We start from the raw sequence: 60948 nt of genomic DNA, 5'->3' as shown, positions 1-60948 counted from the left end.
TCTCATTTAAACCTTTTGTATTTCAGCTTTAAAAATAATGTATCTCCCCTCTTCATCTACTTTATTTTTTTTCCTTCAAAATCTAAATGATTAAAAAATAAAATAAGAACCCTTCTACTATGGTTTGACCCATGACTAAAAAACATTTGCCCTCCCCAATCTTGTTTCCACCGCTCTTCTATCTCTACTGTACTATATGTTTCTTGTAAGAAAATTATACTATTCTTTTTACTTTTGCACCATTCAAAAATATTCACTCTTTTTAGCCTATCTCTTATTCCTCTAACATTTAGTGTCATGAAAGATAATTTCACTGCCATGTTATGTTATGCGCGCACATACACGCACACACACACACACACACGCATATATGTATGTATACTATAGATATTATGAGAGCTTATTATCTTTTAGAAAAAGTACAAAACAAAATCCAAAGAAAATGTGTCTCGTAACCTGTGCTAATGATAATTGATATTAATGAAATACTCTTCCTTATGAACAAAATAGATAAGAAATTTGAAAATAATATTGTGTTTATTAGCTTACACATAATAATACTAATACTAATAATAGTGAACATTTGTAACGCGCCATGTCTGTCCAAATTGACACTCCTGGCGCAGTTGTGAGAACATTGAATAATTTTGACCTTACGTATATCAAGTAATCAAAGAAAGAAAGCAAACTAATTACACAGTTAACATTCTTCAAGAAGTGGAATCGAAGAGCCAAGGTAACACAGCAAATCAAACTCAATAGTCGTGATAAAACAAATGAATTTAATTTGTTCTTCGTGTTCGCATACGACAAAAGGGGATACATACAATACTAACTAATCAAAAAGTACTTCAATGAGCTTTTGATGGTTTTAACTTTGTGTTGTGTTACAAGAAATGTCATTTGTATTAAAAGGGTTTATAACTTTCTGATAAGAATTAATCTATGTTGTGATGCCTCACAAGGAAAATGATAATTTTCGTTCATTTCGATTTGGTCTGAAAAGATATAAGCTTGGTCTCAGAGGAAATAGACAATTAAATTGAATATTATATCTCTATGCCAGACGGTAAAAATCAAAAGGCTTCCATTTCCTCAGAGAAATGCAATAATAATAATAATAATAGAAAATAAATGAAAGCGAACACAACAAACAACATCAACAACAACAGAAAATTCCTTTTCTTTGATTATTACGACTGTGAGTGACAGGGTGTTGTAGCCATTGCGGATTGAACACAGGACGTAGTTGCAAAGATACTGCACACGACCTCCCATGCAACGTTACCTTCCGTAGTAACATCTTCGCCAGACCGGATCGACAGTAATTCCTTTGCGAACGCCAAATATTGCTGATAATGTGAATCAAACGTTTTTGAATAGCGCATGACACTCGGGCATAATCGCATGTTTCTATATGCGCTTTACATAACTGAATACAGATGGAATGGAAATGGTGAACTGAGTTCATAATTGTGAGATTACAAAGTGCTAAATAAATATGTTTTCAAACTACTTCTGAACTTTTCGTATGTTTCTATACTCCTAAGATATTCCGGCAAGTTATTCCATACAAAAGTGGCTGCATATGAAAATGACCTTTCCCCGTACGATTTTGTCATTAAGTATGGGACATAATATACAAACTTTTTACTGGAATGCAGTGTTCTTTATGGTATATGCTGTTTACAAAATATTGCAAACTATTGTTCAGCTTTACCAGAACTGGACCTTCTCTTTAAAAGGATTTTGATGAGAATAACATTAGCGATGAATATAATCTGAACGACACCAATGATGTTGAAAACCTTGGTATATGAATGGAGGGCATCAAACAGAGCTCCTGTGAATATAGAAAGAACAAAGAAATAAATACTTCATTAATTTGTATCCACTTTCAACATGTTACATTTATATGTGATTTTTGTGTCCGGGACTGTAAGATGATAACATGCATGGTTTCAACTGTACTGTAAAACTGCAATTACATAAAACGATGCAAAATTATACTTATGAATAATAATAATAACAATAATATTGGATTCTTATATGGAGTGCTTGCTCAAAATGATTTAATATACACAAGTAATTGTGGTCATTGGACCTCTTTGGAACCAGGAGGGCGTTTCACAAAACTTGTCATCAGTGACAAATGATGGTTTTTGTTATAAGCTACTGAAATCCTTGCATCTGATTGGTTATCAATAGATTTGTCACTGATTTCTGTCAATCGTCATTGAAAAAGGGCTTTGTGAAACGGGTCCCAGGTCTATTTATACACCGAGTTTGGCCTATACCCGTTTCTAATTAGGTACAAAAATACGTATGTTGCTAATTTGTTGGGTGATCGAATAAAAAATAAAAAAAACATAACGAGCAAACGAACAAAATAATGATTTATCACGCACCGTGTTGTGTTAAGCCACGCACAATTATATTATAGTTTGAATAATGTGTGAACTTTCTGATCAATGAAGAGCTTTGTGAAATAATTACTTTACATAAATATTAGTCATTGGAACGTGTTTGAACAAGATTCCATTATATAGTGCGAAAAATTAATCAAGGTGACAAAACAAGCAAACAAAATAATTGATCACCCACCGTGTTGTGTCCAATTACGGATACAGTTACTCTAGTATGTCTCTGGTCCAACTGTAACTAATGAGGCCAAACTCATTCTGTGTATATAGAGTACCGAAGTGCATACGTCATATATTCGCTCGTCGTCCATGTTACTGGTTCTAAACAGAAGAGCCTGTGCATGAAGTTCAACGCGAATTCATTCAAGCAAGTTCTGGAGCTGGGTAAATTCAGTTTTGGGGGCTGGTGGGATCAACACAGTATTAGGGACTTTTAGATTTGCACATCGACATGTTGGACTGCTACGTGTGACGTCCTTGTAAGGCACTGGCAGCGCCTTACAAGGACGTCACAGTGCCTTAAAGGTACTATGTCCCTTTTGCAGCCAACCTCAAATGCTGTAGAACTGTGCAGGAATTATGAATATGTCATGTATGTCCTATCTGTGAAATTTATACTTTAGCAGTGTCTTCATATTCAAATTATGCAAGGAAACCTGTTTACTTGCTAGACTGCACTGTCAGACACTATTGAGTGACTGACTGGCTTTTTTTCTTCTTTGGTAATAACATACATGAAAAGAGTTGTAAAGGGTACATGAGCATTTGTCTACATCAATAACCCACTTCTTGTGATGGCCAAGATAAAACTGATTGAATCTTTGTGCAGCATAAAACGTATGACCATTCGGTACAATTGTCTGAAAATCAAGACTATTACTTTTGGGCTTTATAGCCCTAAAGTCGATTTGACAACTCATAGTCTTTATTTTCCCACTTGAAGACATTTTCAAGCCCCACCTTTTTTAGGGAAGTTCTAAATTAGTATTATCTTTCAAATGGAGTTGGAATTTAACTTTTTCATTTTTTTGGCCTGCAAATGGGACATAGTACCTTTAAGGACATCACACGTAGCAGTCCACTATGTCGACGTGCAAATCTAAAAGTCCCTATTGTTTAGCACTGTCTGGAACCAGCAACCTCGACACTTGGCCACGCAGTATGACATCGCACTTCGGTACTCGATGTATTTAGGTGGACAAAATGGAGACGCACTTAACTTACCTGTTACAAACCCACTGGCGATGAGCCCGACGGCGACGACTGCACAATTAATTCCATAGGCCGTACTGAAGTTATCTTCCCTCTTCACCGCGACTTTCAGAAATCCGAAGATGGTTGTATCCAGAGTAAACAAGCAGAAACCCTGGACAAAGGCCAGACAAGCGCGGCTGATGAAACCGTCACCGAAGCCATCTAGAAGAAACGTCACGCTGCAGATCGCACCGGTTATGATGTACACGGGAATCATGTCCGTCTGTTTGGCCAGTAAGACCACGGTAATGGTTCGGCCAATGAGACCAGCGATGCCACTAATAGATGCTAGAAGGACAGCCCTTGATTGGATGATGCCAACTTGCTCGGCGTGCGGCACGAGAAAGAGAACCCATGCTTTGATAATATAGGCGTGAAGAAGGACTACGGGGAGAGTGACTAAAAAGACGTGTTCTTGGAGTATAGGTTTGAAATACTGTTTCAGGATTGATCCGAATGAGCCGAAACTGCCCCGGCTATCTCCATTTCGATTTCCATCTGAAGCAGCAGAAGGTTGAAGAATGTTACCAATTTCGCCATTCTCAGGGATCAAAGCTTTGCGTTCCTCTGCGTCACTACATGTATCGCTCCCATTCTCTCCTCCAAGTTCAGTCGTATAAACTTTCTCTATACTTCCTGATTCCAAGATTGATCTAGATGACCAAATAGTGCCACTGCGATCCTCAGAATCTGAAGCATCATAGGATTTGTGGATGTCAATGCCATCATTCCCAATGCACGACGTAATGTGTTCTTCTGCGCTAATGCCTGAATCGGTCTCATTCTTTCCTACGAATTCAATCGCATCTTTGTTAATGCTATCTGATTCTTTCAGGCTGGGATTATTGTTCTGAACATTGTTAGTCGGATGCACCTCCTGACCACTCCGCTCTGTCTTTTCCTTGGGGCTCCGTTCACATATGTCGGTATTTCTCTCGCGCGCTTTTACCTCGATAATCGCTAATGCTTCCACTCTTTGATCTCCGTCACTTTCACTCATCCCTGCCTCTATGAGAGTCATGGAATCATTAGAACTGTCTTCCCGCTTCGTTATGACTATGTCTTTAGAGAATGGACGTCGAAGCGCTGCTGCGCATGCCACGACATGAAGCTGGATTGCTCCAAGAATGAGGAAAGTCCATGTATACCCGTAAGTTTCTAAAGATCTGTCTGTGATGATGGGAAGAACCATTATTCCGACCATGCTTCCATATAGTGATAGTGAGTTCATTAGGACAAATTTCTTCGGGAAGTAGTCGTTTATTAACAGGGTGTTAGCGTGAAAAATGCAGGCCCCACCAATACCTGTGATAAAGGTTGAGATAGACAATTATGAACTAGAATCAGCAACGTATTGAAATGAGGCTTAATGAAATTCTTTAAAGCTTAACAGTGTTTTTCAATACCACTTAGGGAAATGGACGTTTTTGGAGGACAGTGGGAGGTTTCCGTAACGAGGAATGTTCACATCAGTGAACATGACTGATCTTTTGACCATTGTTCGCTCTGTCATAGAAACACTATTCAGTCAAAAGTCATTTTTCTAATTTAATCAAATTTAATCCATATATCTTTGTTAAGTGCCATGCTACAAATTGTTTCATTTAGCTGTTATGAATAATTTTATTTCAATAGTCAGAATGTGAATTGCATACATTACGCGTTGTTAGGTAGGAAAAGCCATTATGAATGTCCAACCTAGCAACGATTAATTTTACAAAAAATTAGCATTCTGACAATTGAAATACAATTATTCGTAACGGGTGATTGAAATAATCTGTAATAACGCACTTAACAAATATTATTTCATTTAATTTAATTACATTACGAAAATAGCATATAGACAGATTTTTCTTTAAGTACTTTGAAGAAAAAAACGTATTATTAACTATTCAATCTGGGATGTCTTTATTAAATTATTTACCTTGTATAGTAATGTCATATATTCCTTTTACAATATACCAGATCCGCGTTGAATAAATTTTGCCATGGTAGTGTGATGGCAAAAGTTACCATCAATTGTAAGTTTTATGCAACCGGGGGCCAGGAATACCAAAGACTTTTCCTTGTCATCTATACGTACCCCATAATTTCGGAGATTTGGAAAAACAAAAATTAACAATGGACCTATGCAGTGGAATTCAATGCAAATTAAAACATCTCAAACCTAAAGTTTTTTAAGTCAAAGTCAAAGAAATTTATCAGTATTCTTAACAATGGGATGATATTCCTACTTATATATATATATTTATTTTGTAGTAAACCTAGTTTTGTATTTTCAGATAGGTATAACTGTTTTGGATGCTACCCCCTCCAGCAGACATGCTTCGTTTTGTTTGTAGTACTTTATGTTATTTTCTTGTATATATCTTGTCATTTTTAAAATCTCCTGTTGTATGCTGCATGTAAAATTATTGATTTTTCGCTCTCTTTTAATTTTTTTTTCTAAACAGGGAGCCGCCCCTTCGATTCCCCCTCCGCCCCGCGAGTCCTCTTGTGTGATAACTTACCCGAAAACGCCAGACATAGACCAAACACTATGGTGCTGGTTGCAAATGCGCATGCTCCTAGACCAACGGCGCATATTATTCCGCCGAACATGGCCACCAATCGATGATTATATCGCACTAGGATGAAGGTGATAACAGGACCTGCAAAAAAGCAAACAAATGACTATGTATTAAAGGGATCGTTTAACAATGTTAAATCTGAGATGCACGGCCCTACGTATTATTTTATATTAATTTGGGCTATTTCAAGAAGTGGGTTATTGATGTAGATACAGCTCATTAATGTTATTACTAAAGAAAAATTAAGTCAGTCATTCACTCAATAGTGTCCAACAGTGAAGTCTAGAAAGTAAACGGGTTTCCTTGCATAATTTTAATACTAGAACACTGCTAATGTTTGAATTTCACAGATAGGTCATACGTGACATATTCATAATTCCTGCAAAGTTCTACAGAATTTGATGTTGGCTGCAAATGGGACATATATAGTACCTTTAAATCCTGTTATTAATACGGTAGATTAAGTCAGTTAACAAAAGCATGTCGGCCTCCACCCAGACCACTTCTATGGGCATATTCCATGATTATGATTTGCTATGCATACGGGCCTGTTCCTACGATTCCGTTGATATGATTGTGTTCCAATGTAAATATGATTTTAACAATTTAACCATTAACGATACATCGTCTTTTCCCTTTGTTTGTCTTTCTCTCTCTCTCTCTCTGGAACAACAAAATCACTATTATGAAAATGTAATTTGACAATAACTTACCCGATAACATCATGATCGAAGCAGGCAAGCTACAAACCAATCCGACACTGGCATAACTGGCATCGAGACGGTCGACGATCTCGGGGATGAGCACGCCGAAAGACTTGCCGACGCCGTATCCCAAGAAGCACATCGTGGCCTTGCTGAGGACAATGATATAGCCCCACTTCCAATTAGAAACTTCTTTTCCTGTAGGAGACCCCATATCTCTGACGCCAGTTATTGTTCAAGAAAGAGTAATAAATTATTTACGTTTCTGTTGAACAACGCTGGAGTATAGTGCCCTAAATAGTAGGCCTAGCTGCACTAGCCCAACCTTCCTTGAAAATAGTTTTTGCGATACTGGCGCCTAACACCATCACCATATATTTGCAAAAGACATCCCTGTACGCCAACCTCCAATTGGAAACATTCCATCCAACGTCAGCTGATAATGAATCTGTGATACTTTCTGTTGAAAAACTGTTGAAGAAGTGATTTTAATACAATATATTCATCGAGAATGATTTTGTGACACCGGCTCGCCCTACAACACTTGTAAAAGACTTTGATAGTTTGGCGGCACGCATGGCTGAACAATAATTTTGCACATTGAAAATTGTACACTGACAACACCATGCAACAGCAACAAAAATGTTATCATATTTTCAGGCGATGATTTGGTCTTATAGCCGTATCGCAATCATAATCAGGGGCGGATCCAGCCCGCGGCAGGGGAGGGGGCCCAATTCGTGAGAAAATATTTAGCGGCGAAACAGCCGGCCAATAATTCGCATAGGGGGGAGGGGGAGGGGGGTAGTGAGCACTAATTTATTTATTTTTTTGCTCCCGAAAATTTGAAAATCGTGCCGGCCGATAATTCGCTCAGGGCCCCCCCCCCCCCCCCTGGATCCACCACTGGTGTCCAACAATTTTTCACAAAATAACTAAAAATTTCTATTGTGGAAAATGTATGACTCCGGAGAGTCTTTGTATTTTAGAGTACCTAGATAATATGCTTTCCATAATACTCTCATTATCTTAGCCTGCTTATTCACTCTTTCAATTCAATGAATTTGAATATTTCTGTGCATAAACCTGTACAATTATACTATAATTACTTTTACCTTAATTATCTCAAATCTTTTTTTTGAAGAGCACCTAAAAGATTGTAAAACAAAGGTGTTTTTAGTATTATTATAATCATGAAGTTTTTATCGCTATGCACATAATCAAGAAACTCAGGTTACCTGTTTACGTTTCTATTCCATATGGTGTTTAAACTATTATGATAATCAGAAAGGTTTGATTGTCGTGCACTAATCAAGAACCTAAGGTCACCTGTTTACGATTATATTCCATATGGTGTTTTAATTATTATGATAATCAGAAAGGTTTGATTGCCGTGCACTAATCAAGAAACTAAGGTCACCTGTTTACGATTCTATTCCTTATGGTGTTTTAACTATTATGATAATCAGAAAGGTTTGATTGTCATGCACATAATCAAGGACCCAAGGTTACCTGTTTAAGATTCAATTCCATATGGTGTTTTAATTATTATGATAATCAGAAAGGTTTGATTGTCATGCACATAATCAAGGACCCAACATAACCTGTTTACAATTCTACTATTCCAAACGGTGTTTTGTATTGTAGCTTGTTTTATATGCTAAGGAGTATAATCAATCCATCGGAGTGAAAACATGATTGGAATTAGTACATACAATCCATGATTGTGCAAATCGATATCTGGGGCAGGCAACGTTCGGTCAGATTTTAGCTTTATATTCAAACAACGTTTTGCTTAACTTTTTAATTTTTTGTTAATAAACAAAACCTATAGACGCCATGTATATATTTTAAATGTTTGTTTATTTTGCTGACAGAATATAAACAAATTGTTGCTGAGACATGTTGAAGAAAAATGGTCTAATGGAAAAAGGAATAGATTACACTTTTCAGCTCATTATTGAATACAGGGAGGAGAAGTCCACCCTGATATTAAGTTAGCTTCATTAGAAGCAGAACAATAATTTGGGTTTTCTGTTATGCGAGCCAAATATCGGTACGTAATGGTGACCAGCATTGACGTAGTCGGGGGAGGGGTGCAGGGAGGGGCGATTTCCCCCTCCCTCCTCCGCAAAGCGCCGAAGCTTTGACGTTTCATTAAATTATCATAAAAAAGAAGACGATTCGCTTTACCGTTCTTGAAAAAAACCTCGTCTGAATTCAGTTTATCCTCCCCCCCCCCCCCCCCCTCCCGCGCGAAGCGCCGAAGCTGTTACGTTTCATTAAATCATTAGAGAAAGAAACCGCCCCATGGCTACGCGTATGCGGTCAGATGAACATATTTTGATACCTTTGATAAATTACGGTCAGATAAGCATTCAGGGGCCCGCCTTAGGGCCCCTGGTGGGGTCGAGGGTGCAGAAACTCCAGAAGCTCAGGGGTTTTAGGCATTAAATTACCGTCATATTAGAATCCAGGGGTCCGTCTTTGGGCCCAAGACGGGGTCCAGGGGGCAGATCTCCCGGAAGCTCAGGGGTTTTAGGCATTCGATTACGGTCAGATGAACATATTTTTATACCTTATTTGTGACACTGGCAGGACACTGATTGGCGTGGGATCCAGCGGGCGGAGCCCCCAGAAGCTCAAGGGTTTTACTTTAGAAATTCCAGCTACGTACCACTTTGAAAACAATAATGTAGAATTTTTTAATCTAATATGACTGTTTTTCATAATATCTCCTCTTCTATTTCTGTTAAAATCGTTTGTTTATTCAATGTGTAGAACTTGTGTGTGGATAATCAAATCAGACACCTTCGTTTAGACAGGTATTTTGTATGCAGTAATATCAGCATTTCTTACTATTTTAATTTATAATATTTATCATAGGCTTTTTTGTTTGTTTGTTTTGTTGTTCCACATTAACAAGAGAATGCATCATAAAACAATGGTATGCATGTAACATAGAATAATATTGTTAAAGGTGGGGAACCTATTAAGAAGCAAAGCTTGTATAGGTTCCAGAATGGAACACAAATATTTTGTAATTAAATTGTCAGTTAAATTGAATCGATATAGTAACCTGGTGGTGTAATTTCATCTTCAAAGATATAACAGTTACACGTGATCGTTTGCGACTCTAAGAACCTTTTCAGCAAAGAAATGCCCTTTTTGCCTTTTAAAATTTGTACACAATGTACTCAAAATGTAACCTTATTTTTATGACCCGTTTTTGTGAAATGTCTTGCTCTCTAAAACAAAACACAATAAAAATCAAAATAAGGTTACAACCCCTGGTGTATTACTTTTTGTTCAATGGTCTAATTTGGCACCGTTACATATTGATTCCTATATCACCTGGAATCTATCGAGGTAACCATACTCTCGTGTTATGTATGGTAAACCTTCTCTGTAATATCGTTTTTCATGTTGAATATATAGTTTATCGTATGAAATAAAACAGCAGCTTGAAAATTAGTAATATCTGTCCACTCTGTTATTTAATCATAGAATGACTAGTATAATACGACAAAGAATATGTTCTTTCTAGTAAAGCAAACAAATTAAGATTTCATTATGATTGACTAATGTGTTTTATTTGATAAGGTAGTCAAAAAGCTGTTAATTTCAGCACGTTTGCTGTGTAAAATCAACGGGTCGGGCGACAGAGCTTTATTAGCGAGCTTTCGATTTAGGGACCCGACGTCGGCTACTACGAAGTACTGGAGCGTGGAGACGTTGCGCAGCTCACGTCCGTTCCCTTCGCGGCAGTGCTCTCGCTTTTTGACGTCGGTGCTTTCGTCGGTCACGTGACCAATTTTTTTTTAGATCAGGTGATTAAATCAGGTAATAAATTCAGAATAACATGAGAATCACATAAATAGAAAGTTAAAATGATAAAACAAAAAAGAACAAGAAGAATAGACAAAGGATAGGAAGAGGAAATAATAAAAACAAGAATAACATAAGAGAAGGTGATAGAAGGAAGAAACAAAGAACAACATAAGGAGAGACAGAAAGTGATAGAATGATAGAAACAAAGAAGAACATAGGAGAAGGTAATATAAGGAAGAAACAAAGAACAACATAAGGAGAGACAGAAAGTGATAGAATGATAGAAACAAAGAAGAACATAGGAGAAGGTGATAGAAGGAAGAAACAAAGAACAACATAAGGAGAGACAGAAAGTGATAGAATGATAGAAACAAAGAAGAACATAGGAGAAGGTGATAGAAGGAAGAAACAAAGAACAACATAAGGAGAGACAGAAAGTGATAGAATGATAGAAACAAAGAAGAACATAGGAGAAGGTGATAGAAGGAAGAAACAAAGAACAACATAAGGAGAGACAGAAAGTGATAGAATGATAGAAACAAAGAAGAACATAGGAGAAGGTGATAGAAGGAAGAAACAAAGAATAACATAAGGAAAGATAGAAAGAGGAAGATATAGAATGATAAAAACAAAGAATAACATAAGAGAAGGTGATATAGAAGGAAGAAACAAAGAAACATAAGGAAAGACAGAAAGAGAAAGTGATAGAATGATAAAACAAAGAATGAGATAAGAAAAGATGATAGAAGAAGAAACAAAAGATAGCAAGACGAAATAATAGAATAATAAAAACAAAGAATAACATAAAAGAAGGTGATGAAACTACACTCACGTTGACGTTTTCAAGGCGACGGCGATTCACGGAAATTGCCCCCGACTCCCGTCGGGTGATTTGGAAGGGAACGTGGGCCCAGAAGCTCACGCATGCGCAGGGGACAAATATGACGTCACGCGTAGTACCCGACGTCGGATGCCTAAAATCGAAAGCTCGCTATTACCATGTCACAATTTGGCATACCGCCCTCTCATAATTTGTATGGTAGAAAAGGTTGAGAAAATCTTTTTTTCTATGCAATGTTATGTTTCCAATCATATAAGACTCGTTTTGATTGGTCAATGTTCAAGTTCAGGTTCAAGTTCAAGTTTATTTGTCTTTCTTCCAACCTGAATGTAATAGATTTAACAAATTTAAGCTCTGAGCCGCGCTTCCTCTGCGGTGAATTTTGGAGGCCAGGCACCAGTTTCACATTTATTACAAAATATTAAATTACCAGCAAAATTTCAGTGTAAATTATAAACTTTATATAGGGATTGTATTGGGAAAAGAGATTCAAACAATTTTTTTAATTTGGTAAAAGAAAAATTAGATCCTGACAAAAATTCAATATTTTAGGATAATGGACTAATTTGTGCATGTTTTAATGTCCCGTTATGTAATCCATGATTTACAATCTTCGATAACTTTAAGTTTGCTAATGCGTGTTTTCGCGTGTCTTTTGCAGTTGGAAAAAGGATGAAATTACACAAGTTTATATTCGCTTGTTCTACTCTTTACACATTCAACAATGGATGAGAAATCATTGAAAGGGACAGCCAACAGTTGCTGTGATACCATTTTCTGATGTAGGAATTCTAACTTCTGAAATTTCATGCCTTCTTTTATCTCACCACCTGGTCAACAGTTGTAGATAAGCGCAAACTTTTCGGCAGCTTGGAGCATGGGATCAATGGAGAGCGGCTTGATTCCAGTCCATCTCTATCACGTCCCTGGCTGGACTTTGTCTTGAAACACTTAAATGGTTATGGAACCTGTCTGTGTTTCTTATCTTCAAATATTAATATTATTCTGCATCAAATATTAAATATTTGATTTCTACTGTGGTATGTAAAGGCATGAACTTACGTTAATACATGTACAGTACGTACAAATATATCTTTTTAACCAGGAAGGTGCACCATGGTAATACATTTTAACAAACACATCAACACATTACCTAGAAATCTCACCACCATAGCCACTGTAAAACCCTATATTACTGATACATATAAAATATAGAATAAATTATATAGAATAAAATACGAAGCAATTCTCGTCAATTGGCCGTATCCTGAGTGTGATTTATAGTATGGATTTTGAGTAATATTTGCATCTATATACCTGTAGTTGGAGAATAGATACAGTGCATAAACTGGAATATATGGAGAAATCAATTAAGTTGGAGCTCAATTGGAAGGAAGTAACGAGGAATATTAAAGCAAGGGAGAGTGAGAGATGAGGAAAGCAAGAAGTTTTTGAAATTGAGAGATGACTCGCAAGATAGCCTTGTATTGCATTAATGAATCCTTTATATAATGTTGTCTTGAGAGAAAGTAGACGATTTTTTTTAAATTGGAGATTAGTGTAAGTAGAAATATCGGAAATAGAATGAATGAGAATGTTATTATTTTTTTTTAAATCGAGATCAATACATGTAATTAGATGGGGAATCTCCAACTGGCATTTATGTGTGATGTCACACGTGGGGGTAACGCATGTCACACTCAGAAATACGAGAAGAAAAGAAAGAACTAGAAATTTAATTCGTCATGGGGACGAATTAGGTGGTCTGTCTTCAATTCCTATGTTCATGCTCATCTTTAATTCAATATTTACTATATTGAAAAAGGTGGAAGTTATATAGACATGTAAAGAATGATGATCATGATGATGATCATGATGATGATCTTGATAGTTATGGTGATGACGATGATGATGATCATGGTGATGTTGATGATCATTATCAACAGACCATTGATGACATCTGATTGAAAAAATGAGGGGACATTTAGATAGCGTATAGTCTCAGCTACAACATACTCAAAAATCAACAAAAATCAAGCTGAAATAACGGCGATATTGCTCGCAATAGACATGAATGTAGAATCCAGATTTGAGAAAAAGTCATCTCCCTTAAGGATTACACGCCAAAAGTAATGGATCAAGTGATAATAGGGTAATAATAAAGTAGATATGGTTGTTTATTACATTATTTGCGATTCTACGTGTTTTAATATTCAACGGAGATGGTAGAGTGAAAGGTCAAAAAGAAAAAAAAGTGAAGAAAAAAAATTGTTGGAGACGCCCGGACTCGAACCAGGGACCTCGAGGTCGGAAGTCAAGTGCGTTACCGATATACCAAAACATTTCCATAGAGATTACACGTAAACGGAAAATAGATTTCACAAATCCCACTTTGTAAGTGAAATATGAGCATGATCCCGGCATCTGATCGAAAAATAAAGGGCACACTTACGATAGCTTATTGTCTTAGCTACAACATACTCAAAGCTCAGCGAAAACAAAGCTAAAACGACGGAGATATTGCTCGCAAAAGACAGGATGTAGAATCCAGTTTTGAGAAAAAGTCATGTCCCATAGATAAGACACGCAAAATGTGAAAAATTGACATGCCATCTTTAATCGCAAAAATACGCCATGATACCTTTGTCAAAATGAAATTTTGTGGTGACTGCATTTGTAGTGAATTGTCTCAGCTAGATCATATCAAAATTTGGAAGAAAATCGATCAATATTTACAGAGATACAGTCAATTTTCCAGAAATATGCTGACGTCATAATATGCAAATTGAAATTTTGAGTTGGGAGGCCATTATGATGACGTCATGAGTTAATTGAGGGTCAAATGAGACATGAAATCATATCTCCATTTCATACTCTATCAAAATATGGAAAAAAATTGGGTTCACCTTCCATCCTAAAGCGCTACAATGGATTTTGTATAGGCATGTTTTTTGCCCATGTATGCTATGTATTACAAGAGCTCGCACACACGGAAATTATCTTAAACGGACGCTCATTCTGTTATTAATGGTCAGAAAAAGGTGAACAAGGTATCAAAATGCTTGAAAAAATGTGCCAAGTATGATGACAGAGAAAAATTGGCGATTCTATGTTGAAAAATACCAGTACCCGCGAAAACGTGCGCGCATGCGCGTGTGCGCGTTTTTTTGCAAAATGCTTAAAATGGCCTGAAACGTATGCAAAATGAATTTGAGACGATTTTGAGCATTTTTATTTTTTGCGCGCGCGCTGACGCGCGGACGTACGCATGCGCGCGCGTTTTTTGACCTGAAATTGACCGGACGGATATTGACCTTAATCGTGATATATATTAATAAGAAATGCCTTTCCGTTATGAAGATATGATCATGAGTTGAAAGTGCCAAAAAAAACACAAAATGGCGCCTGGATGACGTCATGAAAATTTGATGACCTTGAAAATGTTACTGTCACGTCTCATGACAATGACCTATGACTGTGCCAAAATTGAAGGAAATTGATTGAACCGATCTTGAGTTATCCTGTGAACAAAAAAGTGTGAAGAAATAAATAAAAATAAATAATAATAATAATAAATAAATAAAGAAAGAAAGAAAATTCTGACGAAAACAATAGGTGATCTGTCATTGACAGACCACCTAATAAGGTGGTCTGTCTTCAATTCTCATGATCAAGCTCATCTTCAATTGAATTACCCAATAAACTTATGTTAATGTAAAATGATGTATTAAGATATGAATTAATTAATGAAGTACTGATGAACTGATGAACTGATAGATTTAACATTTGTGAAATGAACTGAATCGATGAGCTTAAAGAATAAACTGATGAACTGAACTAAACTGATGAGCTGAACTGATGAACGAAATATTGAGAAATTATCATGATGAATGCATAATGATCATGATCAAATTTAATGCAAACAAATATCAAAATAACTAGTCCTAATGAACATGACACAAAGTATTATAAAAATGAACTACTTGATCATGATCATGATTGTCATGATGACGATATTGATAATCATGATGGTGATGATACTGGTCATGATGATGATGATAATGGTGATGATGATGACGATGATGATGATGATGACAATGATGATGATTATGATGATCATGATGATGTTGATGGAATGATTATCATCATTAAGACAATGATGATGATCATGAGCGTGATCCTCGAATCTTATTGGAAGAATGTGATTTAGATAACATATAGTCTCAGCTACAACATACTCGAAAATCAACATAATCCAAGCAGAAATAATGTCGATATATTGCTCGCAAAAGACAGGAATGTAGAATCCAGATTTTAGAAAAAGTCATGTCCTATCGAGAATACACGCAAAATGTGAAAAATTGACATGCCTCCTTTAATCGCAAAAATACGCCATGATGCTTTTGTCAAAATGAAAAATCGTGGTAACAACATTTGTTGAAAATTGTCTCAGCTAAAGCATATCAAAATTTGGAAGAAAATTGATCAACATTTACAGAGATACAATCAATTTTCTAAAAATATGCTGACGAATTTTCGATACACTGCAATCAGTTTGCCTAGGGTGTGATTGTTACGTCACAATGGAGTTCGGGCATAGTGCGCATTTTGTTATACACGTATTGTCATTGTCACCAGCAGCTGGTGCGCGATGAAATGTACAACTGGGTCAATTATTGCTCACTAGTTTCACACGCATTTTGCCGTTGACTTTTCAGATCGAGCCATATTTTTGTCTATACAGTTAATAATGTATTTCGTATAGGCATGTTTTTGCCCATATATGATATGTATTACAAGAGCTCGCACGCACAGACATTTACCTTAAACTGACGCTCATTTCGTTATTAATGGTCATAAAGAGATAAACATGGTATCAAATTGTTCGGAATAAAATGGGCAATACTATGGTAGACAAAAAAGGCGATTCTAGGTTGCGTAAGACCATTACGAACACAAACGTGCGCGCAAATTTATGCGCGCGCAAAGGTGTTCGCACGCAAAATTTTCGAAATGCTTGAATTGGCCTAAAACGTACTCTAATTTGATCAAAAAGTGATTTTGAGCATTTTTTATTTTTGCGCGCACCGACGCGCGAACGTACGCTTACGCGCGCGTTTATTGACCTTAAGTTGACCGGACGGATATTGACCTTAATCGTTATAAATATGAATGAGAAATGAATTACGGTTATGAAGATATGATCATGAGTTGTATTTTAGAGTACTTCACAAAATGGCACCTGGATGACGTCACGATATTTTGATGAACTTGAAAATGTTCCTGTCACGTCTTAAGACAATGACCTATGACTGTGTCAAATTTAAAAGAAATTGGACGGTTCAATTTTGAGCAATCGTGCACACAAAAAAGAGGTCACAAATTTATTTTAATTGAATTGTGTTTTTGTACAAATTCAATTAAAATACTAGACATTTAATTCGTCATGGGGACGAATTAGGTGGTCTGTCTTCAAGTCTTATGATAGATTATAATATTTACTATATTGAGAAAGGGAGAAGTTATATAGACATGTAAACAATGATGATCATGATGATGATGATGATCTTGATAGTAATGGTGATGACGATGATGATGATGATGATCATGATGATGTTGATGATTATCATCAACAGACCACGATGACATCAGACTGAAAAAAATGAGAGAACATTTAGATAGTATATAGTCTCAGCTACAACATACTAAAAAATCAACAAAAATCAAGCCGAAATAACGGCGATATTGCTCGCAAAAGACAAGAATGTAGAATCCAGATTTGAGAAAAAGTCATCTCCAATAAGGATTACACGCAAAAAGTAATGGATCTATTGATAATAGGGTAATAATAAAGTAAATATGGTTGTTTATTACATTATTTGCGATGGTACGTGTTTTAATATTCAAAGGAGATGGTAGAGTGAATGGTCAAAAAGAAAAAAAAGTGAAGAAAAAAATTGTTGGAGACGCCCGGACTCGAACCAGGGACCTCGAGGTCGGAAGTCAAGTGCGTTACCGATATACCAAAACATTTCCCATAGAGATTACACGTAAACGGAAAATGGAATGCACAAATCCCACTTTGTAATTGAAATATGAGGATGATCCCGGCATCTGATCGAAAAATAAAGGGCACACTTGTGATAGCTTATTGTCTCAGCTACAACATACTCAAAGTTCAGCGTAAACAAAGCTAAAACGACGGAGATATTGCTCGCAAAAGACAGGATGTAGAATCCAGTTTTGAGAAAAAGTCATGTCCCATAGAGAATACACGCAAAATGTAAACAATTGACATGCCTCCTTTAATCGCAAAAATACGCCATGATGCTTTCGTCAAAATGAAAATTTGTGTCTACTGCATCTGTAGGGAATTGTCTCAGCTAAAACATATCAAAATTTGGATGAAAATTGATCAATATTTACAGAGATGCAATCAATTTTCAAGAAATCTGCTGACGTCATAATATGCAAATTGAAATTTTGAGTTGGGAGGCCATTATGATGACGTCATGAGTTAATTGAGGGTCAAATGAGACATGAAATCATATCTCCAATTCATACTCTATCAAAATATGAAAACAAAATTGGGTTCATCTTCCATCCTAAAGCGCTACAATGGATTTTGTATAGGCATGTTTTTGCCCATGTATGCTATGTATTACAAGAGCTCGCACGCACGGAAATTATCTTAAACGGACGCTCATTCCGTTATTAATGGTCAGAAAAAGGTGATCAAGGTATCAAAATGCTTGAAAAAATGTGCCAAATATGGTGACATAAAAAATTTGGCGATTTTTTGTTGCAAAATGCCATTACGCGCGAAAACGCGCGCGCATGTGCGTGCGCGCGTTTTTTGCAAAATGCTTAAAATGGCCTGAAACGTATGCAAAAAAAATTTGAGACGATTTGGAGCATTTTTATTTTTTGCGCGCGCGATGACGCGCGGACGTACGCATGCGCGCACGTTTTCTGACCTGAAATTGACCGGACGGATATTGACCTTAATCGTGATAAATATGAATGAGAAATGCCTTTCCGTTATGAAGATATGATCATGAGTAAAAAGTACCAAAAAAAACACAAAATGGCGCCTGGATGACGTCATGAAAACTTGATGACCTTGAAAATGTTACTCTAACGTCTCATGACAATGACCTATGACTGTGCCAAAATTGAACGAAATTGACTAAACTGATCTTGAGTTATCCTGTTAACAAAAAAGTGTGAAAATAAATAAAAATAAATAATAATAATAATAATAACTAGAAATTTAATTCGTCATGGGGACGAATTAGGTGGTCTGTCTTCAATTCTTATGATCATGCTCATCTTCAATTTAATTACCCCATGAAATTATGTTAATGTAAAATGATGTATTTATTGTATTAAGATATGAATTGATGAATGAAGTACTGATAACCTGATGGACTGATAAATTGAACTGATGTAAAATGAACTGAATTGATGAGCTAAACGGATGAACTGAACTAAACTGATTACCTGAACTGATGAACGAAATATTGAGCAATTATCATGATGATGCATAATTAAGTAATATTGACTGCCTTCTGGGCAATACGACGTATATCGCCCGAACCTAAGGTGAGGATGATATATGGCAAGTCGTATTGCCCTGAATTAGGCAGTAAATATTACTATTATTAACCACATCAGATATCTAGAGCAAACAAGAAACTCTTACTATATTATACTATCTTATCAATTATAAATTACTATCTTATAAATTATGTAGCCTACACTCCACAGGATTTCCTAGCATTAGAAGTTGCAAAAACATCGTCAAACAAGCACTGTGCATCCAGTGCTTGACGAATTTTCGATACACTGCAAACAGTGTGCCAAGGGTCTGATTGTGACATCACAATAGAGTTCGTGCATGGTTCGCATTTTGTTATACGCGTAATATACATTGTCATTGTCACAAGCAGCTGGTGCGCGATGTTATTTACAACTGGCTCGATTATTTCTCACGAGTTTGACACGCAAAAAAATGTGGGGTCAACTTGCATCCTAAAGAGCTATAATGCATTTCGTATAGGCATGTTTTTGACCATATATGCTATGTATTACAAGAGCTCGCACGCACAGACATTTACCTTAAACGGACGCTCATTTCCTTATTAATGGTCATAAAGAGATAAACATGGTATCAAATTGTTCGGAAAAAAATGGGAAATACTATGATAGACAAAAAATGATGATTTAAGGTTGCGTTCGACCATTACGAACAAAAACGTGCGCGCAAATTTATGTGCGCGGAAAGGTGTGCGCACGCAAAATTTTCTAAATGCTTGAAATGGCCTAAAACGTACTCTATTTTGATCAAAAAGTGATTATGAGCATTTTTTATTTTTGCGCGCACCGACGCGCGGACGGACGCGTACGCGCGCGTTAATTGACCTTAAGTTGACCGGACGGATATTGACCATAATCGTTATAAATATGAATGAGAAATGATTTACGGTTATGAAGATATGATCATGAGTTGATTCTCAGAGCACTTCACAAAATGGCGCCTGGATGACGTCACGATATATTGATGAACTTGAAAATGTTCCTGTCACGTCTTAAGATGATGACCTATGACTGTGTCAAATTTGAAAGAAATTGGACGGTTCAATTTTGAGTAATCGTGCACACAAAAGAGTGGTCACAAATTTATTTTAATTGAATTGTGTTTTTGTACAAATTCAATTAAAATACTAGAATTTAATTCGTCACGAAGACGAATAAGGTGGTCTGTCTAAGTTTAGTGATAGATTTGAGAATGGGAGAAGTTATATAGACATGTAAACAATGATGATCATGATGAACATGGTGATGATCATGATAGTAAAGGTGATGATGATGATGATAATGATAATGTTGTATGACGATAAAAACGACAAAGTTAATGATGATGATGAGCAAAAGCATAATCCTGACAACTGATTAAAAAAATTGAGGAAATATTTAGATAGCAAATAGTCTCAGCTACAACATACTAAAATTTGGGAGAAAACTATTGAATAACAATCGAGATCCTGGTTAAAACACCTTGTCATGCAGATTCATGTTTTGAAAAAAGTGACCTCCCATAGACATAACACGTAAATATGACAAATTATGCATTGTCACCTTTAATCGAATATTTAACTATGATGACGTCATCTAAATGAAAAATAAATGGCATATTTCTGATAGAGAATTATCTCAGCTACAACATAACAAAATCTGGGAGAAGATTGATCACTGATAAGTGAGATAATCTCAAATAAACAAAGACAAGAATGACGTCATCAACAAAATACATTTGTTTGAGTTTAGATGCCAATATGATGACTTTATTTCACTTTGTACGAGTCAAGGTGGTATGAAATCATATCTCCAACTCATGCTTTCTCCAACCATGATATAAAAATTGGGGGTCAATGGACTATATGAAGAGCTATTTCGATTTTTAAAATGGCATGTTTTTGATCAAATTTGCACTATATTGCCCATAGCAGTACGCGCGGATTTTGAGCTTTGACGCACGCTCACGGCCTTATGAAATATGAAGAGTGACTGAAATTAATGTAAATTGTCAATTACGTTAAGAGGAATCAAAATCATGTAAACATTTTGAATTTGACCTTTTCCGCGCGCTGTGAGCGCGCACACCGCGCGCGGGGACACTTACGGTCGGAAAATTTTGAAATGCTTAAAATGACCTGATTCGTACTCTCGTTTAATAGTTTAGTAATTTTGAGCAATTTTAAATTTTGACGCGCACATACGCGCGCGTCATGACCTTTATGTGACCTTTGATGACATGACCTGTTGACCCTTGACCTAAAGTATATGTGATATGAATATGAATGACCTTTGCTGATGCATCATGAAGATATGATGGATAACGTGATTTCACAAAATGGCGCCTGGATGACGTCACGATAACCTAATGACCTTAAAAATGTTTCTGTCACGTCTCATGATAATGACCTATGACTGTGCCAAAATTGAATCAAATTGACATAACCAATCTTACGTTATCCGACACACAAAAAAGTGAAGAAATAAATAAAAATAAATAAATAATAATAATAATAATAATAAAGAAGAAAGAAAATTCTGACGAAATCAATAGGTGGTCTGTTTATAACAGACCACCTAACTAGAAATGTAATTCGTCACGAAGACGAATAAGGTGGTCTGTCTAAGTCTTATGATAGAATTGAGAATGGGAGAAGTTATATAGACATGTAAACAATGATGATCATGATGACCATGATGATGATCATGATAGTAAAGGTGATGATGATGATGATAATGATAATGCTATATGATGATAAAAACGATAATGTTAATGATGATGATGAGCACAAGCATGATCCTGACATCTGATTGAAAAATAACGAAATATTTAAATAGCAAATAGTCTCAGCTACAACATACTAAAATTTGGGAGAAAACTGTTGAATAACAACCGAGATACTGGTCAAAACACCTTGTCATGCAGATTCATGTTTTGAAAAGAGTGACCTCCCATAGACATAACACGCAAATATGACAAATTATGCATTGTCGTCTTAAATCGAATATTTAACTATGATGAAGTCATCCAAATGAAAAATTAATTACATATTTTTGATAGAGAATTATCTCAGCTACAACATATCAAAATCTGGGAGAAAATCGATCACCGATAAGTGAGATAATCTCAAATAAACAAAGACAAAAATTACGTCATCAACAAAATACATTTGTTTGAGTTTAGATGCCAATATGATGACTTTATTTCACTTTGTACGAGTCAGGGTGGTATGAAATCATATCTCCAACTCATGCTTTCTCCAACCATGATATAAAAATTGGGGGTCAATGGACTATCTGAAGAGCTATTTCGATTTTTAAAATGGCATGTTTTTTTATCAAATTTGCACTATATTGCCCATAGCAGTACGCGCGGATTTTGAACTTTGACGCACGCTCACGGCCTTATGAAATATGAAGAGTGACTGAAATTAATGTAAATTGTCAATTACGTTAAGAGGAATCCAAATCATGTAAACATTTTGAATTTGACCTTTTCCGCGCGCTGTGAGCGCGCACACCGCGCGCGGGGACACTTACGGACGGAAAATTTTGAAATGCTTAAAATGACCTGATTCGTACTCTCGTTTAATAGTTTAGTAATTTTGAGCAATTTTAAATTTTGACGCGCACATACGCGCGCGTCATGACCTTTATGTGACCTTTGATGACATGACCTGTTGACCCTTGACCTAAAGTATATGTGATATGAATATGAATGACCTTTGCTGATGCATCATGAAGATATGATGGATAACGTGATTTCACAAAATGGCGCCTGGATGACGTCACGATAACCTAATGACCTTTAAAATGTACCTGTCACGTCTCATGATAATGACCTATGACTGTGCCAAAATTAAATCAAATTGACGTAACCAATCTTACGTTATCCGACACACAAAAAAGTGAAGAAATAAATAAAAATAAAGAAATAATAATAATAATAACTAGAATTTAATTCGTCACGAAGACGAATAAGGTGGTCTGTCTAAGTCTTATGATAGATTTGAGAATGGAAGAAGTTATATAGACATGTAAACAATGATGATCATGATGAACATGGTGATGATCATGATAGTAAAGGTGATGATGATAATGATAATGTTATATGACGATAAAAACGATAATGTTAATGATGATGATGAGCATAAGCATGATCCTGACAACTGATTAAAAAAAATGAGGAAATATTTAAATAGCAAATAGTCTCAGCTACAACGTACTGAAATTTGGGAGAAAACTGTTGAATAACAACCGAGATACTGGTCAAAACACCTTGTCATGCAGATTCATGTTTTGAAAAAAGTGACCTCCCATAGACATAACACGCAAATATGACAAATTATGCATTGTCGCCTTTAATCGAATATTTCACTATGATGATGTCATCTAAATGAAAAATAAATAACATATTTCTAATAGAGAATTATCTCAGCTACAACATATCAAAATCTGGGAGAAAATTGATAACTAATAAGTGAGATAATCTCAAGTTAAACAAAGATAAAAATGACGTCATCAACAAAATACATTTGTTTGAGTTTAGATGCCAATATGATGACTTTATTTCACTTTGTACGAGTCAGGGTGGTATGAAATCATATCTCCAACTCATGCTTTCTCCAACCATGATATAAAAATTGGGGGTCAATGGACTATCTGAAGAGCTATTTCGATTTTTAAAATGGCATGTTTTTGATCAAATTTGCACTATATTGCCCATAGCAGTACGCGCGGATTTTGAACTTTGACGCACGCTCACGGCCTTATGAAATATGAAGAGTGACTGAAATTAATGTAAATTGTCAATTACGTTAAGAGGAATCCAAATCATGTAAACATTTTGAACTTCACCTTTTCCGCGCGCTGTGAGCGCGCACACCGCGCGCGGGGACACTTACGGTCGGAAAATGTTGAAATGCTTAAAATGACCTGATTCGTACTCTCGTTTAATAGTTTAGTAATTTTGAGCAATTTTAAATTTTGACGCGCACATACGCGCGCGTCATGACCTTTATGTGACCTTTGATGACATGACCTGTTGACCCTTGACCTAAAGTATAAGTGATATGAATATGAATGACCTTTGCTGATGCATCATGAAGATATGATGGATAACGTGATTTCACAAAATGGCGCCTGGATGACGTCACGATAACCTAATGACCTTAAAAATGTTTCTGTCACGTCTCATGATAATGACCTATGACTGTGCCAAAATTGAATCAAATTGACATAACCAATCTTACGTTATCCGACACACAAAAAAGTGAAGAAATAAATAAAAATAAATAAATAATAATAATAATAATAATAAAGAAGAAAGAAAATTCTGACGAAATCAATAGGTGGTCTGTTGATAACAGACCACCTAACTAGAATTTAATTCGTCACGAAGACGAATAAGGTGGTCTGTCTAAGTCTTATGATAGATTTGAGAATGGGAGAAGTTATATAGACATGTAAACAATGATGATCATGATGAACATGGTGATGATTATGATAGTAAAGGTGATGATGATGATGATGATAATGATAATGTTATATGATGATAAAAACGATAATGTTAATGATGATGATAATAATCATGATCATGATGATGTTGATGATGATCATCTTCAGACCATGATGATGATGATGGTGACATTGATGATGATGATGATGATGATATTGATGATGATGATGACGATGATAAGTATGAGCATGATCCTGACATCTGATTGAAAAAATGAGAAAATATTTAGATAGCATATAGTCTCAGCTACAACATACTAAGATTTGGTTGAAAACTGTTTTGAATAACAACCGAGACACTGGTCAAAACACATTGTCATGCAGATTCATGTTTTGAAAAAAGTGACCTCCCATAGATATAACACGCAAATATGACAAATTATGCATTGTCGCCTTTTATCGAATATTTCAGTATGATGACGTCATCTAAATGAAAAATAAATGGCATATTTCTGATAGAGAATTATCTCAGCTACAACATATCAAAATCTGGGAGAAGATCGATGACCGATAAGTGAGATAATCTCAAATAAACAAAGACAAAAATGACGTCATCAACAAAATACATTTGTTTGAGTTTAGATGCCAATATGATGACTTTATTTCACTTTTTACGAGTCAGGGTGGTATGAAATCATATCTCCAACTCATGCTTTCTCCAACCATGATATAAAAATTGGGGGTCAATGGACTATCTAAAGAGCTATTTCGATTTTTAAAATGGCATGTTTTTGATCAAATTTGCATTATATTGCCCATAGCAGTACGCGCGGATTTTGAACTTTGACGCACGCTCACGGCCTTATGAAATATGAAGAGTGACTGAAATTAATGTAAATTGTCAATTACGTTAAGAGGAATCCAAATCATGTAAACATTTTGAATTTGACCTTTTCCGCGCACTGTGAGCGCGCACAACGCGCGCGGGGACACTTACGGACGGAAAATTTTGAAATGCTTCAAATGACCTGATTCGTACTCTCTTTTAGTAGTTAAGTGATTTTGAGCAATTTTAAATTTTGACGCGCACATACGCGCGCGTCATGACCTTTATGTGACCTTTGATGACATAACCTGTTGACCCTTGACCTGAAGTATATGTTATATTAATATGAATGACCTTTGATGACGCGTCATGAAGATATGATGGAAAATGTGATTTCACAAAATGGCGCCTGGATGACGTCACGATAATTTGATGACCTTGAAAATGTTCCTGTCACGTCTCATAATGATGACCTATGACTGTGTCAAAATTGAGAGAAATTGGGTGGATGGATATTGAGAAATCAGATACACAAAAAAGTGGAGAAATAAATAAAAACTAGACTTTAATTCGTCACGAGGACGAATAAGGTGGTCTGTCTTCAAGTCTTATGATAGATTATAATATTTACTATCTTGAGAAAGGGAGAAGTTATATAGACATGTAAACAATGATGATCGTCATGATGATCATGATGATGATGATCTTGATAGTAATTGTGATGACGATGATGATGATGATGATCATGATGATGTTGATGATTATCATCAACAGACCATGATGACATCAGACTGACAAAAATGAGAAAACATTTAGATAGCATATAGTCTCAGCTACAACATACTCAAAAATCAACAAAAATCAAGCCGAAATAACGGCGATATTGCTCGCAAAAGACAAGAATGTAGAATCCAGATTTGAGAAAAAGTCATCTCCTATAAGGATTACACGCGAAAAGTAATGGATCAAGTGATAATAGGGGAATAATAAAGGAAATATGGTTGTTTATTACATTATTTGCGATTGTACGTGTTTTATTATTCAAAGGAGATGGTACAGTGAAAGGTCAAAAAGAAAAAAAAAGTGAAAAAAAAGATTGTTGGAGACGCCCGGACTCGAACCAGGGACCTCCAGGTCGGAAGTCAAGTGCGTTACCGATATACCAAAACATTTCCCATAGAGATTACACGTAAACGAAAAATGGAAATCTCAAATCCCACTTTGTAAGTGAAATATGAGCATGATCCCGGCATCTGAATGAAAAATAAAGGGCACACTTACGATAGCATATTTTCTCAGCTACAACATACTCAAAGCTCAGCGTAAACGAAGATCAAACGACGGAGATATTGCTCACGAAAGACAAGAATGTAGAATCCAGTTTTGAGAAAAAGTCATGTCCCATAGAGAATACACGCAAAATGTGAAAAATTGACATGCCTCCTTTAATCGCAAAAATACGCCATGATGCCTTTGTCAAAATGAAATATCGTTGAGACTGCATTTGTAGAGAATATTCTAAGGTAGAACATATCAAAATTTGAAAGAAAATTGATCAACATTTGCAGAGATACAATCAATTTTCCAAAAATCTGCTGACGTCGTAATATGAAAATTGAAATTTTGAGTTCGGAGGCCATTATGATGACGTCATGAGTTAATTGAGGGTCAAATGAAACATGAAATCATATCTCCGATTCATACTCTATCAAAATATGAAAAAAAACTTGGGGTCACCTTACATCCTAAAGCGCTACAATGGATTTTGTATAGGCATGTTTTTGCCCATGTATGCTATGTATTACAAAAGCTCGCGCGCACGGTAATTATCTTAAACGGACTCTCATTCCGTTATTAATGGGCATAAAAAGTTGAACAAGGTATCAAAATGCTTGAAATAATGTGCCAAATATGATGACAGAAAAAAATTGGCGATTCTATGTTGGAAGATGCAATTACGCGCGAAAACGCGCGCGCATGTGCGTGCGCGCGTTTTTTTGCGAAATGCTTAAAATGGCCTGAAACGTATGGAAAATTAATTTTAAACGATTTAGAGCATTTTTATTTTTTGCGCGCGCGCTGACGCGCGGACGTACGCATGCGCGCGCGTTTTTTGACCTGAAATTGACCGGACGGATATTGACCTTAATCATGATAAATATGAATGAGAAATGCCTTTCCGTTATGAAGATATGATCATGAGTAAAAAGTACCAAAAAAAACACAAAATGGCGCCTGGATGACGTCATGAAGACTTGATGACCTTGAAAATGTTGCTGTCACGTCTCATGACAATGACCTATGACCGTCCCAAAATTGAAAGAAATTGACTAAACCGATCTTGAGTTATCCTTTACACAAAAAAGTGGGGAGAAATAAATAAAAATAAAGAATAATAATAATAAAGAAAGAAAATTCTGACGAAAACAATAGGTGATCTGTCATTGACAGACCACCTAATAAATAAATAATAAAGAAAGAAAGAAAATTCTGACGAAATCAATAGGTGGTCTGTTGATAACAGACCACCTAATAATGTAAAAGAGAAGAAGATAGAGGATAGAGGAAAAGAAGAGAGACAGAGAGGGAGAGAGAGAGAGAGAGAGAGAGAAAGAAAGAAAGAAAGAACAAAGGAAGAACATAAAACTTAAATTTACACTGTATAAGTAAAGCACAAGGCGCTGTCTGTGTGTAGAAAAAGCTTCACACTGTTTCGTTCGCATCTGTAAAATCTTTAGCACGCGTAAAGCTTGTTATCGACGAGATGAGCTCTGATTGGCTGTATGCATATGAGTTCATACTGGGGTCCAGAGCTCAAGTGGGAAAAATTACGACCGCCCCCCCCCCCCCCCCCCCCCCCCCCCGGGATCGGGTGGAACGACACCGGCTGCGCAGAGCTACGGGAAAGGTAATTTCTTGTGAGCATGACTGATGCATTTTCTTCAAATTCAATAGGGCCCATGCATTGTTGAGCGCCAAACGTTTTGATATGGGTTTTTTTCACACGTTAAAAGAATCGCGGCCGGTTCATTGCACTGGTTACATGCAGTGACACATCTGTATCCGTTCGTTCTAAATACCGGGCTGTGCATGGAACTAATCAATATTGAACTTTGCTGATTTTTGTGAACGGGAAAATTAGTTAGGCTACCAAAATGTGATCGGTGAGTCGATTATTTAAAAAATATTATTTAACAGATGCGACCAAGCTCGGCATTGTACCAATTGGGAATTTTTGTGCTGAAGCATTTAGAAATGGCTTTCCAGACCATGCCAGTGTTTTTCCGTCAACTTTCCTTAGCGTTGGCTACTAAAAGTCGCGTTGGACGCTTCTCCTTGGCAGTCCTTGCATTGTGTGTTTGTATTTTATTCGGGATACAATTACAATATTCGACAAACCCATCCACCACCGTCAAAGAAAATCCAGTTTTCGAAGCAATCACGGGCACGAGTGATGTCAGGAAATCTGCAAAAGTGGATGAATCCCCTCCGTTTATTATTCTCATGACGCAATGGCGTTTCGGATCCACTGTACTTGGAGAGCTTTTCAACCAGAATCTAGAACTCTTCTACATCTTCGAATCACTCTTTCCAACTACGAAATTAAGGAAGTTAAAGAATGTAAGGCAGAACACTCCGGAAAACAAAGAAATGGCCAGAGATATACTTCGCGGTTTCGCCAAGTGCGATTTCAAAACGGACTATGTGAAGATTTTAAGTAATTGGGGTGGTTCATATACCATGAACAGAGGACTCTGTTTGAACAGTACATCTTGCAGATTGCACTCAGCAAGCGCTCTCGGGGACTTTTGCAAGGAATTTAAAGGTAGACTAGCCACGAAGATCATCCACGCCGATCTAGACCTTCTGAAGCCGCTGGTGGTTGAGGACGGTATCAATCTCAAAATTATCCACCTTGTTCGTGATCCCCGTGGAGCTGCCTCGTCCAGAATAAACTACCTGATGAACATTGAGTCTTATTCGAAAAATGTGGCTGAAGCACGGCCTTTCTTCCCGAACTTGGGCCGCCTTAAACCGCTTGGTCTCCTTGATGGTATTCCAGAGTACATGCTCCCAGTTCAAGAGATTAACGATAACAACCCCACAGTTCGAGGGTTGTGCCAGTGGATCAGGGAGAACACGAAGAGGTCGTCCGACCCATTGCCTCCATGGTTACAAGGACGATATCATCTTGTTATTTACGAGGACTTCGCCAAAGCCCCTTTGACAGAGGCTGAAAAGATTTACAACTTTATCGGGATGCCACTCAAACCAGAACTCAAGAAGTTTGTCCATGACATGACCCATTCAAACTCCAGTGACACATCTTTATTTTCCACTTCAAAGGATGCGCACAAAACAGCCAATAAGTGGATGAAGGACTTGACAGTTATGGAAGAGAGACAAATCTTAAAGGAGTGCCTGGATGTCCTGCAACTCCTGGGATACGAACCGAATTCCTCCAGGATACTTCCAGAGAGTTGATGGTTAATTTTACTAGGACACATGGTAAATGACATTGTCCAACAAAGCACCAAAGCTCTGCAGGAATGTAAGAAGGACTTTATACACATAATTATTGTGATATTATTGATATTACATGCGTATTTAAAATCCTCAAGTTCTGCAACCAAGCCAATTTTATCTCTTCCAAAATGTATTTTTTTTTATAGCGCCTTAACCTTACGTTGACAAAGCGCTGCACATTCACATAGGGCTTCTGAGCATCAGATGCGGCGCTCCCCGTTGAGGGGTTGGGCAAGGGGGCACTGTGCCCTTGATTTAATAAGAACGAACTGTGCTCCTTTTAGAATATAATCGTGCTCATTTTCAACGCTATAATGTCTCTTCTCTATGTAGGTCATTTTAATATAAAGAGTGTCATCTTTACACTAACAGGGGGGGGGGGGGGGGGGAGTGAGCGCTATTTTTTTCCCTTCACTTTGCCCCCTGAAATTTGAAAAAATTGCCGACCACTATTTATAGTAGAGGCTACTATGAAATCCCGTGAGATAATCGTGCCAAAATTGATTTTTTTTTTTTTTTTGGCTAACTTTGTCAATTTCGGGGTGCTGAATCTAAAAAATTTTGGTACCATTTTTTTCGACCACGTCTTGGGCAGCCATTTTGAATTTCAAAATGGCCACCATAAATAGTTGCATTTTGAGCATTATTTCATATTATAGACATCATAGAAGGTTCAAATTTCGGATAAAAAGCATGGCATTGATGTCTGATATAGTAATACAAATTTCCATGAAATTGTGCTTTGTTCCGGATAAGCCGCCATTTTGAATTTCAAAATGGCCGCCATTGTTAAGCCTATTTCAACTTGAATATCAAGTTAGAAGTGCATGGAAAGGTTAAAACTTGTTATAGTATCATCATTATGATGAAATACATGCTTTAAAAGGAAATACATGCTTCGTTTAATGATGACCATTCTAATTAGCAGCCATTTTGAATTTCAAAATGGCCACCATAAATAGTTGCATTTTGAGCATTATTTCATATTATAGACATCATAGAAGGTTCAAATTTCGGATAAAAAGCATGGCATTGATGTCTGATATAGTAATACAAATTTCCATGAAATTGTGCTTTGTTCCGGATAAGCCGCCATTTTGAATTTCAAAATGGCCGCCATTGTTAAGCCTATTTCAACTTGAATATCAAGTTAGAAGTGCATGGAAAGGTTAAAACTTGTTATAGTATCATCATTATGATGAAATACATGCTTTAAAAGGAAATACATGCTTCGTTTAATGATGACCATTCTAATTAGCCGCCATCTTGAAATTCAAAATGGCCGCCATAATATGGTATTTCAGATTTGTAACACATATTGGGTATTGGAGCGCTTAACATGCGAAATCAATCATTTTGGAAGGCATGTGATTCTAGAATCAATCACGGCAGTCAACTCCTGCTTTATATTGCGATATGTTGAATTGAATAATGACATATAATGCATGGCATAACCTGAGACTGATAAATCATGCGATTGTGATTTCAAAGACCAAATGTCTACCAAATGTACCTCCTTACAACTGTGTCTAAAATGACAACTAATCTTATGGATGTGAGTTTAGTTGCGACGTTGAAACAACAATTTCTTATAATCTACAATTTTATATTCACCTAGTCAACATCGGGGCTATTCACATCATAGTCCTGTGTATTTTCACAGTCACAACACTTGCATAGGGCTGTGCAAGGCAGATGGTTCTTCTTGCAAGAGCAATGGCTTTTGCATTCCTTCCGACATGAGCATTTGACCAATTCCATGACTGCCTTCGGCGCAGGAAGCTCTAAACACCTGGTTGCACTGAATGTTCCTTCTGGGGAAAGCTCCCATCCATTTCCATCTAGAGGGGGCAGCTTTGGTTTTGGAACTTTGTATCCCTTGTTGACTCTGGCTACGAAGTTTGCCCTCTGGATGTGTGGTGTCAAGGATCCAAGGGTTGGTGGGAGCTTTTCTGCCTCAAGATTTTTTGCCCTGAATAACTTCCATCTAAGGTCACTCACTTTTGTGGCTTTGCTGTTTCTAGCATACACCTTGCAGACAAAGTCTTCCAAGACTGATAACACACTTTCCTGGTTGAAGTCTTCTTCACCTAATGTTTGGAATGCATGGACTATGTCACATTCTGGGTCAAGGCCCAAATACTGCTTGATCCATCTGCTCTTTGAGATGCCTGCAAATTTACCACCCCAATCGGCACCACTGAATGCATGTAGACCAAGCAAACCTTTGCTTTTTTCGCTACCAACTGCAGAACATCTCTCAGCAATGTCAATTGTACGTTTCGCATTTCCCTTTCCAGTGATGAAGCAAAGGCGACCTAAGACATTGTGTGTAGAACAAAGATCCATCAGATATACAAAGACGTCAGTGTCTGGAGAATAAACATCAATATCTATGATGTTCTCTGCTGCTTTTGAGGTAGCATCCAGTACGTGCAATGGGATGAGTACTGAGTACTGGGATGCAATTTTCCTTATGCTCCTAACAAAAGCAGCAGCAAAGTCGGAGCAGTCAACCATTGATGGGGACTTCTTTATGGCCTGGACAACTGCCATGGCATCGATGATGCACAGTTTGTCTGTTTTCTTGTCTTCTCCTGATGTCTCTATGTTGGGTGAATCTTGCTGCTCATTGATCTGGTCTTCAGACTGACTATTCGGTTCAGTTCCATAGGTTTCTATGGCATGGATGAAAGAGCTTTTGTCTGATGGGATAAGGAGAGGCCATCTGAGGTAAATAGCGACCTAGGAATGACAGAAAATTCATATTTTCCAATTGTGTCACCCAGTGAATGTATCATTCCAGGTCTGGACTGCTGAACAACGAGAAATCTTGCAAGAAGTTGGCGATCCTCTCTTAGCTTGACGAGCTTGGCTCCAATCTTACACTGTGTCTTCTTTCTGCAAGAGCTGAATGTCTTCAGTTTGGCCTTCCTCATTGGGTCCCAGATAGATTTCTTGGCCGATGACTCAACTATTCTGTCAGATACAAATTCTTGGAACATGATCTTTCCCTTTACATCTCTTTCAAGAATGTCCTCCTTGAAAGCTTCAGGAACTTGCATGTTAGATACCATATTCATCAGCTTCATTGACCTGATTTCAAATGGATTGCCCTCGCAATGTCGTATGATTGCTTTCTTGATTGTTGAGGAATTTCTGTGCATGCGAAGAGCCACAGAACCACTGAGCTGATAGTGCTCCTTCGTAGTTTGAGAGTCATTGGTGGTACAACAGTAAGCATCTTGGAAGTCAGGAAAAACCTACCCAGTGCTTCTTCATTTTGTGTTATTCCAGTGATGCCGCCAGCTACTTTCACTTCCCTGATCAGCTGTTCTAATGTTTGGTCAACAAATAGGTTCGTGAATGGGATGCCAGATTTAGTGACCATGAAGTCCCCTGCCTTTAGTGCATCCCAAGTAGTAGGATCAGATGTCTTCGGCGAATGCATTTGAAGAAGGTAGATTGGCACGAGCCTAGCATACTTGTATAAGTCATGTGCAAAGTAGTACTTGACCTGCTCTTCCATGGAAGCGAGATGCAGCTCCCAGTTCCCCTGTCTGCTAGCTCGAATCACATGCAGTAAACTCTCAACTTGCTTCATGTAGTTGAGTAAGAATGTTGCCATCTCGTCATTCTCTTGGATAATTTTGTGGTTTGATAATGCTCTTTAATCATCGAAGTTACCTCCTCAAAAACCTGTTTAATGTCACTATCTCTCTCGTGTAACTTCTTACGAAGCTCTTCGCATTTCTTAATCATGCTGTCCAAGTGCTCATGATGTACTGATGCTTCAAACAGGAGATCATAGCACGCCATGATGTTGGTCATGTGGAATTCAATACCACGTTTGAACCACTTTCCAGTGAATATTTGGCGGATCGTTGAAGGGGAAAAGAGGCCTGCTTCAATGCTAATAGATTCCAAGCCACTGTCCTCGAGATATTTTGCAATTGCATGCAGTGATGCGAAGCAGGCATGGAGTTCACCAATTCGAAGAATCCAGTTCTTGTTCCCTGTGGAAGATTGAAGTTTGGTTGCGCTCTCATACAAATCAAGATCAAGGGTGATGACTGTTTTCTTATGAGGACCAACCACAGCAGCTGATATCCCTTGAGCAAGACTTAAGATTGTAAAGAGAGATGAATAGTCAGTGGGAGGTCGGCGTAACAGAGGAGCAACAATCGCACTCTTTGTCAAGGATTGATTTCCTTTCTGCTGTGCCTGAACGAGTAAGGAATTGGTGGCTGCCCAGGTTGGCACTACTGTCTTCTTCAGTGCTTTGGCTGATGAGTGTACACCAGGTCCTTCAGAAGTTTTAGTGCTTCCTTCACTTTGTTCAATTCCATAGACTCTGGAATTCCCACCTGAATTGTCTAGACTAGGAGTTGTCATTGCCATAGGCTGTTCAATATCCGAAACAAGGTAATGTTCAAAAGTTGCACCTGAAGTAACCGACTCCAAAGATTGCTCGTCCTCAGGTTGTGTATCACTGTTCTGATCAGAATGGACGTGGAGGCTAGTCTCATCATCACTTGATTGTTCTGTAAGCGGTGATTGACTATCAAGAGGCTCAGTCAGTTGAGAAATATCAATGTGTAGAGATTCATTTGCAGCTACAGGGTGTGTTGCACTTGAAGTTGTACTTGACCTTGTAGAAAAGGATGCCATGAACCACGCCTTGTCATACATCTCATTTTCGCTGATGGCATGCTGAAAGGAGCCAAACTCAAATGAACTGGCAGTGATTGTTTTGACTTCAAGAGATGGTGGATGCTGTAGTTTGATGTCTACATCAATGGGTTTGACATCGTCTGGAATCCGGAGTGGTTCACTGACCGGGAGACCTGTGGTTGAGTCACTATCCCCACCCTGGTTCTGATTGATTACCAGAATGGTACCATGGAGAGTGTTCTGACAGTCGGCAGTGTTTTCAAGGAAGTCAATATTGTCCGCTGCGAAAAATAGAGACTTTCCTTTCTCAATGAAAGGTGGCAAACAAAACCCACCAGATGTCTCCATCCTTTCTGCAACTCCACTGGCAATCCGCTTTTCAATTTGCAGCACCTTATCATACGAGCATCCAATGTTCAAATGGGATAGAAGATCAACTAGATCTTTACTTCTTGTCTTCTTGTGTATTGTGAGTGCCAATCCTACTGATAACGGCGTTTCATGCCTCCTTCTGAATTCGGCATCTGATTCTGGTGAATATGCTGCTTGACGGTCAGTCTTGAAGTTAAGCAACATTTGCTGCGCCATAAGATTGACTGCTTTTCTTGATGATTGGCTACGTCTTCCCTTAATGCCTCCGCATTTTGTGCCAAAGAGAACCCAACGAAGGAAACTGGTCAGTAGAGGAGGATGCTGAAATTCTGACATCGACTGGATACCTGTAAATTTCCATTTAGCAGATGAAGATGCAAGTGCCTTTCTTAGTATCGTAGCTGCTTCCTGAAGACATTCAACATCAGCTTCTTCTGTTTGTTGCTCATGAAGTTCAGAAACAGTTTTTCAAAGCAGCTTTTCACCTACGAGAAGTTCACTTTCATTGGCACGATGTGATTTTATGAAATTTACTCCTTCAATGTTTTCTGATATTATTGCTTTCAGGTGTTTTTTGTGGTGATAAGGTCCGGGGTCGATGTCATTGTCAGCAAGGAATGAAACGTACAACTCATTAACTTCATTCATCGTCACAGTAAACCCTTCATTCAAAGAACATTTCACAGCATTCAATATGTCAATATCAGCAATATGTTTGCCAATGTTTAATTTGGACCTCATCTCTGAGTTGGAGTAGCCCTGTACCTTTCGCTCATGATCCCTTAGACAATTTCTGTGATACATCAAGTCAAATGCAGAACAATCTGTAGGCTCATTAACATGAGCTAACGCCACACGTAATTTTTCATCTTTTGTGTTTGATTTGATGAACATTAATCTTCTCCCCATAGACTCTGTTTCTACTCTATGTAGTTCACCACTATGTGCATTTTTGCATTGAAACACACAATTTTTGGCATTCGGTGCAGAGCTTGATCTTCTTAGTCGCCCTAGTACATCTCCTTTGCTGCATGACGGTGAAACCGATCTTGAAGGCCGTCCTTTCTTTGGTTGGACTGCTGTCTTTGATGATGATGATGATGATGCATCAAGAACCCTTTTCTCTGCCCTTTTCAACTGCGCATTATTTACAATCTGTTTGTAGCATGCCCAATGAAAAACAGACTGAAAATATTGTTCATCTGTAAGACTTACTATCCTTTCCCAAACAGGAGAAATCGTAGTTTCCCCCAAAGAAGAGCGTTTTTTTGCAAAGTCTTTGAGTTTTTCTAGGGATGATTTGGATGGTGTCAAGTTCATTTGCGTTGATTCATCAGCTTGCAAACATACGATACACTTATTTGAACTTCGGCCGGAGGTCTCCATCTTGTCTGCTCGTTCAGTCCTGGAAAGAGACCGGATGACTGAATGAGCTTTAGATTTTCTTTCATTTCGAGCAAATTAATGAAGTCATAACAATGACAGCATAAAGGTGGAGTGTAAATCGTTTGTAATGTATTGTTGACGTTTATTCACAAAATCTAATTTCAGTAAGATTTCAATATATTTTTGATTCATTCATTAATGCATCACTCACTTTTGTATTGAAAAGATAAAAAAATAATAAATCATTTATGTTCTCTCTTGGCTAACCTGGAAATTGACACACATGTGACAGTTTTGTTTCCTCATATCCACTCTTTCATCATTTAAGATCTGAATCAGACCCTGAAGGGAGTGAAGGGGAAAAACAGCAAAGATTATGCATCAATTGGTTACAGATTCACTAATCTGTTACTAGTTTGTAGTGAATTAAGATGTCCATGTTGGCATAAAAATTTCCTCCTAGATTCCATATTGATAAACACTGTTATTGTAGGGATCACAAATACATCATTGATAAATTTGCTTCCCTTGGAGCCTATTCCGATCATTTTGGGTTAATTATAATAACTTTGATAAACTGTTCAACACCCAGCACTCATAGGAAATAACACAGATACAAATAGCTACTGTACAGTACGTATGTGCGAGATGGTAACGTCATTGACTTTGAGCAAAGAGAATACTTCACATTACACATATTCAAATGTCTATTTTAAACATTCTTATAAAACAACAGCAACTGACATCTGTTTATCAACAAAGGTAAATGTACATTGTAGGCAAATTTAATAGTTTAAAAGGCCTACCTCTCAAATCATGTGGTATGGTGACAGCTGCTCTGACAAAATCAGAATGCATAGAAGAACATTGTAGAGGTCTTGAGTCTTTACACAAGTAAATAGGTTTAGTGGGACAGTAAAACAATCTGTCAGTTGTGTGTAATCTGTATGGGACACAGACTTACATAGTGTATCTATACACATACATCCACGTGGGTGAGAGCACATGGGGAGCACATGTCATATCAAAGATGTATGCTGGCAATCTGCATAGACACGTGATACTGCATTCTGATGTGATGCGTGTCTCATCATGTCTTATCTCTGGAATAACAGGCCTGTATTTGCACGCTGAAGTTTTAATACGTCCAGTCCAAGGCATTTATTTTTCTAGTTTTTCTTTAACACCACATTCAGTAACTGTTATATGTTATAATTAAGCCCCCCCCCCCCGGGTGGAAGAAGGGGGTGATGCGTTTAGGCATATATACGATGATCAAGATGACAGCCGGTATTCTATGTACCAGGTCCTGCAAGCTTTAAATACAGATGATCTCTCAAAATGGATGATTCTAAGGTACTTTCAAATGAATTAATATAGCAAATGTTATTCCATGGCGGCCATTTTGAATTTCAAAATGGTGGCCAATTCGAATGGTCAGTTACTGGGAGCTTGTGTTTTGTTTGAAAACACACATAGCATCAATATTATGATACTGTTACGGTACAAACCTTTCCAGGTGCTTATAACTTGAGACATGAGATAAAATAGGATTAGCAATGGCGGCCATTTTGAATTTCAAGATGGCGGCCAATCGAAATAAAGCAAAATTTTATAAAAATGTGTATTGATATATCAGACATCATAAGCATACATTTTATCCCACATTTGCACCTTCTCCAATGTCTATAATATGAAATAATGGTAAAAAATGCATTTTTTATGGTGGCCATTTTGAAATTCAAAATGGCCGCCTAAGACGTGGTCGAAAAAAATGGTACCAAAGTTTTTTGGATTCAGCACCCCCAAATTGACAAAGTTAGCCAAAAAAAAAATCAATTTTGGCACAATTATCTCACGGGATTCAATATTGTGACATTACAGGCTGTACTATATGTTTTGTGCACTGTGTTGTACTATGCTTGCAACATGTATGATTGTGTAATGCAGATTCCTTTTGGAGTTGGATTCTATTCGTTCGATTTTTGTACAGCTGTTTATAACCAGCCTATTGTCTAGGAAAATAGGATAGGGCTTCTATTATGGAATCCACCTCGAGAATTCCTTTTGTTCTGGTTTTACTTCTTTTATTGGGATCAACTCTGGCATATTCAAGCTACAAACACCAATAAATTGATGAAGATGACGCAAATATTTGTTTTAATTCAAGATTTGTTTTAATTAAGACCATATCGAGACTTAACAAAGAGACTGTATATAATACCTATATGTAATACATGTACAGAAATATACACCAGTTGGAGATATATACAGACATACAGTAGTAAGAAGCACCCAAGTTCGTGTAAATGATTGATGATGATTGTGTTTTATTGTCCGAGGAGCAGTCCGAATATTTACTAAATTTATTTGTTTCCTCAGCGTTAACCTCATGATATAGTAACACACTTGAATATGTGTGAAACTTACCCTTAAAGGTACTATGTCCCTTTTGCAGGCCAAAAAAACGAAAAGGTTAAATTCCAATGGCATTTGAAAGATAATACTAATAAGTAATAGTCTTGATTTCAGACTATTGTACCGCATGGTCGTACGTTTTATGTTGCGCAAAGATTCAATCAGTTTAATTTTGGCCATTACAAGAAGTGGGTTACTGTTGTAGACAAATCCTTTACAGCTCATTTTATGTATGTTATTACCAAAGAAGAAGAAAAAGCCAGTCAGTCACTCAATACTGACAATAGTGTCTGACAGTGAAGTCTAGCAAGTAAACGGGTTTCCTTGCATAATTTGAATATAAGGACACTGCTAACGTTTAAATTTCACAGATAGGATATACATGACATATTCATAAATCCTGCAAAGTTCTACAGAATTTGAGGTTGGCTGCAAAAGGGACATAGTATCTTTAATATTTCTGCTGAAAGCAAAATACCACAGTCGAATACAGTTATATAAGAAAGAACAATCAAATTCATAACTATAATACAAGGCAGGCAACTGCACTTCATATTCCACGTGTAAGAACTGCTTTTGCTCTGAAGACGCTGGCTTGTACTGGTCCCAAGTTTTGGAACTCATTTCCTATCAATGTAACTAGATCTGTCAATGTCTTTGTTTTTAAACGCAAATTGAAATTACATTTATTGAGTAACTATGTCGACAATTAGCGTAAAAATTATATCACAAGAAATGATATTAGGTAATAATTTATCAATTGTTATTGATAACGTTCATTATCTTTTTGTTTTTGTTATGTTTGATTATTCAATATAAATGTCAGCATTTCACATTCCCCCCCCCCCCCTCCTCTCTTCTATTTTTCTTTTTCTTTACACCAAATACCATTTTCCCCTGTATACATATAACTTTCTTCTTTCTCTGTTTTTCTCTGTTTTGTTGTTTTTCTCGTTCCAGTTTGCTTTTTTTCCTCTCGATCCCTTTGTATATATTTTCATCCTCTCCTTTTCAAATTTCAAGCTATCCCTTTTGTAAATATTTCCCCCATATTTAATCATGTGTAGTTTTGATAACTTTGAAACATTTTTAAAATTGAAACATTGATGGATTATGTTATATGGGGACCTTGCTCTTACAAGCCCAGTTTTTCTAAGGTCTCTACTTTCTTTCATTTGGATTATATATCGACTTAAAATTGCACTTAAGTTGTCTTTTCTTATGCTGTTTTTTGTTCTATTATTATATGTAAAAATTTTGTGAAAGAAAGAAAGAAATAAAATGAACCTTGAACCTTGAACCTTGAGTGATTTACTAGACGTCTCATGCACACATAATTATGACTTATCTAAATCCTTACGAGCGAGTGAGAGAGAGAAGAATAGCATTGACTGTTTGTGTACTATATACATTGATCATTTCAATAATTATCTATCCTTATATTAGGTATATACTTTTAGATTAGATAATAACTGAACCGGCTGCTTCTAGAAAGGCCTATAGATGACGACGGCTTGTCCCTTTTTATTTAGTAGTCAGTAGATTTTATTATACTCGTTTATGTTTATATTTTCTCAGTTGTTTAGTTAGTGTAGTATGTCAGCATTTAAATGTATGTATTATTCTTATCTGACTAGTTTGTTCTTTTAGGACATACTCATAAGCTACTCATGAGGGACCTTAAATCCACAAGCCTTGCTTTCAACCAAGGTCACCTCATCTTTCTATTGTAACTCCATATTCTGTTAACTTGTTATTATATTCATGTCATATTTGTAAAGTGTGTTATGAAAGAAAGATAAACAAAACTTGAACTTGAACTTGAACTCCCTCTTTCCCCTATTTTGTAGTTCCTTTTGTAGTTACGGACTTGTTAATTACTCATTATTCCTAAGTTTCATTTGAGGTGTTCACACTTGTACACGAATTGCTTTTTAGAAGACCCCTCTGTTTTCAACATGCATTTCTACATTTTGTTTTAAATGCTTATAACTAATGTGTACTATGTTTTGTTGGAAACATGAATAAATTGAAATTGAAATTGAAATAGTTCAAAACTTTCTTATTTTGAATGCGGGTCTTTGCTCAAACTTTCACTTACCTGCTCCTCTCAATTATCTACTTCTATTAAAACCAACTTAATATCAGGGTGGACTTTTACTTTAAAATGTCATAAGACAGGGCTAATGTAATAGGTAAATACAAAATAAATTTTATATCCCTTCTTATCTCATTTATGAATAAAACATCACTGGTATCATCCCGATTGTCTTACCTTAATCAACATTAGATTAATCTTATTTGCAATCATGCTAGTATCAATGCATTATTCATCTGCTCTCATACATAACTTACATTAATTTCATTTTGGATACAAGCCAAAACGAATGAACGAAATTTGAGCCTGAACTTGAAATAGATTCAAAGTAGAATTCCTCTGTTTATTTGTGCTATTGTACTTTGAATGAGGGTACAGATCCTATATTAATAGTATAACCATCTATCCTCTTACAAAATAATCGAATTCATCGAATGAAGGGCATATTGCCTGTATTCACAGAGCTGTGTGTTAATATTAGATACGCTTTATCACTTTACGTCATCATAACAAAAAACCTATCGCATCACTTTAAATAAACAGAACTTTGTTATTCCTGGCTCATTTTTCCTGATTGAGGTGTCATATGAAAGGGCAGAACCATCAGAACGCTAATGCATATGCAGGCCGCCCCCCCCCCCGCCCCCGGCAAATAACAGCTAGAACACGTTAATTCTCCCTTTTTTGGTTTAAAAAAAAGAAGACGCATTATTCTCATGAATTGAGCCCCCTCTTTGGCCCCCTTCTTTGCCGCCCTGATCAAGGGATCCGAGGAACAGGGAGAACACAAAGGGCGTAACCAGTCTCTTTCCAGTTGGACAGGTGCAGCAAATAGCAGTAAGTATACTAGGAAAGGGCGTTACACATGCACCATCATTTCTAGCCATATCGAAAAAGCAGGCACGAAATAGACAAAGGTGTTGAAATATGAATATTGGACAGTTTATCCACTAAAAACAGGCATCGAAGAGGAATAGGCATTACAATCAACTCCATATTTGGTAGCGCTTTGAGTCAGAAGTGCGCTTCAGAAATCGATATCGGTTTTATTTGTAATATTAACATCCGTAAGAGGCAATGATAAAACACACACTATCATTGACATATTTTCAGCTTTGTGTAATAAAAGCAGGTAGCAAACGTGAAAAAGCTTTATCATCATTTTCATATTTGACAGCTTTGTCAAATAAAAGCATTCATGACGTACGAAAGGGCGCTACCTTCATTTGCATATCAGTCTGGTACAGCCGATGTAAATATTAATAATTAACGTTATGCTGATGACACTGTACTTTGCGCAGAGAATGAAGCAGAGTTACAACATGTATTGGATATTGTAAAAGTCAAAAGTGAAGAGTTTGGTCTAAGCATGAATGTAAAGAAAACTAAGTCAATGATTTTTAGTAGAACAGAGAATAAGCCTAGAATATGTTTGAAACTAGATGGACATATCATTGAGCGAGTCAGTAATTACATCTATTTAGGACAAAATATCACAGATAATGACAGATGCGAAGCAGAAATAAAAAGAAGAATAGAAATTGCTCGGTATACATTTCTGGCAATGAAAGGATTATTCACAAATAGAAAGGTGAAATTTGCGCTTAGGTTGAGACTAGTAAATTGTTAGGTATGGTCTGTCCTATTGTATGGAGCAGAAACATGGACAATAAACAAGGCCATGGAAAATAGAATAACATCTATTGAAATGTGGATCTACAGAAGAATGATGAAAATATCCTGGAAACGAATGAAAACCAACAAAGAGATATTGCACATGGCAGGGCGTAAACTAATTGCGCTAGTAGGATTAGTTAAGGAGAGAAAAATCAAATTCTTTGGTCATGTTAAAAAGCACCAAAGCCTCTTAAAGGATGTATTGGAAGGAAGAGTGGAAGGAAGTAGACCTAGAGGGAGACCCAGAATCAACTGGGAAGAGAATGTCAAGAACTGGAGTGCCTGCAAGAGTGCACCAGAATGGCAGAAGATAGAGTGAAATGGAGAGATGTTGCAATCAACCTCCGAACCGGGAGAAGATACTCAGATAAATAGACAGCCGATAGAATGTAGGTAGTAATGACGACTTTGATTGTAATTACATAACGTAAAATGATGCGAGAGGGGTTTAGAGAGTTTGGAGGTCTTTCTTTTCCATCTCTTCTTCGTCCTGGGTTGCGCTCATTCTGGGCTCACTCCCCATGTACCCACACCACGCATGAAGGGATGATATGGGGACTGTGTCTTTTCATCCATTCCTCAGCCTTTGTGGGACTCGATCCATTTCTGTCTTCGTGATACTACAATCTAGAACATGTCAAATAATGCCTCAAAACATATCTATTTCGGCAAGTGTGACACATACTCTCTTCATTGGAACGTTTGAACGTTTTTTAATCAGAAATATTATGTCGCCACTATATAAACGGTGTAAATTATCATTATCATTATCATCACTACCATCACCATTATCATCATCACCATCATCATCAACATCATCTCCCCCCCCCCCCTTTTTTTTTTTACAATTTCTTTTCTTTTCTTTTTCCCTAAGCTGATACGCATACCAGAAAATAAAATAACGAACATAACCGGATATAATAACATTTATATTTTAAATTAAAGACCGGCGAGAATTCGTCTTATTACATTTTAAAAAACTAAAATGTTACCGATTGAGCTAACATGATTAACAATCTATATCATGTTATTTCTTATCTGATATATATCATATGTATATACTACATCATATCATAATTAATATCACTCATGTATATTTTGTTTGCATTGCGATTGTACAGAGCATGGAAAAGGTATAGTTTCACTATTGATTTTGAGTGAGAACATTTACTATTTGGAGTAGTATTAATAACATATTGTTTTTATCATAATCATACCTTGTCATATCATTACTATATCACATCGTATCTTTTCATATGATATAATATCATAATAATTATTGATATTATATCTTTTCATAATTATAAAACATTATATTCTTCCATCACATGATATCTTATCTCTTATTAAACTTTTTTTTATCATTTCGTGCAATGTTAAGTCAAGTGATATCACATGAATGCAATAACGTAAGGATATCATATTTAGATCATGATCATAATTCGCAATCAATTCCGAAAAGGGATGACAGCAACTAAAAGTATCTAGGAAATCCATGTATTTCTGTTTCGTCTTCGATATTATTTTTTACTTTCAAAATAATCTTTCTTGCAAAATTAAAAAAAAACATCTTACTTTATGAAACCGCGGACGTAGTAAAAAAGTTAATTTCAAGGATTTGTCTTTCAATTGTTTTAATCAGCATTAGTATACTCTCTTAGAGTAGGTTGGATAGAAACTCTATAATGAAAAAAAATATGCATCAGTATAAACAGACTTGACACTTCTGTAGCGTGGGAAAGGGGTGTACTCTATTGTCCGGCCAAATTATTGACGTTTGCATGTGTCTCTTGCGATTAGAAGCCTTTTCATTATTAAGGCCGGACAGTGCTATCGTCATCAAACAGTAAGGTGGCAATTTAATTGTTTAGTAATACAAACTAAAAAATCCAGGAACCAACAGATGGAGCGTTCTCTTCGATATAAATATTGTTGTATTAACAATAAATAAATTCTGTTTGTGTGAGAGGCAACCCTCTCACTCCCTTACTGTACCAGTGGTTGGTGATGTGTATTGAGAAGATCGTGGCAATTAAACAAAAAATATTTACTATAATTTCATTTAGCATTTCATTATTTTCAAAGTGAATGTTCTATTAAACTGGAGTGAAATTCAACTTCTGTATAAGTGAATAGGAATGATTTTGACAATGATTTATTCCTGATAAATCTAGATAATAGTATACATTCTCAGATGCACTGAGGTGTTTGTTTTGCGAGCTAAAGCATGTGTGCGCTACTATGCTTATCAACCAGGTGACCTACGTCCTTAAGTCATAGCTGACAGTAATGAGGATTAATGCCTCACAAAAGGGCACTAATATAGCTCATCGACACGGTTTTTATCATGGGGCCTCACAGTTATACGAGGCCATTGTTTTGCCTTTGAATCATGACTGTACCCGGGAGTCGGGCAAATTTTAGGCCTATCTCGAAGTGATCACAACGACTCATGGACACAAATGCCGAAGCCAACCATCAGACTACAGTATTTGGTGAGACTATAATTCAAGAAGATATATGTGACTGCAATGAAAACAATCACGTTACCTCAACCTATTTAATTTCACTTTTTTTTGTTGACGAAATTAAGAAGTTTTCTGCACAGCTGATATGAGAAGGTGAGGGTCGAACAGCTGTGCAGATATCGATATGGCGTAACAAAGGAAACTTGTCGCGCGCATATCACTGCGTATCACTGCGCATGTATAATTGCCGTCGTGTGACAATCTAAAGCTCTAGCAAGAGAGGCCCAACGTGGATTCAACTACGAGCAAAACAATGACGTCATTATTGTAATCGAGGTCGTTCGAATCGGTGTCAAAATCTAAAACTCGCTATTATCAGGCACGTAGCCAGAGTTTGATGTTTTTTTTTGGGGGGGGGGGGGGGCACATACATGTAATCGATCGAGGTCAAATAAAAGGGGTCTAAAAAAGTTCAACCGATCTTGGATTTTTTTTTGGGGGGGGGGCACGATTGTCCCCAGGTAGGGCCACGGGAAAGACACATGGTCTCCTCATGAAACACTCCCTTTAACTCAAGATCCCAATACTGACAAGGTCATATTAGAAGCACAGTACCGGAATACTACAAGCGGGTAGGCCTACAATTTTGGAAAGGGGGAAGGATCACGTCACGTCACATCACTTTAACTTTGAAATTTGTTATCCAATGTGTTACAATAAAATAGAGCATGATCCTATTTGTTTTGATTGAAATCAATAAAGTTTGAATTCGAATTTGAACGTATCTTGTCCGATATCAACAAATCAGTGGCGGATCTAGGGAAGGGGCCCCTCCCATTGCCCCCCAAATAGGTAAACGAAATTTGTTATCCAATGTGTTACAATAAAATAGAGCATGATCCTATTTGTTTTGATTGAAATCAATAAAGTTTGAATTCGAATTTGAACGTATCTTGTCCGATATCAACAAATCAGTGGCGGATCTAGGGAAGGGGCCCCTCCCATTGCCCCCCAAATAGGTAAACGAAAAAGAACGTAACCTTAATTTTACCTTTAAAAAAAAGGAGGGGGCCTGCCAACAAAAACAAATAAAGGTAATTTTTCCTTTTTTGCTCAAGGGGGGGGGGGGGGTGTTGAGTAAAACAAAATAGAGCTCCCCCTCCCCCCCCCCCCCCCCCACTTTTATTCGGCCGGCTTGCTTTGTCGCCGCTAAATATTTGGTTCACGAAAAAAAATAATAGTGCAACCCCCCCCCCCCCCTCCCTCGCCCTATCGGCCGGTCGGATGAGTCGCCGCTAAATATTTTCTCACGATTTGGGCCCCCTCCCTCGCCGCCGGCTGGATCCGCCCCTGGGTAGCATAGAGCTATATAATATAGCTCTATGGGGGTAGTCACTTCCGTCACCTCCGCCCCTTTCACTGGCGTACTGAAAGGGGGGGGGGGCAGTAACCCCCAATGATATTTAAAAATGGATTTATTTCTAATTTGATACCAGCGATTTACAAATGTTGCTAAAATGGCATTATTTTCTCATGAGCTCCCAGGGGCTCTACCCCCTGTATCCCACGAAGGGCCCTAAGGCGGACCCCTGGTTGCACATCTGGCCGTTATTTAAATGCTTGAAATCCCTGAGCTACCGGGGGCTCTCTCCTCTAGACTTCACGATCCAATTAGTGACCTGCCAGTATCACAAATAACTATCAAAATATGCTCATCTAACCGTAATTAAATGCCTAAACCCCTTTAACTCCATGGGGCTCCGTCCCTTGACTCCCGCAGGGGCTTTGCCCTTGGACCCCACACCAATTTACGCTCCACTTCCTTCGCTCGCTTTGCTCCACCTGATCGTAAATACTTTAGCCCCCCCCCCCCCCCCCCCCACACACACCCAACTGTTTTGCTCATTACGCCACTGGCCCCTCTTGCTCAATATGTTCCCTCATCCTTCGCATTTCGTCCCCCCGGTCATAAAAAGAAATCGCCGCCCCTGATTGTAGGTGTTTGAAGCCCTAATTAATTGGAGAGCCAGCTAGCTTAAATCTATTCCTTTCTCTTCCGTCATGTATTTCTTTGTTTTTTTCTTCGATCTATCCTCTTCTCTTTCGATATGTATTTCTTTGTTTTTCCTTTTCTATTATCTTCCCTTCCCTAGATGTACGTGCTTGCACAAGTACTATATTGCTGCTGGTGATTGTAAGCGGTGTGCGCTGATGACTCAGACTCTTTAACGAGAGCACTTCTAGGAATTTCTTTGCAAAAATGGCTAAACAGTAAAGAAAATTTACGCGGGCGGACCGGCCTTGCAAAGATAAATGGGAGAGAGGGAGAGAGGGGAAAACATGAAACGCAAGGCATTACTGTAATTAAGCATTCAGGTATTATATTCTATTTGGATACCTTGCTCTAACAAGCCCGGCTGCTATAGGGTCTCCTCTTTCTTTCATGTGGAGAAGAGGCCTACATAAGTAACTTTTTATAGAATTTCCTTAGTCAATAACAAGAGTTGTATGTTGAATATTACTATTGCACTTCAAATTATCTGCTATTCCTGTTATTTTTGGATATCCTTTCCACAAATGTTTGTGAAAGAAGAAATAAAATGAACTATGAACAGTTTATACTCCGAATGCATTAAAATGCCAATGAATGATGGAATATTATTAATATTTCCCCTTCTCCCTCTCTCTCCTCTCTCTCTCTCTCTCTCTCTCTCTCTCTCTCTTTAAAATGCCCCCATGTAGGCCCTACTTTTAAAAAAGTTCCCCCGCCACTGCCGTTACGTATTTAGCAGTAATTATTTCACAGAGCTCAAAATAAATAATAGAATCAGAATCTAGCCTAAAACACTTTCTTTCTTTTTTTCTTCTTTTTTTCTTTTTTTTGCCTGGACGAAAAATTTACTTATCCATTTGCCTCATTATTTAAAGAAGGACACCGTAATACTGCGCCGCCGACTACCCGTCCAAACACCTCAACAAATTGTGAGTCTCTGACTGCCTTAAAATTCCAAATGTTTACATATTTGGCCCTATTTACTATCTATATATGATGGACTGATACGAAATAATAAGCTAGAGTATTGGAAATGATTTAAATCATGTAGAAACCCTTTTCTTTTTCTTGCCTTTGGAGGTTCGGGGTCGAGATGACGCTGATTGCCTGCTGACCCTACGGGGCCCCAGCGCAGCGCAACGGCTGGAGCCCCGTTACTGCTCGCGGCTCAAAAGAGTCCTCGGCGCTAGGCCTCGCGCGCGCCTCTGTAGCCGTGCTGCGTATCTCTGCCTCTGCCTCCACTACAAAAGTACAATTTCCTCCATAAAAGCATGTTGTTGCATAGCCATTAGTAACCAGTAATAACCAAGGCATTATCGTGATCCGATTCCCCTCTCATTTCTCTGCACAGCTCAGCTAGCTTAATTGTGTCTGCGTACGGGGGACTTCAATCCACCTCCATAGACTTAGCATGGAAACGTGTGTGTACACTGGGAATGAGAGGGGACTTCGATGACGATAAGGCCATAACCAATATTAAATCAACTTAAATATCTCGGATTGTAATTCAGATCTTTGCAGAGAAAACATGGCCTCGACGGCTGAGGACCCGAATGAAGCCACAGATAAACCGGACGATGAAGCACGCGCGTGTGGTAGCAACCACCAAGATGCCACTGCAACGTCTTCCGCAGATCATGTGAACAACAAAGACATCGGTCTTCAGCCTCAAGAAAGCTGGGAGACCGAGCCTGAAAGTGAAAGCAATTTAGAGCTGGGGGAACCGTATCAAAAGCCAACTCCAAAGGTTTACACGGCAGCAGGGGCCGGGGAAGGGGAGCTAGGGGAGTACCACGGAGAGAGCCATCTTGCTCTGAGGATGTCGTCTGCGTGCAAGGGGCCTCTGAAGGATGTCGACAAGAACCATCCAGAAATTTGGGTGAGATTTCGCAATTTGATAGGGAGTTTATAAGTAGGGTAATATTAATTGAAGGAAATATAAAAATTATTGAAAAATATTTTTGTGGGGGAATCGAGGAGACTTTAGTTCGAATATGTGAAGGAGTTAATACACGGCTTAAGTAAATTAAATACCACAATCTTCATGAACACTTAAATGATTTTGTTTTAATGTGTCATCGGAACGATGTATACAAAGGGAAGTCGATATTACAGGAAAAAGAGGGAATGGAATATCTTCATTTTAAATTTGTAATCATAACTGCCTCCTTTAGCAGTATCCATAAGTTGTATGATGACAAGATGTATGTGGAAAAATAATTGAATTTAAATATCAGCACTTTTTGAGAGGGATGAAAAGATCCCACAGATCCAGCGATGGACCTATTGTATTTGTATTAAGGAACGAACTCTTGGCAGTGGTGTACTGATGAACTATGGGAGGGCATGACAAGACATTGTCTTACTAGAAGGAGCCCGAAAAGACGGGTGAAAACAGGTGAAATTATTTTTAAAAATTAAGGAAAAGAGGAGAAAATGAGACATTTGTACCTCAATCAAAATTGCACCTTTGGCTTACTATTCTTTCAGGCATTACTTCCAAGCGGCTACGACTACCACATCTGTGCCATCGAGATTCCGGATCCGGACAAGCCGGACCAGTTCAAGATCGGTCTCCGTCTGCCCATCAATACAGAGAAGGACATGGATAAATGGATCGAGGAGTACCAGATGGTCAGCTATACCCAGTATCGGGTCGGTCATGGCAATCGGAAATCAAAGGCTGTCCGCATACTTTACCAGGTGAGGGTTGTATGCTATATGTTGTATACTTTGACAATGATTGCTCTGCAGTCAAGTAATTTGTAGAGGTGTTGTGGTCAAGTGGTAACGTCACCAGACTAATCGCATAGATTGCGGTTCAAGTCCCGCTGCAGCACTAATGTCTTTTGGCAAGATATTAATCTACATTGCCACACTACACCCAGGTGATGTAAAAGGGTACCCGGTAGGAAAAAATTACTTGAAATGCTTGAGCTACAATCCTTATGAGTGAGATTGATTTCACATTGGTACTTTTTAAAAAGTCCCTCAATCTTTGTATCAAACCATATTATGTTCATGAAAATGTATGATGAAAAAAGAAAAAAGATGCAAAAACCAATAAATCAAATCAAATCAAATCTTCACCAAGATTGTTATGTACTCTCTTGAACAGCAGTTGAAAGTTGATCAAAAGTTTATGATTTTTATTCGCTATATAACAGAAAAACCTAAAGTGCTTACACAACATCTTTTCATTTGTACTGTATAAAAAGTCCCTCAAACTTTGTATCTTCACAAAGTTTGTTATGTACTCTCTTAAACAGCGGTTGAAGGTTGTTCAAAAGTTCATGACTTTTTTTCGCTATCCGACAGAATAACCTTAAGTGGCCAACACAACATCTTCCCCAAGCTAATGACTTTTATTCGTGATTCAATAGAGAAACCTAAAGTGCCAACACAACATCTTTCCAAGGAAGAAGAACGAGACTCCGAAGAGAGCGCTGACCGACCGAAGCAGTGCGTGGCGCGGGCCCCAGCACACCGGATGCCAAGCGAAGCTGAACATCGCCATCAGGGTCTACGTCAAGGAGATCTCAAAGAATCGTCTCAGTAGGTAAGTCATGGAAATAAAACCTGTCTATAAAGACCACCCATCTATAAAGATTGCTTAGCTTGTTTCAAAGAATCGTCTCATTAGGTAAGTCATGGAAACAAAACCTGTCTACAAAGACCACGCATGTGAGACAAGGAAAGCAATCTTCATAGACAGATGGTCTTTATGAACAGGTGCTTTGTCTATAAAGAAATTTCATGTGAGACAAGGGTTTACATCAAGGAAATCTCAAAGAATCGTCCCAGTAGGTAAGTCATGGAAATGACACCTGTCTATAAAGACCACCCATGTGAGACAAGGAAAGCAATCTTTATAGACGGGTGGTCTTTTTGTACAGGTTCCCCTTTAACAGTCTTCTTTGAACCAATGGAACAAATGTTGTCTACTCTTGTCACACATCCTTATACTGTATACCTGTATAATCTACACCATCTGTTTGACCGTCAAGAGTCATGGTACATGGTTAATACAGAGTTTCAATGGAAATCTTGTTCAAGGGAGGACAAAAAAATGGTCTTTATAGACAGGTAGTCTTTCTATAGATGTGCATAATTTTAATGCTTTTTAAAGACAGGTATGGTTGTTTTTTTTTCTTTCATACCCAGTCTTTCCAGTCAAGTTCTTTTAAATGAGTTAAATGATAATAATATAATTTTTGAAGGGATCTTTTGAGAGTGGCAAGACAGGTTAATTCTCTGATGGAAAGTGGGATATTCTTCAACATTTTCAAAGCAGCCACTGTAAAACGTTTTTCAGTAGATGGTAAAAAAGTATGCCCTGTAAGTTTCATATCGCATATTAGTAGCGTAAAATTCAGAATATCAACATTAAAAAAGTTTAAATACTGATTCTGTTCTGATCAGAAATCAAGACGTCCATATGCCAGACTACCCCGCCATGATATCCATCACGCACACCCACAACCACGAGACGAAGAGTGAGTACGCTCTACGCTTCCGCCCCGTGGACAAGACGCTCGAGGATTTCTACACGGATCTCTTCAAGGCTGGTCATAGCGCCCTGACGGCATGGAGCTTCTTTCAGTGGAAGCGCTGGGCAGAGAACGGGATAGACTACGAGAAGATGATTCAGGACAGGGCGTACAATCCCGACATGGCCTATGTTTACAGGTTTAGCAATATTGATTGACTACTTAAATCATTAACTATGATTACGATAATAATAGAGCGTTCTCATAGCTGTGCAGTTAGGGAGGTGCGTAGAACTTCTTGTAGTCGAAATATTGGGTGGATTACAATATAGACAATGAGAAAAAGATACGGGACAGGGCGTTCAATCCTGTCCAAGGCCATTGTTTACAAGTTTGGCAAAGTTAAATGTAATATTTTCTAAAATGCTAATACCCGGTACTTTTATTTCATATTACCTTTATTCAGGCTATGGTGCACATGCTGCTCCAAAATCATGAAAGATTTCAGGGTCCTTTTTATAAAACTTTTTATCTATAACAAATGCTTAATTTCTATGATAAATTTGCTCTCAGCCAATCAGATGCCTTGATTTCAGTAGCTTGTAACTTGTTATTGATATCAAATTTTATGAAACAGAGCCCAGTAGTCAAGAGGTTAATAATGGTTACAGTGGTAGTACAGTTCAGGACCTAGCCTAAGTTAACTTACCATTTACACACAAGTATTGTAATGAGAACGAACCTGGGATAATACTAATGGTAAATGGTGGTAATAGTGATGTTGACAAAAGTTGAAAACAAGAGCAATAAATGACCAGGAAAGGGGTGGAAAATACGATTGCCTTTTATTCTTTAGTGCTTTCAATATATTATTCTGATTTTTCTTGCATTGCTTGCAGGATTTTCTACCGCATGATGCGGGAGAGGAAGCCGCAAATGATGAAACCGATAAAGTCTGCCAAGCAACGCAATATGGGCGTGGCCCAGACCAGCACCCCTGTGACCTTGGGCGCCACCACTCTAGGGGTGTCTCATGCTGGGGGACTCCCCAATGGCTTGGGTACAGAGGTGATCATGGAGGGGGACGAAGGAGACGGAGAGGTCACCCAGACAAAGAGGATGAAACTGGATGTAGGAGGTAAGGCCTAAAAACAAAAGATGTTGTATTGCCCTATATGTGCCTAAACATGGGTTGGTCGGTCAGAAATCTTTTTCTTTTTTAAACTTTTTTTTTCTCCCTCTTTGGGCTGATATTTCTCAGTTTTTAATTTTTTGATATATTTTTACTTTAAAAAACTTTTTTAAAAGCCGACGTTGATTTCAAGATTTTTGGGTCGGTCTTAAAGGGCAATACAACATCTTTTTTTTTTAGGCCTAATGTTATGTCATCTTTGCTCCTTAGATATCGTTAGCCCATTAGCCCCATAGCCCTTGAAGCATCCCCTGAAATTTAATTGTTTACTGAAAGAAAAAAAATTAAATTAGTACTCTCAGGGAACTTTTTTTGAGGATTGGTTTCGTAACCCTTACTGCAATACTCAGTTCATCAACTGGTTTTTGTTTTTATTTGAAGGAAACACTGTTGTTGAAGCAGATGTGATCAAGGACAACTCTGGAATCATTTTTATGGACACGTCATCTTTGATGGCCAGCTCTGGTCTTCTCAGCAGCACCTCCTTGATGGACAATTCAAGCCTAGCAACTGCATCATACGTCGAAGAAGAGGAATTGGAGGAGGAGGAAGATGCAGGCAAAGACTTCTTTGCTCATGGTTACAGGACTCGTATCCGGGGCTCGAACCGTAAGCGGAAGAACACCGTGAATCTGAAGGAACTCTATGAAGATCTTGAGCAGCTGATATCAAAGCATGTGAATGAGATGCACCCAGCTCATGCCCACCTTGCGAGGATTACCGGTGACAGAGACGATATGATCATTGCGATCTGCACCCCCCTCATGAGGCGGGCCCACGCCAATCTGCCTGCAGCAAATGAACTGTGCATTGTAGACGGGACATACCAGAGCTTCGGTCAGGTCATGTGCTATGTAGTGTCCTTCATGGTCCCGAGCAATGCTGGCGGGATTCCTCTAGGGTTCCTAGTCCTGTCGTCCATGGACCAGGTCTTTATCACGCAGGGTCTGGAACTCTTCAAGATGCTGATCCCGGATGATGCCTTTGGCTGCAGAGGACGCGACGGACCGTCCTACTTCCTCGTCGACGAGGAGCACTTCAAGCCGGAGATCGTCCAAGCAACCTTCCCCAATGCCAATGTCCTGATCAGCCCCTATCACCTGATCTTGATGACCTGGAGGTGGATGGCTGATCCCAAGAGACGCATCAAGAGCAAGGACCATGCAGCAATCTTCGGATTCGTCAAAGATCTGATCAATTGCCAAGCAGCTGAAGAGCTTAATAGTATCCATATCAAAATCCTTAACAGTGAGATCAATGAAATGTAAGTACACCTGGCAATGTCTGGTTTATTCCAAATTGATTGTTGTTTATTTTGAAGTAATATGCTTTAAAGCTCCACTGCACTAGTTTGGCCAGGAGGGATTAGACCTCCCTGCAAGGTCACTGGCAGGTGGTTATTTCATCTAATCAGCTCTTAATTAACATAAGAAAAAGGGGACCATCGAGGTCAATGGTCACCGATTAGGCATTGTTTGCTTTAAAGAGGGCGCAAGTAGATATAAGTAGTGCAGTGGGGCTTTAACAGGTAGAATTTTAGAAACCAAAACTATTGATGGTAAAAACAAGTAAGTAACTAGACATTGATGATTGGGCGTTGTGACGTGACAGGTTCTTAGGGTTATTTTGGAATAAACATGACAATAAATGACATTGTGTTGCAGAGATTCTTTTTCCTCAGTTATAGGTAGATTTTAAGAATTTACCCAATGACAATTTGAATGAACTACTATACAATATCATAACCTTTTTGGAGAGTGATGCTCTTTAAGAATATATTTCTATGAGAAATGTTAAAATATATTAAAACTTCACAAGTTAAAGCAAGTTAAAGTAAGTAAAAAGTTGAGTTTATGTCTTTATATTCTAATGTATTTATACAAGTAGAAAATGGTATCTTAAAATGGATAAAATATGAGATATGAATGATGTTGAGAAGAAGATGTAAACATTCAGAGAGGTTAGAAAGAGACGACAGATGCAAATTAAAGTTAATTCTTTTGGGCATTCCTTCCTCAGGTACAGGGAGTTTGCACCCTTTGTGATAGGTGGCATTGTGAACCGATGGAGTGAATGGATGCTACCGGAAGATCATCCCATCCATAGAATAGGGGTAGGAGCCTGCCCCTGGCAGAAGGTCATGAACTGCATGAGGGATAGGGTGCTCATGAAAGGAAGACACTTTAACATCCTACAGGTGAGGTGATGGTGATGGTGATGCTGGTGGTGGTAGTGGTGATCGGAATGGCTGTGGTGGTGTTGGTAGTGATGAGGGTAGTGGTGGTGATGATTGGGGTGGTGGTGGTGATGGTCTGGTCGAAACTGCATGAGGGATAGGGTGCCCATGAAAGAAAGACACTTTAACATCCTGCAGGTGAGGTGATGGTGGTGGTGGTGGTGGTGGTGGTGGTGTTGATGATGGAGGTGGTGATGGTGGTGGCAGTGGTAATGGTGGTGGTGGTCGGAATGGCTGTGGTGGTGATTGGGTGGTGGTTATGGTCTGGTGGAGCTGTATGATGAGGGATAGGGTGCTCATGAAAGGAAGACACTTAACATCCTACAGGTGAGGTGATGGTGGTGGTGGTTGTGTTGGTGGTGGTGGTGATGGTGGTGGCAGTGGTGATGATGATGGAGGTGGTGTTGATGGTGGTGGTGGTGGTGATTGGGATGGTGGTGGTGGAAATGGCCTTGGTGGTGATTCGGGTGGTGGTGGTGGTAATGGTCTGGTTGAAACTGTATGAGGGATTGGGTGCTCATGAAAGGAATAATTCAACAACCTACAGGTGAGGTGATGGTGGTGGTGGTTGTGTTGGTGGTGGTGGTGATGGTGGTGGTAGTGGTGATGATGATGGAGGTGGTGTTGATGGTGGTGGTGGTGGTGATTGGGATGGTGGTGGTGATGGTGGTGGTAGGAATGGCCTTGGTGGTGATTCGGGTGGTGGTGGTAATGGTCTGGTTGACACTTTAACAACCTACAGGTGAGGCGATGGCGATGCTGGTGGTGGTAGTGGTCGTGGTGATCAGGTTGGTGATTAGGGTGGTGGTATTGGTGTTGATGACAATAGTGGTGATGTTTACAATGGTGGTGGCTGTAATTTCTGTGTTGATTATAGTGGGACTGATAGTGATATGCTGATGATGAGTGACAGGATACTTAAGAAGGGAAGGCACTTTAATATCCTGCAGTTGAGATGTGATGATGATAATGATGGTGATGGAACTGTGAATCATTGATGATAATGATGCCATTTTATCTCTCTCTCTTCTAACCATACATTGTTCAAAACTGTTTTCTTCTTCAGATGACTCACTTTCTTCTCCATGGAGTAGACGCAGCCTACCAGAGGAACTTGGAGGAGGGGTGTAAGAGTGAGCCCACGGACCTCTCATTCGTCCCCATCTTCCTAGATCCTTACATCACCAAGGCTGGCATCACTCAGGTCAGGTCATGTGGCTTCTGTCTATGGAGTGCCAAAGTGCAATGTGATTTTAAAGATATGAAGTTAAAAGGCATACTGTGTTGTGTAAGAGTAATTGAAATTGGAAGGGGGCATTTCATTTCTGTGTCGCAGTTCAATCTTCTGATTATAGTTGCAAAGGGTTTTCTTTTTGTCTATTGATACCTTCAAAACAGTTACTTTATTGGAATACAACAATTGATGTAAGAAACTACATATGTTAAGCATTTGAGGGTCACAAAAATGAAAGTAGTTGAATTGCATATATCCATTAATCTATTACTTAAAAAAGAAAACAAAATTATGAAAACTGTGCACTGATTACAGCTGCCGGAGCTAAGCTAGGGTGATAATTTCCAAAGCTCTTTGAAAGCGCATAGAGACGTTGTATAATGTGATATGCGCTATACAAGAACCGAATATTATTATTATTATTATTCATAATCATTCACTTCCAATGCATCTCAACTTACAGCTCAGCCCAACTGAATTCCATGTCAACGCCAGGAACAAGAACCTGATTGGGGTTTTGACGGTCAACACAGAGTTGGGTATCTGTTCCTGTATCGCAGGGAGAGCGGGCTATTTCTGCGTCCATCTTGGATCCGTTCATAAATTCTTTGACGTTCCCACCCGCACGAGGGCTCCCTTTCCATTTGCAATTGATAAATATCACATCTACAAACTTGCCACAGGTAAGCTGAAAAGCGTATTATCAATGCTTTTATTAAGGCATTGCTTAATCTGAGATGCACAGCCCTACGTGTTATCAGTGTCCGTGATACGGTGTAATAGTGAAGCCCTAAAAAATTTGCATTTCAAAATGATCATGAAGTGCCTCAAAAAAGTAAAAATCTTTGAGTGACCGGTTCTACCGTACTTATTTTACCCAATAGACTGTAGTGTTATAAAAACCGTTAGCAAAACGTTTTTGTCTCGCCTGTGTAGCAAAAAGCGAGACATAGGCGCTGCTTTTCCGGTGACGGCGGCGGCGACGGGGGCGTCGACGGCGGCGTCAACATCAAAAACTTAACCTTAGGTTAAGTTTTTGATATAGTTTTTAAATTTTTGATATAGATTTTAAAGTATAGGTTCTTAGTCAATGAAACTTGGACTATAGGGTAATCAAGTATACCCAATCATGTGAGTTGAATTTCAGATCACAAAGTCAAGGTCAAAGGTCATTTCAGGTCAACAGACTTGGACTATGTTGTAGCATCATCATCGAAAACTTAACCTAAGGTTAAGTTTTTGAATTTTTGATATAATTTTGGAAGTATAAGTTCTTAGTCAATAAAACTTGGACTATAGGGTTATCAAGTCTCCCCAATCATGTGAGTAGAATTTCAGGTCACTAAGTGAAGGTCAAAGGTCATTTATGGTCAACAAACTTAGACTTTGTTGTGGTATTAACATCAAGATTTTCAAAATGCTTCTTCTTCGTTATTTTTCAACCGATTTTGATTCTGATTGTTTCATATGATAGGGCTAGGAGGGGGATTTAAAACTTCTACACAGAATCGTGAAATTATCTATGCTAATTTATGCAAATGTATTTGAAATCACAAAAAATGCTTCTTCTCCTTCATTTCTCGACCGATTTTGATTTGGTTTGCTTTATCTGGTAGAGCTAACTTTTGGTACACTAAACTTCTACACAGAATTTTGAAATTGTTCTCCATTAATTATGGTAATTTATGCAAATTTATTCCAAAAATAACAAAAATTGCTTCTTCTCCCTCATTTCTTGACCGATTTTGATTTGGTTTGCCTTATCTGGTAGAGCTAAATTTGGAACACTATACTTCTACTCAGAATTTTAAAATTTTATTCCATTGATTAAAAATGGTAATTTATGCAAATTTATTCCAAATATAATTTAAAAATCACAAAAAAATGCTTCTTTTCCTTCATATTTCGATCGATTTTGATTTGGTTTGCTTTATATCGTAGAGCTAACTTTGGTACACTAAACTTCTACACAGAATTTTGAAATTGTTCTCCATTAATTAATTATGGTAATGCAAATTTATTCCAAAAAAAACAAAAATTGCTTCTTTTCCCTCATTTATTGACTGATTTTGATTTGGTTTGCCTTATCTGGTAGAGCTAAATTTGGAACACTAAACTTCTACACAGAATTTTGAGATTTTGCTCCATTGATTATTTATGGTACTATATGCAAATAAAATGAAATTATGTCCCTTCCAGGGCATCAAATTTTTATTTTTTGACCAGTTCAAAAGTGTACCACATAAAATTTACGATATTTGTTGTTGCGAGATGCGGATGAGCGCTACCTCATTGACGTTCTGGTTATCATATTGAATTGCGTTATGCAGGCGAGACCGCCAAGAGCGTTTCCCTTGTTTGAAATTTAAAACGTTTTTTGAAATTTTGATTTCTAATCATAAATATCTTGATAATTAGACAGGCGATCAGCTTGTAAAAGTCATGGCGTTCCTGACTGGCCTAAAGGTTTATAATTATGATTGCAGCATGAGCTAAATCCAGGATTTTGTTTAGAATCTGAGGCAAATATACCCAATCCCTTTAAAAGTTTGTGTGCCCCTTTGCTTCTTACAGGAGAGAAAATCATCCATGAGCAGCTGACCGACACCATGCAGCAGCTTGCTCAGGTAGTGGAAGCCAACCTGTCCACTCTCGCAGAACCGGTCAAACATTTCATCCAGCAGATAGAGAGAGCAGACTCCGCCTCCGGGCTCGTCGCCGCCCTGGAGAAGTTCAGGGTCCTGACGAAAGAGGAGGAGGAGGAGGAGAAGGATCGGATGGAGAGAGAGAAGGTGGAGAAAGCAAAGAAGGAGGTGGAGGAGGAGCGGAGGAGGAGAGAGGAGGAGAAGGCGAGGGAGGAGCGAAGGAGTGCGGAGGAGAAGAGGAAGAAGAAGGAGGAAGAGGAGAAGATGGAGGAGAGGAGGAAAGAAGAAGAGGAGAAGAAGTTGAGACTTTCACGGCTCTTCTCTGATGATGCTCAACTCATTGTAAAGACAACTGTTTGCAGCTCTACAAAGGTATCTACCATTTTCTTTTCAGAATTGTCGCTACAGCATTTAAAACTGGGGAGGGGGGGGGGGGCTATTAGGCCAAAGTTGCTGTAATGATAGCAATTATATCCACTCAGCAAAAAGAAAATTCTGTGCACGTAAAAATGTGGCAATAAGGATGAATTATTTGCAGATACACTGTTTGCAGCTCTACAAGGGTATCTACCATTTTCTTTTCAGAATTGTCGCTTCAGAATTTAAAACTGAAGGGGGGGGGGGGCTATTGGGTCAAAGTTGCTGTAATGATAGCCAGTATATCCACTCGGCAAAATAAAAAAAATATTTTAAAAAATGTGGCAATAAAGATGATTTATTTGCAGAATGGCACACTTGCTAACACTGATACAGGTGAAATTTTATAAGGACATAGTCACTGACTTTAATCGTATTTCCCCTTTTCTATAGGAATTGAGGATTAGTTTTGAACAGGCTCCACACTGCCCTGATGCCCCTCATTGACCTGGGGGGTGTTTCACAAAGATCCTAAGTTGAACTTATCTCTAAGTTGAACTTAACAATTATGGATAGCCATTAGCATCTATGACAATATTTTGTAAAAGATATTTTTAAAGGCATAAAATGTTGATTTAAATCATTTATATTATCTATTATTGGGGAGATTGCATGTTCTTGATGTGGAATTTATAAAAAGTCTAAATCACTTGAATTTTCGCTTTTGACTATATTCTATTTTAATGCTACAAATGGCTCTCCATAATTTTTAAGTCCAACTTAGAGTTAAGTTTGACTTTGGATCTTTGTGAAACACCCCTCTGATGCCCCAGTCAAATCTTACTTTTACTAAGTTGCAGAAGTTACTGAGCAATTCTTGCCGGAATATGTGTCATTATTCTTGTTGATTATGTGGTTATTTTCTGATCCTTCATCGATTATCTCCTCCCCAGGAATCTGAAAAGAAAGTGAACGAAGTAGAAGCCGGGAAGAGGGCTCGTGTGCCAATCATGACGCCTGGACGGTCTGTAACGCGTGGAGTAACACGCATGCAGGACACTGAAAATAGCAAAAAGGAAGCAACACCAAAGAGAAAAACAAAAGCACAGAGAACTGCATCCCCTTCCAAGCAGGCTGTACAAGCAGCCAAAGAACATATTGATAGTTTGGAAGAAGAGAATGCTACGGACAAAAATCTCATCTTGTTGATGTCGGACGAGGGAGGGATGTTGGTGAAAGGAATAGCCACAGAGACGGCGTCGCTAGGGAGGGTGCTTGTGATTAATAAGCCAATCACAGATCAGCAGGTTGGCATGGTCGTGATGAAGGACAAGAAGAAAGGGAAGAAGGGAAAGTCATGACATGAAAGCATGATCAGTAGGAATTGACCAATCAGATAGGAGATGATTTATGTTTTGAGGCATGATCATGCTACTGCAGCCAATCAAAGACCAGCAGGTTATCATGGTGATGAAAGGTTTTGAAAAGAGGAGAGGAGGTCATGACTTGAAAGCATGATCAGTATACTGCGGCCAATCAAAGACCAGCAGGTCATCATGGTGATGAAAGGTTTTGAAAAGAGGAGAGGAGGTCATGACATGAAAGCATGATCAGTAGAAACTGACCAATCAGATGGG

At 38.0% G+C, this 60948-nt stretch overlaps 3 protein-coding genes across 3 annotated transcripts in view; 2 read left to right on the top strand and 1 right to left on the bottom strand.

Annotated features, from left to right (window-relative positions):
• Nucleotides 1-651: 651 nt before the first annotated feature.
• Nucleotides 652-4776, bottom strand: LOC115925047. The gene is made up of 2 exons (XM_030988197.1): nt 3648-4776; nt 652-1843 (listed from the first exon to the last, which is right to left on the bottom strand). The coding sequence occupies exons 1-2, from the start codon at nt 4696-4698 to the stop codon at nt 1704-1706; spliced, it is 1191 nt and encodes a 396-aa protein (XP_030844057.1). The 5' UTR covers nt 4699-4776; the 3' UTR covers nt 652-1703.
• A 23963-nt stretch (nt 4777-28739) lies between these two features.
• On the top strand, nt 28740-29969 carry LOC100891100 (carbohydrate sulfotransferase 3-like). Its single transcript, XM_003730632.2, has one exon. It carries the CDS (start codon nt 28740-28742, stop codon nt 29967-29969), a length of 1230 nt encoding a protein of 409 aa, XP_003730680.2.
• Nucleotides 29970-48039: 18070 nt separating this feature from the next.
• LOC100890873 overlaps nt 48040-60948 on the top strand; it is a 13667-nt gene continuing 758 nt past the window's right edge. The window contains exons 1-12 of the mRNA XM_030988139.1: nt 48040-48086; nt 48669-49036; nt 49648-49860; nt 50541-50716; nt 51580-51846; nt 52547-52785; nt 53221-54103; nt 54859-55036; nt 56142-56279; nt 56773-56992; nt 58884-59326; nt 60265-60948. The exon at nt 60265-60948 is cut by the window's right edge and continues 758 nt beyond it. Of these exons, the coding sequence (XP_030843999.1) occupies nt 48686-49036; nt 49648-49860; nt 50541-50716; nt 51580-51846; nt 52547-52785; nt 53221-54103; nt 54859-55036; nt 56142-56279; nt 56773-56992; nt 58884-59326; nt 60265-60672 (3516 nt within the window). The 5' untranslated portion in view covers nt 48040-48086; nt 48669-48685 and the 3' untranslated portion in view covers nt 60673-60948. The remainder of the gene's footprint in view (nt 48087-48668; nt 49037-49647; nt 49861-50540; nt 50717-51579; nt 51847-52546; nt 52786-53220; nt 54104-54858; nt 55037-56141; nt 56280-56772; nt 56993-58883; nt 59327-60264) is intronic.

Source organism: Strongylocentrotus purpuratus, unplaced genomic scaffold, assembly GCF_000002235.5.
Source record: "Strongylocentrotus purpuratus isolate Spur 01 unplaced genomic scaffold, Spur_5.0 spur5_scaffold_17, whole genome shotgun sequence".
In the NCBI taxonomy this organism is placed as follows: Eukaryota; Metazoa; Echinodermata; class Echinoidea; order Camarodonta; family Strongylocentrotidae; genus Strongylocentrotus; species Strongylocentrotus purpuratus.
This window is presented reverse-complemented; position numbering and strand designations above follow the sequence as displayed.

Bases quoted from the DNA above. Each gene is read 5' to 3' on its own strand.
- LOC115925047 (XM_030988197.1), bottom strand. From the start codon at position 4,698: ATGACTCTCATAGAGGCAGGGATGAGTGAAAGTGACGGAGATCAAAGA. The intron at 1,844-3,647 runs GTAAGTTAAGTG...CTATATTCACAG, and splicing joins CGCCAGTGGGTTTGTAACAG to GAGCTCTGTTTGATGCCCTC.
- LOC100891100 (XM_003730632.2), top strand. From the start codon at position 28,740: ATGGCTTTCCAGACCATGCCAGTGTTTTTCCGTCAACTTTCCTTAGCG.